General features: G+C 39.3%; 5 protein-coding genes across 14 annotated transcripts in view; 4 read left to right on the forward strand and 1 right to left on the reverse strand.

The window, feature by feature from the left end:
- Nucleotides 1–984: 984 nt before the first annotated feature.
- Nucleotides 985–16,883, forward strand: galnt6 (UDP-N-acetyl-alpha-D-galactosamine:polypeptide N-acetylgalactosaminyltransferase 6 (GalNAc-T6)). 3 transcript variants are annotated; one of them, XM_047367877.1, is made up of 12 exons: nucleotides 985–1,245; nucleotides 2,424–2,603; nucleotides 2,727–2,929; nucleotides 3,413–3,585; nucleotides 9,315–9,464; nucleotides 11,129–11,363; nucleotides 11,446–11,563; nucleotides 11,651–11,851; nucleotides 12,443–12,574; nucleotides 12,669–12,770; nucleotides 12,852–13,010; nucleotides 15,991–16,883. In XM_047367877.1, the coding sequence occupies exons 2-12, from the start codon at nucleotides 2,451–2,453 to the stop codon at nucleotides 16,102–16,104; spliced, it is 1,740 nt and encodes a 579-aa protein (XP_047223833.1). In that variant the 5' UTR covers nucleotides 985–1,245; nucleotides 2,424–2,450; the 3' UTR covers nucleotides 16,105–16,883. The 3 variants fall into 3 exon arrangements, with proteins under 3 accessions (XP_047223833.1, XP_047223812.1, XP_047223821.1); XM_047367856.1 differs by having other exon boundaries at nucleotides 2,424–2,929; XM_047367865.1 differs by lacking the exon at nucleotides 985–1,245 and adding an exon at nucleotides 2,061–2,283 and having other exon boundaries at nucleotides 2,424–2,929.
- A 196-nt stretch (nucleotides 16,884–17,079) lies between these two features.
- On the forward strand, nucleotides 17,080–23,738 carry LOC124869781 (glucose-6-phosphate 1-dehydrogenase-like). Of its 2 annotated transcripts, XM_047367913.1 has the most exons (13): nucleotides 17,080–17,359; nucleotides 17,788–17,825; nucleotides 17,959–18,067; nucleotides 19,164–19,381; nucleotides 19,464–19,622; nucleotides 20,553–20,678; nucleotides 20,750–20,843; nucleotides 20,927–21,113; nucleotides 21,215–21,450; nucleotides 22,231–22,307; nucleotides 22,466–22,558; nucleotides 22,690–22,755; nucleotides 23,443–23,738. In XM_047367913.1, the coding sequence occupies exons 1-13, from the start codon at nucleotides 17,249–17,251 to the stop codon at nucleotides 23,453–23,455; spliced, it is 1,527 nt and encodes a 508-aa protein (XP_047223869.1). In that variant the 5' UTR covers nucleotides 17,080–17,248; the 3' UTR covers nucleotides 23,456–23,738. The 2 variants fall into 2 exon arrangements, with proteins under 2 accessions (XP_047223869.1, XP_047223863.1); XM_047367907.1 differs by lacking the exon at nucleotides 23,443–23,738 and having other exon boundaries at nucleotides 17,092–17,359; nucleotides 22,690–22,861.
- Nucleotides 23,739–24,071: 333 nt separating this feature from the next.
- Nucleotides 24,072–34,004, reverse strand: zgc:158263 (ceramide kinase family protein). 2 transcript variants are annotated; one of them, XM_047367897.1, is made up of 13 exons: nucleotides 33,613–34,004; nucleotides 30,934–31,023; nucleotides 30,669–30,806; nucleotides 30,460–30,588; nucleotides 29,401–29,464; nucleotides 29,148–29,293; nucleotides 28,986–29,060; nucleotides 28,754–28,906; nucleotides 28,429–28,534; nucleotides 25,551–25,654; nucleotides 24,745–24,941; nucleotides 24,353–24,663; nucleotides 24,072–24,208 (listed from the first exon to the last, which is right to left on the reverse strand). In XM_047367897.1, exons 1-13 carry the CDS (start codon nucleotides 33,746–33,748, stop codon nucleotides 24,094–24,096), a joined length of 1,764 nt encoding a protein of 587 aa, XP_047223853.1. In that variant the 5' UTR covers nucleotides 33,749–34,004; the 3' UTR covers nucleotides 24,072–24,093. The 2 variants fall into 2 exon arrangements, with proteins under 2 accessions (XP_047223853.1, XP_047223846.1); XM_047367890.1 differs by having other exon boundaries at nucleotides 30,934–31,029.
- Nucleotides 34,005–35,098: 1,094 nt separating this feature from the next.
- On the forward strand, nucleotides 35,099–40,304 carry naa10 (N-alpha-acetyltransferase 10, NatA catalytic subuni). Of its 4 annotated transcripts, none has more exons than XM_047384370.1 (8): nucleotides 35,099–35,288; nucleotides 35,431–35,529; nucleotides 35,628–35,686; nucleotides 38,873–38,918; nucleotides 38,998–39,113; nucleotides 39,238–39,282; nucleotides 39,470–39,554; nucleotides 39,653–40,304. In XM_047384370.1, exons 1-8 carry the CDS (start codon nucleotides 35,268–35,270, stop codon nucleotides 39,854–39,856), a joined length of 675 nt encoding a protein of 224 aa, XP_047240326.1. In that variant the 5' UTR covers nucleotides 35,099–35,267; the 3' UTR covers nucleotides 39,857–40,304. The 4 variants fall into 4 exon arrangements, with proteins under 4 accessions (XP_047240326.1, XP_047240536.1, XP_047240395.1 ...); XM_047384580.1 differs by having other exon boundaries at nucleotides 35,100–35,288; nucleotides 39,470–39,568; nucleotides 39,653–39,793; XM_047384439.1 differs by having other exon boundaries at nucleotides 35,101–35,288; nucleotides 39,674–40,304.
- A 4,754-nt stretch (nucleotides 40,305–45,058) lies between these two features.
- arhgap4a (Rho GTPase activating protein 4a) overlaps nucleotides 45,059–59,993 on the forward strand; it is a 17,466-nt gene continuing 2,531 nt past the window's right edge. Inside the window, exons 1-20 of one of the 3 annotated variants that reach the window (XM_047379758.1) lie at nucleotides 45,059–45,110; nucleotides 46,773–46,862; nucleotides 47,030–47,201; nucleotides 47,280–47,442; nucleotides 48,734–48,796; nucleotides 48,885–49,013; nucleotides 49,097–49,225; nucleotides 49,300–49,521; nucleotides 49,599–49,700; nucleotides 50,478–50,657; nucleotides 50,759–50,843; nucleotides 51,065–51,092; nucleotides 51,218–51,317; nucleotides 53,060–53,120; nucleotides 53,281–53,358; nucleotides 53,473–53,601; nucleotides 53,686–53,791; nucleotides 59,509–59,736; nucleotides 59,830–59,882; nucleotides 59,964–59,993. The exon at nucleotides 59,964–59,993 is cut by the window's right edge and continues 193 nt beyond it. In XM_047379758.1, coding sequence (XP_047235714.1) covers nucleotides 45,074–45,110; nucleotides 46,773–46,862; nucleotides 47,030–47,201; nucleotides 47,280–47,442; nucleotides 48,734–48,796; nucleotides 48,885–49,013; nucleotides 49,097–49,225; nucleotides 49,300–49,521; nucleotides 49,599–49,700; nucleotides 50,478–50,657; nucleotides 50,759–50,843; nucleotides 51,065–51,092; nucleotides 51,218–51,317; nucleotides 53,060–53,120; nucleotides 53,281–53,358; nucleotides 53,473–53,601; nucleotides 53,686–53,791; nucleotides 59,509–59,736; nucleotides 59,830–59,882; nucleotides 59,964–59,993 — 2,185 coding nt within the window. In that variant the 5' untranslated portion in view covers nucleotides 45,059–45,073. Of the gene's footprint in view, nucleotides 45,397–46,772; nucleotides 46,863–47,029; nucleotides 47,202–47,279; nucleotides 47,443–48,733; nucleotides 48,797–48,884; nucleotides 49,014–49,096; nucleotides 49,226–49,299; nucleotides 49,522–49,598; nucleotides 49,701–50,477; nucleotides 50,658–50,758; nucleotides 50,844–51,064; nucleotides 51,093–51,217; nucleotides 51,318–53,059; nucleotides 53,121–53,280; nucleotides 53,359–53,472; nucleotides 53,602–53,685; nucleotides 53,792–59,508; nucleotides 59,737–59,829; nucleotides 59,883–59,963 lie in introns of all 3 variants that reach the window. The other 2 variants (XM_047379769.1, XM_047379762.1) reach the window with 2 other exon arrangements.

Here is a 59,993-nt window from a genome sequence, read left to right on the forward strand (position 1 = left end):
ATGGCTCTAAAATTGTCAGCTATGCAGCTGTGCTGAATTAGGCCTTGATAAAACTCATTTTATCAAGCACCAGCAAATGAAATGGCTCCCCCAAATCATCACTGACTGTTGAAACTTCTCACTGTATCTCAAGAAACAACAGCAAAATTCATTTAATCTGAAAGAGGACTTTAGACCACAGAGCAACAGTCCAGTCCTTCCTCTCCTTAGCCCAGGTAAGGCTTTTCTGATATTGTCCTGTGGTTAGACGTGAGTTGACACCAGGATTGCAACACTTGGAGTCCATGTCCCGGATACAACAGTGTTTGGTGGTTCTTGCAGCTCTGACTCCAGCCACAGTCCATGCCCTGTGAGTCTCCCCTTAACTTCTGAATAGGCTTTGCTATACAATCCTCTCAGTGCTGCAGTTATCCCCCATCTCTTCTGCACCATATTTCTCCAGTTATACACTTCTTCCGTCCACTCAACTTTCTACTAATGTGCTTGGATGCAGCACTCTCTAATGGCCGTTTGTGACTCAACCTTGTGAAGGATGTCCACTTTGATTGTTTTGTTATTATAATTTTAAATGTTGTTTGAAACTGAATATCATAAGCACTAAAGTATATTTATTAAAATTAACCTACATAAACTCCTGGAATATATCGGTCTGTGTATAGGTTCTATATAATATTGATATAACTGATAAATTATGTGGCGTATTATGTGGCAAGAAAGGACAATTTAACTTGTATGACAACTGAGCAGAAAAAGAACAATCGATCAAAATACAAACAAACAACATAACAGGAGAAGAAACAAAGGAAAGAAATGCAATCAGTAGGGAACTTTCCATGCAATGACTTTTATAGCGTTGTAACGATTTACCACTTACCTAAATAGAATTATTTCGCTCACTTTTCTTGAAAAAGGGAGGGGTCTTTAAAAATCCGCACTTGTGAATAAAAGCATTTGCAAGAAGGTTTAAATTTATTTTTGAACCCCTGCCATGATGGGCTGCATTGACTTCAGCTGGGGAGGCGCTCCGCCAGCAGGGGACTCACGTCAACTGAATATTATCTTGTAAAAAAAAAAAAAAAAATGGCACCTGTTCATGAGCTGGAAAAACAGACAAGAGACCGGTTTGCTGTCATCTACAAAGTCGCTGATCAGAGACGTGGCTGATCTGGCAGCTTTACGCACAAACTGAGAAATACCTCGTCAAGGAGTGAGAACAGGTGTGGACAGCTTTCTCTTTACTTTGAGGTAAGTGGCGACATTTTATTACACTTCATAGATGTCATAGGGTAATGATATAGATTAACGGGAGAATCCGGTTCTCCTTTATTCTTACATTTGTGTCAGTACAGCTTTACAGCTTGTTAAAACGAGGCGGTGAGGAGATCTTTTAAAACTCAGTCTATGAAAACAGGACATTGGCCATCAACTCTTCCTCTTTCATTTTAGCTGTGAAGCGTCAAAAGCCGAAGGTCTGTCCTTTTATATGTTCTCATAATCTTATAGAGCACAATTTATCTTCTGATTCCATAAAATAGCCTTTAGTTCCTGGAAAAAAAAAACGAGTGTAAATGATGGCACATACAGAAAAGTAAGATACAAGTGGTTTAATTTTGACATTGAGGTGTAAGAAGTGTCTTAGCGCGTCAGAGACAACTCAGACTGGACTTAAGTTTGTTTTTTCTTGAACACTAAGGTGCTCTCCTGAATCAATTACAAAGCCAGCTGGCCTGAGAATATATTAAATTAATTATGACCAAGTAAGAGTGAGTCTCCTCTTGGACAGTGATCACCAAAGGACATCCAGATGTCCTACTTTGCAGTGATATATCCTGTTTCACTCAGCAGGAAACAGGCTCCTATTGTACAAAGGCCGTTGAAGTTATGTCACGCTCCACATAGCAGATCTTAGTTCCTGTTGCAAATGACAACTGATGACTAGTGATGAGGTGGATTTGCCTCTGAGATTAAAAACAATGAGTGCGTGTCACTTATTAACTGGTGTGAGAGCTTCAGGGTGAGCCTCACCTGCTGCCACGTGGGTCTGTGGCCACAGAGAAGGTGAATTCAGGTGTTTGCTGAGAGGTGTGGTGTGTTTGTTCACTCTTCCCGCTTCCCTGCTCTCTCCGCTCGCCCTGTGGGACTGTTTTCTGAGGAGACCAGGAGGGAGGAGGAGCAGGGTTGACTGGATCACAAGCTGCTATGACACTTGCTGAGACGCACAAACCAGTTTGAGGTTTTTTTTTTCCCCTCCTGACTGACATCTCTGGTTTCATCCATAAAAAGGTTAGTGAATGTATACCAGGTAAAAGCAGGTAATGGTAACAGGAGAGCGTGTTGTTAAAGGCCTTGGTGTGAGTGGTCGCCTTTAACAGTTGCCAAGGAGGCAATCTCAAGAGAATTTCTGTGCTTTTTCTGTTTCACAGCCTCCAAGGGATCACCCGTCCTGAAACATGCGTCTGCTACGCCGGCGTTTGTCTCCTCTAAAGCTGGTCTTCCTCGGGGGCACTCTATTCATGGTGATTCTGGTGGTTCTCCATAGAGATGTTGGCTCCTCAAACACTGGAGACCCCTGGTTGCAGGACCTGGCCCATAAAAGGGACAAGGTGATGGTCATTGTGCGAAACGCCGTAAACAACATAGGCTTCCAGATCGGAGCTCCACAGCCGCCACTAGTGCAGGTGCAGCCCACGGAGGACGCTAAATGCCGCTCTGGATTTTACACTCAGGCTGAGCTCAAACCTCACCTGGAGAGACCGCCGCAGGACCCTCAACACCCTGGGGCTGACGGGAGAGCATTTGTCAAGGATAACTTGACTCCTGAGGAGCAGAAGGAGAAGGAGGATGGCATGACGCGGCATTGCTTCAACCAGTTTGCCAGTGATCAGATTTCGCTTAGCCGCAGTCTTGGGGATGACACAAGACCTCCAGAGTAAGCTGAAGTCTTTAAACTAATCTTTTATTGTATGAACTAATTGCTGTTGTGCCAGCAAGGGTGTTGACATGTAGACACGAGAGGATACAGTTGGGTTTCTCAGACAGGGCCGTGCTCACACAGGTCAATGATTTACAAGCATTTTCACAATTTTCCTTAACAACTTTAAGGGCTTACCGAGCCCTTGTTGTGTTACTAAACTTCACACTATGCAATAACCGAGACGGACACGTCAGAGTAGTTACTCCCATTGTTAGCCAGGATCACACCCACACCCTGGCTGTGTCTTTCCCTTTTACAATCTTTTTCTTTTACAGATTACCAAAAATACTTTTCATTATGAATGAAAGTCACTGTTACGTTTCAAACTATAACCATGGACGCCTTGAATGCCTGCAGGCAATGGTCTTCTTTGTGTTGGTGTGGGGAGACCTTGTGTGACTTTCATTTCCACAAATATGCCTTTTACCCTTTCTTCAGGTGTGTGGACAGAAAGTTTGCTCGCTGTCCTCCTCTGCCCACTACTAGTGTCATCATTGTCTTCCACAACGAGGCCTGGTCCACGCTCCTCAGGACGGTCTACAGTGTCCTGCACACGTCTCCCGCCGTCCTGCTGAAGGAGATCATTTTGGTTGACGATGCCAGTATGGCAGGTAATGGTGAAACATGTGGAAAATGGGGAAATAGGAACTGAAGTGATTCAGAAAGAGCATGACAAAAATCAACATAATGCAGAAATACCAGAATTATTTAAAAAAATGTAGCTTCTGTACCACAACTGATAGAAACTCTGAATAAAAATTTATTACACCTATTTAATTTGTTAAAACAAGTTTAAATTGGCTGTTTCCAGGCTGTCGTTTAAAGTATTTATAGCAGAGGAGGGCTACGTGATTTTGCTTTACAGTGTTTTTCTTTTTTTACATAAAAATAAAATTTTTGCATAATTTCTACACTAACTAAACACTGCAGGAATACAGGTAGAGCTTTCAAATAACAGTTTTTTTAACACATTCCCGTTTTGATTTTTTTTAATGTCATGACGTCATATTGTTTTATTAACAAGAAGCAAACAAAACATGTTGGGTATTTGTCATTGGCTATTAGGGATGGCCCAATCTGATACAAAGTATTGGATTGAGGTCCTAATTAGAGACTTTGTTAATGACTGGCATCAAGTCCCTGACCATAATACCTCCTGACACCAGTTGTTGTTGTACTGCCTGTGATGTTTTTTTTCAGCTTCATTCCCAGCAACCCATGCAGTAAAACTGAGTTACAGGCCATGTCAATAATTTTGTTAATCTAACAAATCAGATTTTCCCTAAAAATAAAAGTGTTTTTTTTTTTTGTGTGTTTGTGCAATGGTATTCAGTGAAAGAGAGGCTGCGTTCAGTGCTGCAGCTTCCTGTCTGTGTCATATGACCTGTTCTGGGCGCTGTGTTCAAATAACTGACAGTGTGGGATAGAAACTACAGTCATTACGTTTTTAAAGCAGGAGGACATGTTTTGTCCACAAAACCACATTGAAGTTGTTACAAGATGAAAACGAGGAGTAAACATTCTAACGTTAATCTAGCAAATTTAGCATACTACTTGAAAAGTTTGGATGTTTTTAAACTGCAGTTGTATGTGTGGAGGTAAATAGACAGTATCTTTCGAAAACATAGGACTGTCCTGTAAAAACGTCTGGACGGGACAAAATATCTGTCGCTGGCAAGAAAAAATTGAGACCGCAACAACCAGAACATCATTACTGAGGGAATTATCTTCACTGAAACATTTCTATATTAGAAACATGATGCGGAAAACGGTGGCTTGTCTTCTTCAGGTTGGAGGGGAGTTCCTGCTTAAGTGGAGGAGTTCAAGTATCTTGGGGTCTTGTTCACAAGTGAGTGTAGAACGGAGCGGGAGATCAACAGACGGATCGGTGCGGCTGCCGCAGTAATGGGGGCGCTCTGCGGGTCTGTAGTGGTGAAGAGAGAACTGAGCCGAAAAAATGAAGCTCTCGATTTACCGGTCGGTCTACGTTCCTACCCTCACCTATGGCCATGAACTTTGGGTCATGAACGAAAGAACGAGATCCTGGATATAAGCAGCTGAAATGAGCTTCCTCCGTAGGGTTCCCAGGCGCTCCCTTAGAGATAGGATGAGGAGCTCGGCCATCCAGGAGGGGCTCGGAGTAGAGCTGCTGCTCCTCAACATCGAGAGGAGCCAGTTGAGGTGGCTCGGGCATCTATACCGGATGCCTCCTGGACGCCTTCCTCCGGAGGGAGAAGGTCCTCAGTTTAATCCCTACTCTGTGCCTTGAAAGGAGCCACACATGTTTTTTCAAGGCGGCTCAAACTGTGTGTTGCATTTGCCGTTAATGTGTAACAAAGGTCATCTTAATGTGCTTTATTACCTTTGGATGTATTGCTTCACTTTCCTTTTGTCTTTGAATGGTAGCAGTCATTTTCATCCCACATTAACACTCCATGTTTAGTGTTTGCTATCCAACAAATTAAACACTGCTTGGAAAAACAACATTGATCAGGTTTTATACAATTTACTAAACAATATCCTCTTCTGAGTTGCTATAAAATCAACTCTCTTCTTAAGCTGTGGAAGGTGAACCAGAATCATGTTTGTTAAGGAGTTCAGCAGCTGACTCTATAGCAAATAGGTTGGGTTGTACAAATAACTGGGAGTCAAAGTGAGAGTGATGTGGAGGAAGACGACCGTGTCACAGCAAAGACGTGAGAATGAACCGTTGTGTTTTACTTAAGCTGGGTGCTGGAAATTCAAATTGCAGAATATTAGTGAACCTTTTAGGAGCGTCTGGACAGATGACCTTTGTTTTATTTGATATTCTTGTTTTAAAACCTTTTTTTGTTGACAGAATCACACTGCTGATGATCATATGAAATGAATGTATTGTAGAATATTTGACACAAACCTATAGAAAAATGGGGGGGATTGTTTTTATTTATTTATTTTCTTTTTACTTTTTCTGCATTTCTGCACATATTTTTACATTTATTTCTGCATTTATTTCAGCATTTATTTATTTTTAACCATTTATCCATTCATCCTTAGCAAGTGGTTTTGAAATTTTGAAGTCTTTGTACCATCTTGGGTTGCTGATGTTTTTTTAAAAAGCCCCTGAAAAGTATGGAGGTAAATTTGTCTCAATATTATTCAATCAAACAAAAAACTAATCTCAATCAAAAAATATTAAGTTGTGATCAAAACTTTCAGAGTTGTAACGATAATTTTTTTTTTAAATGGAATATTTTATTTTGGGGAGAAAAAAAATTGTTTGATAAAACTTTTTTTTGATTAAAATGACTCATTTTTTCTCACGAAGAGAAAAAAGTTATTTGCAAAACATAAACTTTTATTTGCGCATGTCAAAAATCTTTGGTGACGAGTCTCGCTCTTTTGGTTTTGAGGCTCTCTGTTTTTGGTTGAACTCAACGAATTTTGAGTTCTGGAAACATGAACATCCTGGGTGGGACCTAAAGACGAACGATGTAAGACGTTTCCCTATTGGTTAGCGATGACTAAAGCAGCAGACTCTGATCCCCTCCACCTCTGAACTTCTGCTCAAACTGCAGGGCTTGCAGCGTCGCTTCAGTGAGGAGACATCAACTGTACAGAAGAAAACTGCGGTCAAGTGAGCCGACAGTCAGAAATACGCGGTCATGCCAGCTGACACTAGCTCTCTCTTAAAGATTAGCATCGGGCATACAAGGTGCATTACGGTAATGAAGCAGAAAGGATCCCGATCCTGGCAATGGTTGAGAAAATAAGAGGAAAACAGAAAAGTAACCTACAGAACATTTATATTAATTACATTTTTACAACTTTCACATTCATGTTTTATGTAGAAGAATAAATAATTAATATTTTACAGTACAGTTTTGGAGAAATATCTTGTCAAAATACCTCAAAATGCTCAACCATTATATGCATTTGTCCCACCTTCAGGAATTTATTTCTCCAAAACCATGAGAGGTGACAACACAATCTCTTCAGATTATATTAGAGGGTTATCTATATTATAACCAGAATTAGTATTTCATAATTTCACTGTAGGTTTCTGGAGAAATACACAACTAGCCCAACAAAGTACCACAAATGCTTCTTTTTGTTGAGGTCCTGTGGGAAGTGGTCTGGATAGCTTAAAGTGCAAGAGCATCCAGATCTCCTCTGACCTCTCCTGGACCAGAAACGCCCCTCGCCTGTTGAAGAAGGTACAACAACAGCTCTTCTTCATCTCCTCAGCTGCTTACAGATGTCTACAGGGCCACGGTGGAAAGCACTCTGTGTCTCAGCATGACAGTGTGGTGAGGGAACTGCACAGGAGAGGAAGTATCACGGGTTGTGAGGACAACACACAGGATTATGGGATGCCATCTGCCCGACATGGACTCTGTTTTATACAACACTTGGGGTAGTTGTGTATTTCTCCAAACCTTTACAGTAAAATTATGAAATACTAATTCTGGTTATAATATAGATAACCCTCTAATATAATCTGAAGAGATTGTGTTGTCACCTCTCATGGTTTTGGAGAAATAAATTCCTGAAGGTGGGACAAATGCATATAATGGTTGAGCATTTTGAGGTATTTTGACAAGATATTTCTCCAAAACTGTACTGTAAAATGTATGCCCAGTCTGCTGCTTTAGTCAGCGCTAACCAATAGGGAAACGTCTTACATCGTTCGTCTTTAGGCCCCACCCAGGATGTTCATGTTTCCAGAACTCAAAATTCGTTGAGTTCGACCAAAAACAGAGAGCGTCAAAACCACAAAAACGAGACTCGTCACCAAAGATTTTTGACATGTGCAAATAAAAGTTTATGTCTTGCAAAAACTTTTTTTTCTTCGTGAGAAAAAATGAGTCATTTTAATCAAAAAAAAGTTTTATCAAACAATTTTTTTTCTCCCCAAAATAAAATTTTCCATTTAAAAAAAAATAATCGTTACAACTCTGAAAGTTTTGATCACAACTTAATATTTTTTGATTGAGATTTTTTTTTTTTTTATTGAAATTAGCTTTTTGTTTGTTTGAATAATATTGAGACAAATTAACCTCCATAGAAAAGCACCTTCTTCATAAGTTGCGACTATTTTTAACTTGTAAGCAAATCGACATCCAGCAGGGATCTTAAAACAATGGCTGTAACTTGTGTTGTTCAGACAGAGCCTGATTAGAGAGTATTCATTAAGAAATGGGAGAAGAAAATCAAAGAAATGTGGATAAAAAATGTAATCATATAAAATCAAATAAATAATAATCAAATAAAAATGTAATCAAATAAAAAAATGGAATTGTGTATTTAAAAAAATAGTTGTGGATATTATTCTTGTTTGAGCAAGATGTGTAACGTTCCTGAAAACCTGAACGTCCAGCCTCTGAAACTGATCATTGTAACAGTAAGGTTTGTTCGTTATTGTTTTGTTTTTATTCAAATTGACACCCGGAGCCATAAAATACATGTTATCTTTAAATAACATCCAGCCAGTGCTACAATGGAAAGGTCTAGATCCAATATCAATATGTGGCAAAACCTAAGAAATGCTTTTCACAGATTCTCTCCATCCATTCTGACTGAACTGCAAAAAGGAATGGGAAAATGGTTTCAGGCTGTAGATCTGAATAGCTAGTAGAAATATACCTTGTAATACTTTGTAGAGGGTTCTACAAAGTATCAATTCAGAGAGGAGGAATACAGATTTCAGACTGTTAACAATTTTAAATGCCATTTATTTTTTCCACCTCACAAATATTAACTTTATGTTGATAACAACATATCTGAAAATTTGAAGGGATATCAGTACTTTTTCAAAACACACAAAAAAGTAAATTCATGCTGGCACATTTTTAGCTGCGTTATCATCTGTTAGTTATTAAGAAATGTTGTGTCTTATTAACTGAGCCAAAAATAATCTGTTACTGTTTTCCTCTTAGCTGCATGCACACATTTCCTCCTCTACTCCCCTCCTCTACTTCTCTTTTTAACTGCCAGAGTTTAAGCTTTCTGTTGCAAACTTCTTCACTTGTGCCCGCTGCGTTTGCTCAGTCTGAAACTGAGAATAATGTGCCGTTTATTGTGGCCACAAAAGCTTTTAGAGGAAGTTTGACCCACTTTTACCAGCAGCGTCTCCACTTCATTGCTATCATTGGTATAAGCTTGAAGAATGTTTGATATTTACGTCTCCTAATCAGTGAGATGTTCTGTCATGCAACAGGCAGTTGTTTTACAGAGAGTTTTAGATTGCAGACTTGTCGCTCATGTGCCACAACTGATGTGTATCTTAATATAACTTATTTGCTACATTGCTGCTTCTTTCCCAATGGAGCTGCTCTGACCCATGTTCTGTACCCTACAGACCACCTGCAGAAAAAGCTGGAGGTGTTTGTGGAGCAGTTTAAGATCGTCCGTGTTGTCAGGCAGCCAGAGAGAAAAGGCCTCATCACAGCCAGGTTGCTGGGAGCTAGCATAGCTACGGCTGAAGTGCTCACCTTCCTTGATGCGCACTGTAAGGAAACCACGCACTGACTGTGTCAGCAGTAATACACACGTCACAGCTAGCTTGTTAGGTTGCACACAGTTGCCTAAAATGCTAGTGATAGATACTAAGCCACGATGTGTTTGAGCAAACCACCGAATGTCTAGCTGAAATTAACTTGTACCCTAATTGGACAGTGTTGAATAGTATATAGTTGTTGCAACAAATGTACTTAATCTCTGCAATATTTAGTAAAACATTCTACTTAGTCTTATACCAGTTTACCCAAAATAAAGGATTTTAAAAACAAGAACTGGGTGCACAAATTTGAATTTACTGGTGATATATAACATGATATCAAATATATAGAAATGTAGATACATCCCCACTAATATTTGGAATGTCTATGTGACTAAAAAACACACACACTATGGTTCTGCCATGATTCTGGTTTAATATTTGACGTCTTTTCTTTTCAGAATAAGTGGAGCTCATTTAAATTGGTTGGTTTCCTGACTTGGAGCTGGCGTTTAAAACAGTCCACAAATTGAATGAATAGGTTTTAGGTCATGGACATTCCAGGTCAATAATGTTCTCCTGCCTCCAAAGCCAGTTTTGATGTGTGTTTGGGATAATTTTACTGTTAGAAAACCAAGGCTTGTCCAAGTTTCAACCATCTAGATGTTAATTTAAGGTGAATTTATGGAAATTTTCTTCATTATCCCGTCCCCTTTGTGCAATACACCGGTACCAATGGCAGGAAAATAGACCAGCATGATGCTGTCACCGCTATGCTTAACAGTGGGTACAGTCTTCTTAGGTCTGAAATTCTCACATTGACTCCTTAAAACATGCTTCGTGTTATTGGGGTCAAATAGGTCTATCTTAAATTATTTGTTGACAAAACCTTTACCCAGAAGGAATTTTGTTTCGTCATGTGGGCAGCTGAAAATTTCTGTTGTAGATTGAAGCGTGAAGATGTGAACTTTGGCCCAGGGGCTTCTTTCTTGGTTGGTCCCCGGTCAGTTCATGTTGATATTGAACTCTCGGGTTTTCCAGAATTTTTCAGTTTGATGGGCTTAAGCCTTGGTGGTTCCTGAACATCTAAGCCAATTTGTTTTTATGTAAATCAGACCGTTTGGGTCAGATGGTTGCAACTATTGCTTGATTCTACAGGACAACGATTCCAAAAATGCATAAAAACTGGTGTTGGGATGGATTAAGGAGATTAGCATTACGTTTCTGGAATAGCGCAGACCTGAACCCTATTGAAAATGAATTGACTGTTTAGAAACCAGGGCCTGACAGGAAATAGGCCAATTTAAAAGAACTCTACTATTTCTGATAAGAAGAAAGGTGATGGCTACAAAATGTCTTTGGTTTCTCTGCAACATATTATGAGGTCTACATATATATTAGAGCTTGTAAGTCTGTATGTATCATTTTGACCTTTTGTGGGTTAAATAAAACCACCATAAATTCAAACCCAATTCTTGTTTTTGACATAAAAGTGTAGTTTAGTTGTTTGGTAGTGTAGTTTTTTCAGAAAGTAAACATTCTGAAAAAAGCTCTAAATTAATGTCATTTATGGCCATGATGAGTTTATGTAAACTTGGGTCCAGAAATGTAAATTAGTTTGTACAGCAGAGCTGTTTCTTTAAAAAATATTTCTTTTTTCCTTCTTTCAATTTTAGGTGAGTGTTTTCATGGTTGGTTAGAGCCTCTTTTGGCCCGGATAGTTGAGGAACCCACTGCTGTAGTCAGCCCGGAGATCACTACCATTGACCTCAATTCCTTTCAGTTCAACAAGCCCATTGCCACCAACCGCGCATACAACCGAGGTAACTTCGACTGGAGCCTGACCTTCGGCTGGGAGGCGATACCCGAGGAAGCAAAGAGGCTGCGCAAAGATGAAACCTACCCTGTAAAGTAAGATAGATCATGCTGTTTTCACTCATGAAAGTTCTAAATCCAGACCTAAAACCTTGGGATCTGTTTATGAAAATTTCAGAACACCTACTTTTGCTGGAGGCCTTTTCTCAATCTCAAAGAAGTACTTTGAGCACATTGGAACATATGATGACAAGATGGAGATCTGGGGCGGAGAAAATGTGGAAATGTCCTTCAGGGTCAGCATTTCTTATCTGTTTTCTCACAGTTGTCCATATTACTTAATAAGTCACCTTAAAATTTACTCCAAACATTTGTGTGTGAAGGTGTGGCAGTGTGGAGGCCAGCTGGAGATCATACCCTGTTCAGTGGTGGGCCACGTTTTCCGCACCAAAAGCCCACACACATTTCCCAAGGGCACTGAGGTCATAACACGCAACCAGGTGCGGCTGGCTGAAGTCTGGATGGATGATTTTAAGAAGATCTTCTATCGCCGCAACCAAAATGCTGCAGTGATGGCCAGCGAGGTCGGTTTTCTAATACTGACGCATCATCTAGCTCCAACATGCTTACGTGATTCTGCCAATGTTCTGCCATTTTCAAAATAATATCAATGTGTTGAAAAACAAACAGTGACTAAAGCTCAAAATCCTTGTGATGCCATTAATTTCCCATCAGGAATGCTGCCTGTTCTATTTAAAATGAGAACATAAAGATAACTGAACCAATATTGTTATTTCTCTGCAGACAGTGAGAAAAACTATTTGGCTGTTAAGAAATATCATTAAGAGCATTTTTCTTTACAAACTCTGACATTTAGTGTATAAAGCATCATTTTAAGGGGGTTAAACCCCACACTGTTATTTTGAAGACACCTCTTCGAAATAGTAATTCAGTTAAACAAAATCAGCAGCATGCACGTCATATGCCTGTTGGCTTGGTTAGTTTTCTATTATTTACTACCTCTACTGGTAGTAGATAGTAGTAGAGAGTAGTGTAAGTTCTACCAAAAATGGTGACTGATCTGCTCTGTGATATCAGACAAATATTTTGAGCACAGCTCTAGCTGATTGTTTTATCTTGTCATGTTTTGACAACAGATCTTTATATTACTATAGAATAAATATGGAGACATCTCTGATCGCCTCAAACTGAGGGACAGGCTTCAATGCAAGAACTTCACCTGGTACCTGAACACAATCTACCCAGAGATCTTCATTCCTGACCTAAAGCCAGAAAAATTTGGAGCAGTGAGTTAATTTTCTGAACATCAACTCTATGATAAGTTGTTAGATGCATTGCTCAGGTTGCTTACTTCTTATTTTGTGTCCATGTTTGGTCTAGATCAGAAACTCAGGATCTAGAACCTGCCTGGATGTTGGAGAGAACAACCAGGGAGGTAAAGCTATGATCATGTACCAGTGTCACAACATGGGCGGGAACCAGGTACAGGAACTCTGATTTACCCGCAGATGACTGGATGATGTCTATTTTGGGTTGGTTCTAACTAGTTGATTGTGTTTTTAGTACTTTGAGTATTCATCCCACAAGGAGCTGCGTCACAATATTGGAAAGCAGCTTTGTCTCCATGCCAACGATCAGTCAGAGCCAGTGAAGATCGAGCTCTGCCAGCTGAAGGGGAGAGGTACCAGCTTGTCACCACAACAGGAGTGGGTCTTTACAGAGGTAAGCAACACTTCACAACTGGGCAAATTGCCCTTACTTCAGTTCCAGATGGATACTATTATACATGTCCCTCTGAGCAGTAACAAACATCTCTGCTTTTATTCGTTGTAAAAAGAAATAAGACCATTCAAATGCAGCTTAAGCATCTAAGACCTCCTATTACCTTATTTCTTCATCTCATATTAGAAAAAACACACTGCTGATACAGTGGCTTGTAAAAGTATTCACAACCCATGAACTTTCCAACATATTATCACATTACAACCAAAAACATAAATACATCTTATTGGAATTTTATGTGAAAGACCAACACAAAGTGGTATACAATTGTAAAGTGGAATGCAGATTCTACATGAGTTAAAACATTTTTTTACAAATAAAAAACTGAAAATGGCATTGTGCATAAGTATTAAGCCCCACTGAGTCAATACTTTGTGGAACCACCTTTTGCTACAATCCCAGCTGCAAGTCTTTTAGGGTGTGTCTCTACCAGCTTTGCATCTAGTGACTAAAATTTTTGCCCTATTCTTTTTTGCAAAACAACTCAAGCTCAGTCAGATTAGATGGAGAGCGTTTGTGAACAGCAGTTTTCAGATCTTGCCACAGATTCTCGATTGGGTTTAGGTCTGGACTTTGACTGGACCATTCTAACACATGAATAGGTTTTGTTTTAAACCATTCCATTGTAGTCCTGGTTTTATGTTTAGGGTCGTTGTCCTGCTGGATGGTGAACCTCTGCCCCAGTCTCAAGTCTTTGCAGACTTCAACAGGTTTTCTTCTAGGATTTTCTTGTATTTGGCTCCATCCATCTTCTCATCAACTCTGACCACCTTCCCTGTCCCTGCTGAAGAGAAGCACCCCCAGAGCATGATGCTGCCACCACCATATGGTGTGTGTATGGGATGGTGTGTTCAGAGTGATGTGCAGTGTTAGTTCTCCGCCACACAGCATTTTGCATTTTGGGCTAAAAGTTAAATTTTGGTCTCGTCTGAGCAAAGCACCTTCTTCCACATGTTTGCTGTGTCCTCAACATGGATTCTGGCAAACTGCAAAACGGGACTTCTTATGGTTTTCTTTTAACAATGGCTTTCTTCTTGCCACTCTTCCATAAAGACCACATTTGTGCAGTGCACGACTAATAGTTGTCCTATAGACAGATTCCCCCACCTGAGCTGTGGATCTCTGCAGTTCTTCCAGAGTCACCATGGGCCTCTTTGTTGCATCTCTGATCAGTGCTCTCCTTGTTCGGCCTGTAAGTTTCGGTGGACGGCCTTGTCTTGGCAGGTTTACAGTTGTGCCGCACTCTTTCCATTTCCGGATGATGGATTGCACAGTGCTCTGTGAGATGTTCAATGCTTGGAAAATCTTTGTATAGCCTAAGCCTGCTTTAAACGTCTCCACAACTTTATCCCTGTTCCTTGGACTTCATGATGCTGTTTGCTCCCCAATATTCTCTGAGGCCGTCACAGAGCAGCTGTATTTGTACTGAGATTAGATTACACACAAGTGGACTCTATGTAGTCATTAGCAGTCATCAGGCAACTTCTGAAGGCAGTTGGTTGGAGGCTGAATAACTTTATAAATATTAGTAGAAAATATTTTAAATCTATAATTCTCTTTAAATCTATAATTTTCTTTCCACTTCACAATTGTATACCATTATGTGTTGGTCTCTCACATAAAATATTTTTGTTTGTGATTGTAATGTGACAATATGTGGAAACGTTCAAGGGGTATGAATACTTTTACAAGCCACTGTATTGCCATGATAGGTATAGATAGAAATAGGCTGAGCATCAATTTCCCCAAAGGAAGAACTTTCATTTTCAAAATATTTGAGTAGTGTTGTATGCTTTACAAACAAAAAGGCTGAATTTACAGCTGAAATTTCACAGAAAATCTTAATAAATCAATTAGATTGGATGGAGGTAATCTAAAAGCAAACATTTACTGGTTTTCCTGCAGATACACCATTGGATATATATTGGATATATGGACTTTGACTGGGCCATTCTAGGTCATGCATTTGCTTTGATCCAAACTATTTGAATTGTACCTCTGGTTTAGGGCTGTTGTCCTGCTTGGATGTGAGTCAGTGTTTGCAGCCTTATGCAGGTTTTCTTCCAGGATTGGTCTGAAAGCTCTCCCATTAACTCTGACCAGCTACCTTTGTCCTGCTTAAAAAAAAACATCTCCACATCATGATGCTGCCACCTCCATGCTCTACAGTTGAGATGCTGTGTTCAGTGTTAGCTTTCTGCCACAAATAGCATTTTGCATGCAGGCCACGATGTTTTCAGATTTTTTTTTTGTAAAAAATAAAAAAATGGAAACTTTACAACTCAATATACCCTTGATTTGCAAATTTGTCCTTAAGCTTCTTTGGTTTGCTAAGATAGCAAACGGTGGGAGCAATGGCCCTCAATTACCCACTGCCAGACAAGATATGGTTGCAACTAAATGACATTAAATGTTATCCAAGATCAGTAAAATTATCTGTAGGCATCGAGATGTGTTGTTGTACAATGTTGTAAAGATTTGTATTTTATAGTGTAAGCATTAGAAAATCCGTCTGTGACTATCCTTCAGGAGTTTCCTCTAAGCAGCTTTTCAAATGTTTGCAGTTTTGGGCTCTTTATTCTTCTCCTGGGATCGCCCAAAAACACTGCAAAGGTTCTTATAAAATGTGATGCAACAACTGTTTAAAAAACCAGAATAATTTCATGTCTTAGTTTTTGTACGCTTAAGAAAATAGTGAAATAATTTGTTGACTACTGAACTCCAGAAGTGTTCTGTGTGTATGCCTAGCTAAGGTCACTAGCAGTAGCATCGAATGTGTCAGGGATTTCTTAAACTATTTATGAAAAGGTGAACAAAAGGTCAAATAAACCACAGATTTTTGCATGTCTTAAATAAATATAACTGTTGTCAGTTAGTGTACATTAACTGAGCTTTCATATATATTTTTTTTTTCTTACAGGAAAGTCTTCTGAAGAATCCAAGCAGTGGGAAATGTTTACAACTGAGAGGGGAAGAGGTTAAGATGGACCACTGTAATGCAGCAGATCCCTTCCAGCAATGGAGCTTCAGTTGACCTCCCAGCCTGCCCATTAGGTGACCTCTGGCACCTCATGTCCCCTCCCTGTTATCAGACATAGCAGCTCAGAGCTGGAGCATTACAGATCCAGAAGGACACGCTGGAAAGCTTTGAGCAAAAGGCCATACTAATGACCAGGAAAAGATGGAGGACAGTGGACAATGTCTGATTTTAGAAGAAATGAAAACCCTCAAATTGGGTTTAACTGTTTTTATTTTATTTATGGACAAAACTCAGGAAACTCCTTTTACTGTGGTTGGGGGATCTTTGGACGTGTGGGAACTTTGCCTTTAGCAGAAGCAGCTTTAAAAAAAGTTGTGAACTACAATGACTTTAATTAACTTCTTTTACACTCAAATGTGAAAAACAAGGTATATTAATATAATTTTTGTTTTTATCAAGTAATAAATGTGAAAATGTTATATTGCAAGAGGGTGAAATATTGTTTTTTATATATTTTTAATTGATGTATTTACATTTGTAAATCAATTTTCATTCTATATGATAACACGTTATTTTCTATCACATTAACCATCTAAAAAATAATTTCGAAAAGTACATTATTTAATATGGCGAAAGTCTTTATAGGGAAATTGGTCTGTTCACTGTTTACTTTGCACAAAGTCTGGGAAAATTTGATGTTTTCTATACTGAGAGATGAAGTAAAGTTATATGATTACTACCAAATTAAACACAGACTTTAAATCCTTTATGACAGAAGTTTCCTTGTATGCTGATAAGAGGTCTTCCAGCAATAAAGCACAAATATCTCCTCAGAAGGGCCTATTTATGTCTGCTGAATATCTGTCCAGGGAGTGGCTTTGGAGATAGGCAAATTCCAGAAAAATGCTTTTGTCTTGCCCTATAAAACCTGCTCTGTGAGTTTAATGTGCAAGATCTAAGAACCTGATCTGAAAGAGTATAGTCTCCCTCAGATTAAAGGGATTGGAGCAAAGATAACATTTTTCCTAAAATGAATGTAGTAAGAAATAACACGTACAGTTCAAAAGGTGTATTTTTCTTTGCAACAATAGGTGGCAGCACTTAGTTGTTGAGATTTTCTGCAAGGCCATAGTGAAAGTGTAAAACTCACCATGCCAGTCTGTAATACCACTGAGAGCAAGCTGCGCAGAAGAGGAGAATGGAGCCCTTGACTCGTTCAGAGGTGTTTGTACAGCTCCGGAAGGAGCTCTATGGAGACAAAGAGTCAAGTCATTCCAACACGCATATTTTTATCATCCTGGGAGCGTCTGTGAGTGAAATATGACAATTTATGACTATTAATGTCACGTTTTCTTCAGCCAGATCTTTAGGGGGTTTTTGGAACAAATTGTAACAGTTTCAGAGACTGATGGGGTCAAATGTTGAAAGATAATTGCACTGTACTAATGAGAGAATGCTAAATCAGCAGAAGAAAAGAATTAGACCTCTGACATGTTTTTTACTGGATTCAGTTTCATGTCATAGTTAGCTTTCAGTCCGTAGTGTTCTTGTCTTTAAATCAATGCATAAAATCTTGCAAATGCACTTTTTTCATTATTCGAGCACTTCTTTTTCACTTCTGCACTTTGACTGTTTATTCAGACCTTATCTCTACTTGGGACCCATGATTGTTTTGTGCCCCAGTGAAAAAGCTGATGAGGTATTTGACTAAAGCTACTATTTGTACTGTTTGCACAGGGAGATCTTGCTAAAAAGAAGATCTATCCGACATTGTGGTGAGTTAAAAACCCCCAGCTCACATATTAACTGACTTGCAGAGCTGCTTGAAAGTTGTTTACTCTGAAAAGTTTGACCCTTGGACAAAGTGTTCCACATTGCTGCTTTGGACTGACTCTGCCTGTTGTTCAGGTGGTTATTCAGAGATGGCCTGCTCCCAGAGAACATCTATATTGTGGGTTTTGCTCGGTCTAACCTGACTGTGGAGAACATTAAGGCAGCATGTATGCCTCACATGAAGGTACATGGATGTCCTTGTTGGAGCTCTGAGACAATATTACAGTATACACTGCCTTGTAAAAGTATTCACACCCCATTGACAGGCTGTCACAAAGTGGTGCTGTGTAGTAGTAACTGAAGTTTTTCCAAATAAAAATCTAAAACGTGTAGCATGTTCTATATGTATTCAGCTCATTTTAGTCTGATATCCTAAAATAAAAGCTAGTGCAACCAATTTCCAATTTCATTAACCTAGTCATGTGATTAATAAATATATTGCAAATCTGTATAATTGAAATGCAGTATAAATGCAGCTGTTCTATAAATGCCTCAGAGGATTGTTAGAGAACATTAGAGAACAAACAGCATCATGAAGACCAAGGAACACAGCAGAAAGGTCAGGAAGAAAATTGTGGAGATGTTTAGAAAGGCTGTGGTCTCTGACCCAAACCGAGGGTCGTGCAAGGAGATCATTATTAAGACAAGCAGCCAAAATGTAACTCTGAATAAGCTGCGCAGAAATCTACAGCTCAGGTATGGAATGGTGAAAGTCCCATTTCCAGCTTGCCACAAGCTATGAATATGAGACAGACATTGAACAGTGCTCTGGTCAGATGAGATCAAAAACAAACTATTTGGCCTACAACCAAAAAGTTGTATGTGCCAGAAAACTAACACTCTGCACATAACCCTGAACACACCGTCCCCACAATGAAACATAGCATCATGCTGTCGGGATAGTTTTCTTCAACAGGAATAGGGTTATTGGTCAGAGTTGGACAGAAGATGAATTAAGCTATATAATCCTGCAGGAAAACCTGTTAGAGGTGGCAAAAGATTGAAAGTTGGGGCAGACATTTGCCTACCCACAGTACCAAAAGGTTCCTGCATCATTTAAATTGCCCTTGGGCACGAGTGTGTGCATGGTTGTCTGTCCTATTTGTATCTGGTTTACCCTGTTTTATTTTTGCTGCTGTATATAAAATCACAATAAAATACATTGAGGTTTGTAGTTGTAAAATGACAAAATGTGAAAAAGATCAAAGGGGATGAATACTTTTAGAAGGCACTGTTTTCAGAGTGTTTTCAGGGATTACTCTGCTAGGTTTCCTCCCTAGGTCACTGATGACGAACTTGATAGTCTATCAGCCTTCTTCAAAAGGAACTCTTACCTGAGTGGTCGCTACGATGTTGGCAGCTCCTTTGAACAACTGAACAGCCATCTATTATCTCTGCCAGGAGGAGAAAACGCCAGCCGACTCTTCTACCTGGCTCTGCCTGCCACTATCTACCACCATGTTGGCACAAACTTGAGAGAACACTGCATGAGCTGCAAGTCAGTACCTTTTTCTGCTCTGAAAAACAGTGGTACACATTCTGTTTGATTACATTCTTCTAATCTGCTTTGTTCACGGCAGAGGCTGGAACAGGGTAATCTTTGAGAAGCCGTTCGGTCGTGACCTCCAGAGCTCCCAGGAGCTATCGGTCCACCTGTCTTCCCTGTTCAAAGAAGACCAGATCTACCGCATAGATCACTACCTGGGAAAAGAGATGGTCCAGAACCTTATGATTCTCAGGTAACAAGCAATACAATTGTATCTTTTAAAGTCAGATTCGCTTTATGAAGATTTGGTTTGTCACCTACTGAACATGTCATGTTCACTTCTTGTATTTGTTTGGCTAATTTATTGCAAAAATGTTATTTAGTCAAGGTAAAATCTGCCCTCCCCGAAACAAGTATTCACTTGCAGGCCTCTGGGGTCATCACATGAGGCATAAGGCAGCTGATCACAAATATTTATTATTTTTATTATTTATATATTTATAATATGTATATTTTTTTGATATGGAAAGAGCTGAAGTTACGTGGTTTTACTCAATAAATAATTTTTACCCTCATTTTAGAAATCTTTTACGTTTTACATTGGTCTAAAACCTAAAAACCAGACATTAGATTGTGGTTCTTTAATTTCACGATAAAACATAGTAAGTATTTATAAAACCAGCATGTTATCATTTTTTCATTCATGTGGCACTAGAGATTAAGGTAAAAATGGCAAATACACAGATTTTGTATCATTTGGAGGTCAGAAAGAGTGACGGTTTTGGGTTAGCTAGAGCAATCTGAGTTCAGACAGGGTTGCTTCTCATCTGTTAAAGTTCTGATGGTCCCATTTGTAATCGAGGATCCATCTGGGCTTGTTGATCATCAGTCAAATCAGTCAATGTCACAATGTCTGTTTTTGGGTCAGAAAAAATTCAAATACAAATGTACACAAAGCAGATTTTTTTTTATAATTTTTTGTTTTGGGAAAGTTAACATTAGAAATCCATACTTCACTACCCAGTGGTGTGCCTTTGTGTAAAAAAACATCACCACATATTATCATTAACTAGATAATCAAAGCTGTTATGTCAAAGGTTGTATTAAATGCTGCTGCTTGTAAAAGTGAAACCCCTCCATCTTGTGCTATGTGTTAGTATTTTTTTTATTTACTTCCTTTCAGGTTTGGAAATCGCATTTTTGGACCCATATGGAACAGGAACAGTGTGGCCTGTGTGGTGCTCACCTTCAAGGAGCCCTTTGGCACTCAGGGCCGTGGAGGATACTTTGATGGCTTTGGGATCATAAGGTGAAGAAAGCATTATAAAATTTGTTTTTTGTTACACAGGAACGCTGCTCTGATTAGTTTTTTTTATGTAGAGATGTCATGCAGAATCACCTGCTTCAGATGCTCTGTTTGATTGCAATGGAAAAACCTGCATCCACCAGCCCAGCTGATGTGAGGGATGAGAAGGTACATGCTTTGTCTTTAGTGATGAGATTATTAAGTAATTAACTGCAAAGCTGATGAGTACTATTGTTTTTGATGTGCTGCAGGTGAAAGTGCTGAAGTGCATATCTTCTCCTGATATGAGAAATGTGGTGCTTGGTCAGTATGTTGGAGATTCAGAAGGGGAGGGTGACTCCAAGCTGGGTTACCTTGATGATCCCACAGTACCAAAAAGGTCCTGCACACCAACGTTCGCAACTGCAGTTCTCTACGTCCATAATGAAAGATGGGATGGTGAGGCTTCAATCCAGCTTTCTTTCCTCTTTGCTTTTCTTTCTCTATTAAAATTTTCCTGCAGCTTCCATGTTTTTATCTGTGACTGCATCATTCATCAGGGGTTCCTTTCATTCTGCGCTGTGGGAAAGCTCTAAATGAGCGGAAAGCAGAGGTGCGTCTGCAGTTCACGGATGTACCTGGAGACATCTTTGCTGAACGCTGTCAGAGAAACGAGTTGGTGGTCCGTGTGCAGCCAGACGAGGCTATTTATCTGAAGATGATGACCAAGAGGCCTGGAGTTTTCTTCAGCCCAGAGGAGACTGAGCTGGACCTCACTTACAAGAGCAGATACAAGGTGATCCTTGCATTCATTTTAATCAATAATTCTGCTCCAATCATTGGGCCTAAGATGTAGTTTTAACTTGGTGTTAACACAGAGAATATCATTTGGTCACTTATAGAGTGATAGATGCGCAAGAAATGGAATAAAATTTGTTTTGATTTAAAAAAAAAAAAAAGTACAGAAAAAATTATTAGAATAAAGCAGCTGTAAAGTAATGCACTATGACAGACAAAAATCAACTTCAAAATCAAAATGTTTCTAAAAATATTGCGGTGAAACAAGATTTACAAAATTGTCATTGATGTCATTATAAACAGTGTGCTGCACTTTAAATTACACAAATTTCGACAAATGTTATACATCTTAATGTTTTTGTTTTTATTATTTTGCTTGTCTATTTCAAGTTTGTTATTTATCTGATCTGGTTTCATGACAAACAAAATAAAAAAACAAATACAAAGCTCAACAAAATAGCTCTTGTAGTTCCTAGGATGCAACATAATTTGTTGTTATTTTGTATGATTGGTTTATATATATTTTATTTCCTAAATTCCTGAAAAAGTTATATTTGCTAAAAAATGCTATTTTCACTTGCATTTTCTTGTGTTGGGTTTTCTTGAGCCTTTACTACTTTGCATTACTCTAACAAAAAAAAGCAAAATTTTGTCATGTAAAATGTAAGGTTACTTTATCTATAGATGAATGTTATTGAGTTTATTTCAAATTATTACTTAATATTTTTCTTGGTTAATTCTAAAATAAGATTTTTATGTGGGTGGCATGTATTTGCAGAATGTGAAGCTCCCTGATGCTTACGAGAGACTGATTCTGGATGTCTTCTGTGGAAATCAGATGCACTTTGTCCGCAGGTCTGCAGTGTCGTTTTTTGTAACTAACCAGGAAAATCTCCATCTTTTTCCAAACTATTAAAAAATAAATCAGCTTATGAATAAGTCTCTCATCTGTTGGCTTAGTGGATATTCTTTAAAACAGATTCTCATCTGACAACTCCCTTTTTTTATGTCAGCGATGAGTTGCGAGAAGCCTGGAGGATCTTCACCCCCCTTCTCCACCAAATAGAAGCTGTAAAGAGACAGCCAATTCCTTACAAATATGGAAGGTAAAATCTCTGATATAAAACAGATAAAAACAGTGGTAAATAAACAACAAACGGCGTTAAATGTAAAAGGCGCAGTAATATTTTTGAAGATCTTCATTCTTTCTGCACTTTCTTTTTTCTTGTGTCCAAAGTCGTGGTCCCAGTGAATCAGATGATCTTATGCAGAGGGTGGGCTTCCGCTACGAGGGAAGATACAAGTGGGTGCAGCCCCACACAAACTGATGCTCCAAGCTGTATTATGTCCATGCAAAGATTCACTAAAACCTTTTATATGTTTACAGCGAATAAAATCTATAGCAGCCACATCTGTGCCAGTTTGATTTTGTCTGCATGTACATAAAAAAAGCACTGTATTATGTCCCTAATCACACAAGTTACTAGAGAAAAACAATGTAATAATGTGATTTCACGTGTGTGCATCTGAGATTTTTAAATGATTCATATTTTTAAAAAAGCCTGAAAGGAGGAGAAATTGGAGGTTAGTAATGTATCGGGGCTGAACAACGTGCGGAAGATATGCACTCTTTGGATCAAGGTAATAATAAGCTCCTTTTCTGCTATTAACAGACCTGTATTTTCAGTGTTCACCATAAAACAATCATGCAACAAATGATTCACATAAAGCCACACCAACAAGTTTATATACAAGGAGGACATGTTGGACTGGTTAGTCTCGAACACGGTGTCTTTCCTCATAACCGTCCAGTGAGACAAACATTTGTCATACCCAAGGTAGGAACAACTTCCAGGTGAGGAAGTAAGCTTAATCAAATGGTAAGGATATGTTAATCTCTAACAATAGATGACTTAACCATTTCTTTTAAACCAGGGGTCTGCAACCTGCCCTCCCGGAGCTGATGTAGTGGGTTTTTTTTCTCTACCAGGTGTTTTACCTAACTGGAACAACACACGTGCAAGGATCGGGACATGCATTGATCTTTCCCGGGATTCGGACATTTGTGGGAAGAACAGTCTCAATGAACATGTGTTTAAACGCCCGAGTCCTTGTGCTTGTTTTCCTATAATAGTAATGTTGCAGTCTGCTGGTTGGAATGTTGTGAAGAGTCGAGTCATTGTAGTTGAGCTATATCTCATTCTTTATGACCAAAAACTGTTACTGATTTTATTAAAACTAATTTTTTTTTAAATCAAATAATAAATGTCAGCCATGTATATTTCATATTTTTTGTTGCTTAACTTCCATCGACGTTCGTTTTAATTTTCTGAGAGTAGACAAAAACAGCTACAAACCAAACGCAGCAAACATCATGTGTACAGTAACGGGTTAATGACACTTTTTAAGCAAAAACAGTTTCCACTATTATTATAGAGGGAGATTATTGAATCAACACAAACATGTACAGGATTTTAGGAATAAATATTTCTTTCCTAATATTACAGTGAAGAAGAAGGAATTAAAGTGCCTGAAATATGAGGAACTCTTTGGCAATGAAAGACTGCAGGACTTGCTGCAGCTTTATCAATTTTACAAACCCTTAAATACCACATTGATATCTTTTATCACTTTTCAGACTTCATCTTTGTAGGATGCACGTTGTGTTGGACTCGACCCTCTCCTCAGTGCAGTCTCTTAAGGAAGTCCCGTCCTCGATGCCCCTGGCATAGAGATGCACCAACTGGCCATGAATCCTGAGAGAGGCAGCACAGTAAAAGACAAAGCTGATTACTTATAACAAGCAAAGCTGTCATGTGTGGCTTCTCTTTCAGATGTGTGTACAGCTGGATAGAATCAATCATAAACCTGACAAAAACACATCATGATGGCTCACTTACTTGCAGAAGATCTCAGGGAAAGGCAGCATTTCTCCATCACAGTTCCAGACTGACACAGCAGGAGTCTTTCTGCAGCAAAGGCCACACATGAAGGGAGTTACTGTTTTGTCCTCGCTTGTCATCGTTTGTCCCTTAGCTCCCGCTGCCAGGTGCTGCAGAGATCCAGCTCTGCTTCCATTTTCGACATGTCCTCCATCTTCTCCATCCATCCCATTACTCAGACTTTCATTGTCCTCTGCTTCCTCTCCTCTGCCTGCCAAGGCAAAACGCACTGCCTTCACACGATGGACCTCCACAAAAGGCAGGTCAAACTAGGGAAAAAGGTGGAAACAATGGGTAGATACACTTTTTAAATGTCTGTTAAGCCTCGTTTTCACATAAGGCACCCATACCTGATCCTGAGTAGTTGTGTGCCTGTGGAGGTATTTGAGGAAACCCAGAGGGTTGGTATCCCATACTAGGATGAGATCTCCAGTTCCATCAGCCAGGTGGGCAGAGGGAGAGAGACCCAGAGGACTTTTGGCACACGAGCTGGACATACATGTGAGAGACACACACTTGAACCTACCGTCCACACTCACCCACTCACCTAAAAAGACAAACATAAAGGCAAGATCCTATAGTTTTAAATGAGATCCTTGCACATACATGGTGATTCCTACAGCATAAATATAATAAAACACTTTAAAAGTACTGATAGATTGTCTATTTATGGTCTGTTTCTGTCAATGTTTAGGTCTGTTTACAAAAAAAGAAATCAGGGGATGTCCAAGACATCAATAGAAGTTGTAGAGCAGCAACAAGCATATTTCGATGGATATTATTGGAAAGTATTGAATGATTTCATCCTTGTAGCCACAATGTATCAATAGCCAAAGGTGCCAGAATCAGTTAAATAAAGAATTTGTAAATTGTGATAGTTTAAATAAAATCTGAAAACACAAAAAATTTAACACAAAGGGCAAATCAAAAATGAATTTACAATTCTTCACGTTTGGCGAAAATGTTTTAAATAAATAAAGGCTGAAATGTTTTGTTAAAACTAATTACATAATTCTTATCATGCAATAATTTAAACTGGTTCATGTATATATATATATATATATATATATTAGATTGAAACATTCAAAATTAAAGGTTAAAGTTTTAAGTAAATATGGCACTGGCACTAAATGGGGTAAAACAAACATGTTTTTACCTTCTGAGTCATTACTGAATGGACCAGAGTAAGAGCTGTACAGGGAACCTGAATCTGAAGAGTTCCTGAAAAGTCTCTCGGTGCTTCTGGAACAAACACCACACCTAAAAACACACGTATACAACAGTTCTAAAGTCTGACGCCTACTCATAAAAACTGTCCTAAAACATTTGCTGACAGCCAGAGACAAAGACTGAAGCAGACACTCCTAACACACAGCAGACTCTCACCTTTCATCTGGATCAAATTCCTACTGTTACGGTTCCCACCCTCATTAGGATGTAGCCAACAACTGAGTTACCGCTGCAGGTGGAAGCAGTTACTGCGTCCCAAACTGTGACTTTGAGCATTTTCTACTATACAGCCCACATGCATGCTTTCTAATCTTCTAATTGAAATGGTTTAGGGTTTCAACAAATCATCATCATCCTAAATCTCAGAGAACTTATATTAGGACACACATGAAGGCTGAGGGGAAAGTACAGTGGTGCACATTTTTTTGTGTAAAAAAATTAGACCACGATAAATAATTTTTCCACATATAATGTGACATTTATCCTTTACAATTGAACTCAAAAACAGCCAGATCTGCAGGAAGAAAAACAATTAAATAAAAAAGCTGCAATAACCTGCCTACATAAGTGTGCACACCTTCAAGCTAATTCTTTATTGATTTCAATTGCAGCATTCAGTCTTCTTTGACTGGAGTCTATCAGCATCCAAGGTCTTGCAAAGTTCCCCAATACAATCCGATTGTGAGGACATCTAGTGTGCACAGAAATTTTAAAGTGACCTCACCAATTTTCTGTTGACTTTATAGACGAAGCATTCCAAAACATTAATTTACTCTCATGCAAACCTTTTTTTTTTTTAAAGCATTGATGCTTCGACTCACTGAAAAATGAAATCAGTCTTCATCTTCAGTCCTTAACAGACAACTGGAGGTGTTGGGCCAACACCGACTGATACTTTTGAGTATTCATAACTTCATTCAACTTGACATGTTCCATCTGAGCAAAGGTGACCCCAGAGAATGATGCTGCTACCACCTTGTTTCACTTTGAGTGTTGATGTTTGTTTAGTGATCTGTTTTTTTGTGCCAAACTTATCTTTTACAATCATGTCCTAAATGGCTAAGACTGGTTTCATTAGAGCTACTTCGGCGTTGCCTTTGGTAGCCTTCCTGACCGGTTTCAGTCTGATCTTTCCATCAGGTTTGAAGAAATGTCCCATTTTGTCTCACATTTTATACAACTATTGATTACTTACTGTCTTTATTATGCATTTTGCACCCATCTCCTAAGTGTTACCGTTGTACAATGAGATCATTTTTGGTCCTTTATAACCTCTGCAAACTATGGCTTTAGCAAGAAGATGCAAATGAGCAAATATATAAAAACAAACTTACTGGAGCCATTACAACTTTACAAGACTGGATGCTGAAAATGAATCAAAAGGTGCTGTATTTGTTTTTCACTTAAATTAAACAGTATATATGTCACACAGAAGTTTCAAAATAATTGATCAATGTCTCAATTAATTCGCATCCCAAAACCTGGAATTTAAACAACTTCGTAAATGCAGCAAAGCATCATTATATGTTCAATTTCAAATGCCTCTTTTTGCATACATTTCATGGTTGCATGATTATGTCTCTTTCTGCATAACTATTTATGGTGTACTTTAGTTTGTTGAAACAGAAGTAACAATATACATCTGTTAAACAGCATGACATTGTTGTAAATAAGCGCCGTTTAACTAAATAATCTGAACTGAAACTATCTGTTTAGTTATGCTGCTATAGGCTTAGACTGCTGGAGGACATAACGACCACTTTCACCCTCTTCGCTACATTCTCACACTACTCTCCAATTTTGCATTATTTGCTGTTATTTCAGCTTTTAACCTTGTTCTCTCTATTCTCTTCCTAGAAGCTACACCTGGCCTGGCTCTGTGTCTACCTGTGACACCTTTCTGGAGAGGGGAATCGTCCGAGCTTCTGCTGGCAACAACTTAATGCTCACCCTCTACCAATGATCCACATGGCCCTGTCTTTTAGTGTTTAACCCTTTCTCTCTCCTAGACACGGCAATTGACTGAGCTTTTACTGTAACTAATTATATGTGCTCTCTTTCAGACTCTAACCTTGAAAACTGGCTCAGAGTTTATCTGTTCTTTCTTTCTAGGTGAAACGACTAAAGGAGCTACATCCATTAACATTTACTTTTCCTTCCCATAGAAAGGACTCCTGGATCAGTGCATCTTTGTTCTTTTTGTGTCTCTGCTCTGTTCTCTCAAACCCCCAGTCGGTCGTGGCAGATGGCCGCTCACACTGACCCTAGTTCTCCTGGAGGTTTCTTCCTGTTAAAAGGGAGTTTTTCCTCTCCACTGTCGCTACATGCATGCTCAGTATGAGGGATTGCTGCAAAGTCAACGCCAGTGACTGTCCACTGTCTCTACATGCTCATCTGGGAGGAGTGAATGCTGCAAGTCACTGACTGGATGCAATCTGCTGGGTTTCCTTAGATAGAAAAACTTTTTATCCAATTTGAATAAATAACTGAATCTGACTGCACTGTTCAATGGTTAGGATTAATTGGAATGTATGTACCTGACTGTTGTGAAGTGCCTTGAGACAACATGTGTTGTGAATTGGCACTATATAAATAAAACTGAATTGAATTGAATTGACATTGGAAAACATGTTTCTTAAAAAAATGAGAAGTAAGGTAACACAACAGCCCTGTATTGCTACAAAGGTTTATAGTGTCAATCTGTTGTAAAGTTGTTGTAAAGTTAAACTTCCTTTCAGTATTCTTTGTTAAAATAACTGCATGCAATTATTCATGTAATAATTTATCAGAAGTTGGTGTTTTACCCAGACAAGCAGCGGGTTTTATCCCTCGGGCTGGACAGCAGCGGGTCTGCCGGCAGATACTGGACTGTGCCGCTGTAGCTTCTGTTACTCAGGAACACCACTGCACCTAAGCAAAAGAGATCACTTGGGTTGAATAGAAATGCACAGTGGAAGGAAAAGATTGAACAAAAAATGACATAGTGGTTCGATTGCATAAAGTCTTTAATAGGGGAAGTTGTGGTCAGACTGCAGCAATCACCCTCACTGAGGAGATAAAGTAAAACAGATCTCCCTTATTTCAGCCACACAATCATTTCTGTTCTCTTCATAAAGATCTTTGTTAGACCTGAGTAGTCATATCTGAACGGTCCCATCCAGCGGTGTTTTTCACTCTCAGCTAGCACATCACCATAGAAGCCATAGCCGACAAGAGACACTGAGTATCGCACCTGACCAGGGCCATAATGGACTGAACACACATCCAAAGGCTGAGAGTCTCCTGCAAGGTGGCAAAATGAAACAAACTGAGCTAAAATTTGACAGAATGTGGATTTCTTTTAATGCAAACCTTTTCTCACCAATGACAATGTGCAAAGCTGAGGTAACAGGGTCGATCACTCCCACTGTGGCGTAGCAAACACAGTCTGTGGAGCCTACAATAAATGAATGAAAATGTAGATTTTCACATCCCTAATCCCGATGCAGTGATGAACACTTTATGAAAATTTTTCAAGAATAACCTGCAGGGACGATGCCAATGTGGAGCGGACATTGCTGCAGAGTGACCGCAGGATCGTTCTCAGAAAGGCCTGCCTCTTGCTGTGTCCTCCCAATCACACCGTGAAGTATTTCATTGAACATGCCGTCGCCACCCACACATACCACGCTGTCAAAAGCAAACACAAGTGTTTCTGTGATGTGAGGGAACCTACCTGCAGCCTTTAAAACACTCTCCTACCACAGCATTTACATCACAATGCTGACAGCACTCACCCGTCAAAGCCTGTCAGGTCTTTCTTAAGGAGGTGGTCTCTGGCATGGTTGGCCCGTTCAGTCACTAAAAATAATTAAAATAAGCAGGTTAAAAGCAGGTATTACAATTAGGCCGGTCAGGCAGAAGCTGCCAAAAAAGAGATTTGTTTTGTGTTACACATTGTGTTTCATTGGGACTTAATGTAATAGACTACCACAAATAAGCGCAAAATAATGAAATTAAAAAAGAAAGCTCCTCCAGTTACCATTGGCCCCATGTTGCATGGACAACAATGTATTTGCAGTTCTGCCTAACCACACTTTTAATTTTCAAATGATGAACTCAACACTGTTGAGTGAGATTTCCACAGCTCTCAAATCTTTTGCAGCATCTGAAAGATTGTGTTTTGGCATTGGGAGATCTTGCAGCTTGTTCCTGATACATCTTCTGGGCAACCTTTTCCTTGTGAGCCATCTGAGAGGTATTATATATAAATGCTACATTGGGAGGGACCTATGGGAGTTTCCCAAAAGTTCTGCACCTGAGATCTTGTTAGGTATGAAATGTCTCAGCCAGAAGGAGCTTTTTTCTTGTTCTTGCCATATTGAGTAAAAGAACATATTTGTCTGCTCTTGTGGAGTAAGAATTGGCCTTTAAATGGGACTTCTTGTTATTTTCTTTTAACAATGACTTCTTGGCAGTCCCTGACCTGACCGGTGTGTTCCTTGGTCTTCATGATGCTGTTTGCATAGAACAGCTGGATTTATACAGAGATTAAATTAAATATAGGTGAACCCTATTTATTAATTAGTTGACTCTTGAAGGCAATTGGTTGCACTGGGGCATCAGAATAAATGGGTGTAAATACAAATACACGCAACACTTTTTAAGACTTTTTTTAAAATATTTTTTTTCATATTTTGAAAAGTATCCACTTTTCTTATGTTACTTTGTGTTGTTCTATCATAGAAAATCCCAATAAAATTCAGTTAAGTTTGTGGCTGTAAGATGACAAATTGTGAAAAAGTTAAAGGGGTATGAATACTTTATCAAGACACCATATCAGTAACAGTGTCTACCTATCACATGTGAGCTGATACCAGCCAGCTCAAACAAAGGGGCAACCAGTGAGTGGTAGATCTGTCTTCCTTTGTTCTTTCCTCCAAACGGGTTGATGAAAACCAGCAGCCTGTGTGGACGCAGGGGACCTGAAACATGCATTTAGAATATTACAAGTAGCTACAAATGTGGGATTCAGAAATAATTTAAATTCAAAATCTCTCCCTACTATGTGTTTTGAGCACTGTCAATAGGTGTTTCGTCCACTGGTCTCTGAGGACACGACTGGGGCAGGAAAACTGGGTCCGGCCCAGTCTCCACAGCAGCCCAGAGGTTGTCCTGCTGTTGCTACGCTTTACATAGAAAACTGTAGAAAGAGTAAAGATAAGTAAACAACTGTTTTTAATAGGCTGTAATAACAGATCTGATGACAATATGGGACGTTAATATTAAACTGTGGCTATGTAATCATTAATTCTCCAAAGCGAACATACCTGTGAAGTCTCTACCTGTATCTTCTACAGACTTGTGAGGCAGGATCTCCACCCGGCCCTCCTCCACTCCCACCACCTCCGCCACAGGAACTGAAACTTCAAAATATGTGTGAAGAAAATTCCAAACTGATGTCAAACTCATTAGCTCGTTACTTGTTAAAGGTTAAAGCACAGGTGTAATGACAGCATTAATAACAGAAGTTTTTCATTAAGTTATTTAATCTCCATGGCAATGAAATGTGATAGCTTTTATTATATTGTGACAAGTAAATGTAGGAAAAAAACTACAGTGTCATTGTATGAAAGCTGATTCTGTTGAGCCACTTCATTTTCATAGAGCTTGTACTGGTCTGTGTGCCTTCCTGGCTTATACTAGATAAACAAGATTACAACTGAGTCTTTGTTTGTTTAAACGGTCTGCAGTGCATGTTGCCTGACCAGTACACCTACAAGGAAACAGGTTATGTCAGTGTTATTCACTCTACCCGTTAATGATAAATTAACAGACCCACTGATTTTTGACACATATGAAATAAAAAAAACTGCATTGTGTTAAATGCTGCTGCTTTGTGAGGCTAAATTTTATGCTAACAACAGTTTATCTTTTTATTTTTACCTTAAAAGCCACTTACAGCGTTATAAAAGTAATATTTGCTGCCTTACAGATTTCTTCTATTTTTGCTTTTTCATCAACTGTTTCAGATCATCAAATAAATTTTAATGTCAGACAAACATGTAAATAAAAAAGCGTTGCTTTCCAATAGTTCCTTAATTTATTAAAAGAAAAAAGTATTTACCCCTAAACCTAATAACATCCATTGACACTCAATGCAAAAACTAGCAATGAGTGCTTTACATTACTGTTAAGGAATATTACCCACTCTTCTTTGCAGATCTGCTGTAATTCAGCCACACTGGAGGGTTTTTGACCCTGGGAGCCTGTTTCAGATCATGCCAAAGCATCTCAATTGGATTTAAGTAGGGACTTTGACTAGGCCACTCCAGGTCACAAAGTGATATTCGGATATTGTCCTTTAGGAGTTTGGAGCAGAGAGCAGAATTTATGGGTGAATCAATCACAGCAAAGAGTAAGTAAAGTAAACCGCAGACAATCATACTACCACTGCCATGTTTGACTGCAGGTATGATGTTCTTTTTCTGAAATAATGATGGTTTTACGTTAGATGTAGCAGGACACGTACCTGATCTCATCAGTCAACAGAATATTTTTCCAAAGGTCTTGAGGATCATCAAGATGATTTTCAGCAACTGAGAAATGGGAAATGTGTTTTTATTTGGCCTTAGATCTCTCCCATGGATGCCATTTTTGCCCAGTCTCTCTCTCTTTTTGTTGAATCTTGAAAACTGACCTTAACCGAGGCAAGTGAGGTCTGCAGGGCTTTAGATGTTGTTCTGGGTTCTTTAGTGACCTCCTGGAAGAGTTGTCAATGCACCCCTGGATTAATGTTGGTAGGCCTGTTCCATGTTTTTCTCCATTTGTGGATAATGGCTCTCACAGGGGTTCGCTGATGTCCCATATCTTCAGAAAGTAGCTTTGTAACCATTTCCACAATGATAGATATAAATGACTTGGATCTCATCTTTCTTGAATGTCTTTAAAATTGGGAAAGGTGTTTTGCTATTTGAAATCTTTTAGCCTACTTCTTGTTGTCCGACAGGATCTATTGAAGTGATTTTTTTTATTATAAGGGTGTGTCAATATTCAGGCCTCTGCGTGGCCAGCGATATTGAACCAACAAATTGACATCGTTCCATGTTTTTTCCGATTAATGATAAAAGTTCTCAAAGTGGTTTGCTCTACTCGCAAAGCTTTACAATTGGCTGTGTAACCCTTTTCATCCTGATAGATGTCAGTGATTACTTTAGATGGGGGCATGATGTGTTGCTTTTTGTGATCTCTGGTGTTGTCATACAGGCTCTATTCAAGTGAGTACTTGAGTCTACATTTCAGACAGTAATCAGGCCTTGGTGAGGCTAGTAATACTGAACCAAAAATGTGGTTGATCACATTTAATTCATGATGTTCAAGGGTGGCTTTTTAACATATAGATAAATTTGGATAGCTTTTCCTCTTAATAAATTAAATAATTCTCAAAAGAGTTTTGTATTGTAAACTCTGATTATCTACATGTGGCCCAAAAAAATGCTTTTATTGATCTGAAACATTTAAGTGTGACAAAATAGCAAAAACAGACATATACCAGTGGTACTGTCTGTGGGTTTAAAGTGATTACATCTAATTAATTTCAGACATAATATTAATAATAACTTGGATGTGGGATATATTTTGTAGCAATACAGCCTATATCAAACCTGAGTGTGTGTGTTTCCCATCCTGGGTTCACTTAACTTGTTTTATGACATGCTGGTACTGCTCAACTCGTTCTTCACGTTTTTTGCACGACTTAGTTAAAGCACTCCCTGTCTGCTGGTTGAAAACAGTTTTTGTCCGTTTGTTCTAAATGTAAGATGTTGTGGTGTTTGTTTGCAAGACTAATGCTAGAATGTAAAATGTATAACAATATGCACATTTTAATAGGGTATATAGCTTTAATAAAGTTGAACTAGATTTTGTTTTTTTCCCCTTTAGTTTTTCATGTAATAGAGGATTTCGTTGGGGAGTTATCTCGCCTGGTTTAGAGCTCCAAGATCACTCACCAGTTTTCTTATCTGGGTTCTTCTTGTCCGCCTCGGTCCATCTGAGATGCCAGCCTGTCAGGACAGCCAGGTGTCTCTTATTTCCGACCCACAAACTTGATTCTAGTTTTAGATCAGTCTCCATCTGCGTTTTCATTCACCCGAAATGTCCCCAAAGAACACTTTCTCCACCGCCGTTACATCCATAACTTTAACATCTCTGAGAAAACAACAACAGGTCGGTGCTGATAATCTGGATTCAGCCGATAATCAGCAATCCACTCGATGACCTATTTTCTCTGGCGTCACAGATCGGAGTCAGAAAGGTTGCCATCTTCCTCTGAATAAAACCACATTCATGAAAACAATTTTGTCGCTACAGCCCCAGCGTCACAAATATCCTGTATCCTCACTGCTGCCTTCCCTCACAGCACCTGCCTTGAAGGAAGGGAGCAATTTGCATGGAGCTGCTGATTGGATAAAAGTTTACCTGAGGGACTTTGTCCCTTTGGGTTGAGCGTTTTGGAAAGATTGTGTATTTATTTATCAGGCCTAGGCTTGGTAATGAAAATGTAACTACTATTTAGGTTATTAGTTGATTACATGACTGCAATGTAATAAGCAAGGAGTATGTTTAAATCTTTAAATACATATTTATATGCGTTGTGTCAGTACAGTTATCTGTCTTCGTTTTTCAGAATTGTTCCCATGTTGATGTCTAAGCTTTTATTCATGTCTGATTTACTGGTATGTCTCAGTCCATGGTCATCTTGCAGGGTCCAGTTCTGCTTCAGCTTTATTGTTTTACAGGTGGTCTCACATTTTCCTCCAGCAGCCTCTGATACACAATAGAATTCATGGTTGATTCAGTGATAGTGAGTTGAACAGGCCCTGCTACAGCAAAGCATCCACCAACCATGAAACCTCCACCACCATATAAAAGTCATCTTCTTTATGGCAAACTTAAGTCTAGCCTTTGTGCTTGTCTTGGACAGCAATTGTTTCCTCCTTGCACATCTCCCATGAAATGTAAACTCAGGCAGTCTCTTTCTTATTGTGGGCATGCACTTTCTCTTCGATAGGAAGAACTGTTATCTGTCACATGATGGCATGTTAGAGATTTTGGAGACTTCTTTGCTTTTACCATCTTGGTCTGCTTTCAGGGTCAATTTGCTTGGATTGTCAGACCTGAGCCAGCCTTTTTTTTAAGTTTTCCACTTATAATCATTTCCAGGTTGATTTTCATTCTAATTTTATGGTCATATTACTTGAATTGTATAAAGTTTAATTTTCTTATAAACTATTACAGACTGCCTTTTAAAACATTTGTACTTGGCAATAGCCTCAATTTTTGGTCGTTTTTTTCTTTGTTTTTACTTTTTTTTTTAACAAAAGAAGGAATCAATTATGGAAATTTACAAAGTTATACCAGCATAAAATGTTGGTATTCACCAAAACAAAATACAAATGCTTCGAATGCTTTTATTGTGAAGTCACGTTTTCACCGGAAGTGGGGTAACGTCTTTCCGCCTTCCTTCTATGCTAGCTGGTTGACTCAGTTGGTAAACGGACCAGGACTTTTAAAGTCTGTTGTGTAGTTAGTAACAAAACGCTTGTTTGAAATAGTGTAAATACAAAACGTTTTCCTAAAACTTTATTAAAATCCATACAACATTATGAATATACGAAACGCCAGGGTAAGCACACAGGAATCCTGTATAAGCCATGCTGTTTAACCACAGCTAAGCTAACTGTTACTCCTGCATTTGCAGATTTTTGCTGGGGTTTTTTTAATCTCTTTGTAACGGACCTTTACGGGGGTTATTTTTTCTGTTTCAGCCGGAGGACCTTATGAACATGCAGCACTGTAACCTGCTATGTCTCCCAGAAAACTACCAGATGAAATACTACTTCTATCACGGATTGTCCTGGCCTCAGGTGCTGCTTGTGTCTCATCTCGCCTCTGCTACTCTCTCCTGAAGGCCGACAGAGTTATATTATGTTTAACACCATGTGTCTGTCTTCTTTTCATTCAGCTTTCATACATTGCAGAGGACGAAAATGGTAAAATTGTTGGATATGTGCTGGCAAAGATGTGAGTATCTGACCACAATTAAAGGTTCATCTCAATAAATTAGGATCTCATGAAAATGGGAATTTCTGGAAAAGAAAAAGTTCTAAAAGTGACACTTATATTGATTAATTTCACACACTGATGTAGTTGAAGAGTTTATTTCTGCAAATTCAGATGATTATGACTTACGGCTAATAAATTGCCATCAGGGCCAGTATTCTCAAAGATCCTCAGAGCTCCTATCTTAGCCTAAACATTCCTGCTTTTAGCTGAAGAGTGATCATCTATTTGATATTGATGTGAACACTCACTCGTCAGCATTGTACTGGGATCTTCTTGTATAAAGCGGTTTGATTTAGGAGAACGGCCAAAACAAAATTGAGAAAAAAAGGTGTATAAAATCTAACTGGACACAGGAGCAGAGCCTGCTGTTGGCACAGCTGGTGGAGCAGAAGAGGGGAGTGTTGAAAGGGAGATTTGATCCCGGGATCACAAAGAGGCAGATTTAGGAACTAGTTCATACAATGTGAGAAACGCTGGTACAGTGAAAAGAACAAGATGATTTTTAAATAGTACGGAGCCACTCCTTAGTTGCCCTGACTGTGTGCTTCAGGTCGTTGTCATGCTGGAAGACCCAGCCACGACCCATCTTCAATGCCTTTAATGAGGGAAGGAGGTTGTTGGCTAAGATCTCCCGATACATGGCATTGTATCAAATACTTGTTCTCCTCACTGTACCTGCTGCAATCAGAAGCTACAGAGGAGATAGCAGCACACAAGTGAACTTCTCCACAGACGGGGGGAGTGTTGTAGATGACCATTTAGGCTAAGGCTAATGACATCATCATGTACAAAACGGCAAATACTTGCCTCATCTGCTTTTTATATGTTTTGATTATTGCATTTTATCTTGTCTAGAGTCAGCATTAATGTAAATATTTTTTGAGTATTCCAATATTTTCCAAAATTTTATTTTTGAAAGCAATTTTGTCTGTCTTTAGTTTTGTCTAAAAATTTAAATAATTCTGTAATTTAGTGTTTGTAATTTTGTTTACTTTATATTCATTATTGTTTGTATTATTTTTTTATCCTCCCTAATAATTACCTTAATAGAGGTGCACCCTTACGCTGTCCTGCCGCTTTAACTATTTAATTCCCCCCTAGATGGATGATAAACTTTATCTTATCTCTGTATTAATAATTGTATGATTGTTATTGATTATGTGCTAATTTAGTTGACTATTAAGGGGGTGGACCGCTGTGCGATCGAGCCCATAGTCTCTTATTAATTCACTGTTGTTCATTGTATGGAGAATATCTCTCCTTTCTGTCCGTCTTTCTGTCATCTTCTCTGCTAAAGACACTCTTGCGCTCACTAAAACTCTTCCTCACTACTCTTAACGTTGTATTGTACTGTATTGGTTTATTTATCATATGCAGGTTAACGCACAGTCAACAATGCAATGAAATGCTTGGGATAAGAAAAACCGTTCAACTCACTATAAAAACAAAAGTACTAATGGCGTGCAATAAAAATAAGTACACATCGTGTGGCAGCAATAAGCGAATAGTGAACATTTGTTTACTTTAGGAGCTCTCTTAATTCCTAAGCTGCTTCGTGAATAATTTTTATTGTACCGAGGGAAAATTCTAAGAAAAATCTTAGAGGTTGAGAAATGTTAAGATTTTTCTTAACATTATGTCACTAGAAGCTACAGGGGTTGGACAATGAAACTGAAACACCTGTCATTTTAGTGTGGGAGGTTTCATGGCTAAATTGGACCAGCCTGGTAGCCAGTCTTCATTGATTGCACATTGCACCAGTAAGAGCAGAGTGTGAAGGTTCAATTAGCAGGGTAAGAGCACAGTTTTGCTCAAAATATTGAAATGCACACAACATTATGGGTGACATACCAGAGTTCAAAAAAGGACAAATTGTTGGTGCACGTCTTGCTGGCGCATCTGTGACCAAGACAGCAAGTCTTTGTGATGTATCAAGAGCCACGGTATCCAGGGTAATGTCAGCATACCACCAAGAAGGACGAACCACATCCAACAGGATTAACTGTGGACGCAAGAGGAAGCTGTCTGAAAGGGATGTTCGGGTGCTAACCCGGATTGTATCCAAAAAACATAAAACCACGGCTACCCAAATTTCGGCAGTATTAAATGTGCATCTCAACTCTCCTGTTTCCACCAGAACTGTCCGTCGGGAGCTCCACAGGGTCAATATATACGGCCGGGCTGCTATAGCCAAACCTTTGGTCACTCATGCCAATGCCAAACGTTGGTTTCAATGGTGCAAGGAGCACAAATCTTGGGCTGTGGACAATGTGAAACATGTATTGTTCTCTGATGAGTCCACCTTTACTGTTTTCCCCACATCCAGGAGAGTTACGGTGTGGAGAAGCCCCAAAGAAGCGTACCACCCAGACTGTTGCATGCCCAGAGTGAAGCATGGGGGTAGATCAGTGATGGTTTGGGCTGCCATATCATGGCATTCCCTTGGTCCAATACTTGTGCTAGATGGGCGCGTCACTGCCAAGGACTACCGAACCATTCTTGAGGACCATGTGCATCCAATGGTTCAAACATTGTATCCTGAAGGCGGTGCCGTGTATCAGGATGACAATGCACCAATACACACAGCAAGACTGGTGAAAGATTGGTTTGATGAACATGAAAGTGAAGTTGAACATCTCCCATGGCCTGCACAGTCACCAGATCTAAATATTATTGAGCCACTTTGGGGTGTTTTGGAGGAGCGAGTCAGGAAACGTTTTCCTCCACCAGTATCACGTAGTGACCTGGGCACTATCCTGCAAGAAGAATGGCTTAAAATCCCTCTGACCACTGTGCAGGACTTGTATATGTCATTCCCAAGACGAATTGACGCTGTATTGGCCGCAAAAGGAGGCCCTACACCATACTAATAAATTATTGTGGTCTAAAACCAGGTGTTTCAGTTTCATTGTCCAACCCCTGTACTTTTAGTCTGGGGTGTCAAACTCTAGTCCTTGAGGTCTGGTGTGTTGCAACTTTTCATTGTGTCCCTGGTCCAACACACCTGAATGACATGGCTGGATTACCTCCTCAGTGTACAGTCAAGTTCTCCAGAGTTTTGCTAATGATCTAATTATTTGATTCAAGCCTCTTAACATGCATAAGGTTTAAAATGTCCGAATAATTATCTCTTTTTGTATTTAGGGAGGAAGACCCAGATGATGTGCCGCATGGGCACATTACATCACTGGTGAGTCTAAATAAAGACACCTTGTTTCATTTTGTACCTCACTGAGAATTCTGTGTCTAACCTTCTCTGTGTCTTGCAGGCAGTGAAGCGATCTCACAGACGTCTCGGCCTGGCCCAGAAGTTAATGGACCAGGCCAGCCGGGCCATGATAGAAAACTTCAACGCTAAATATGTCTCACTTCATGTTCGCAAAAGGTTAATTTTTCACATTTACTGGCTGGCTGTGAAACTGGCATTCTGGTTGAGTGTAGATTAGTTGTTTTTGTGCTTTCAGCTTGTTGGCACTCTGAAATTTACTGATGTTTTCTCCCCACTGCAGCAACCGAGCGGCTCTTCACCTGTACTCTAACACCCTCAAGTTTCAGTAAGTTCTTAAGTTTTTTTTTCTGGAAGATAGATACATAAATAAAAGGCTAGGCAACATAAGTCTGTGTGTAACTAATCTATATGTTTAATTTAGGGAGTTGAGTTATGAAATGAATGATCTTTTCAATAATCAATTTTTTTGAATATGACTGTATGTAAACTGAAGTATTATCTTGTCTCTTCAGGATCAGTGAAGTCGAACCAAAGTATTACGCTGATGGAGAAGATGCCTACGCCATGAAGAGAGACCTGGCTCACATGGCCGATGAGGTGAATTAGAATCTGTAAATGTCCTTCATTTTTACTACTTTGAATATTATTTTATTTGCTCTCAGATGAGAAGAATATTTTTTAAGTGTAAATGTTAGTTTTTTTCCCATCTTCCTCAGCTGAGGAAGCCTGGCGTCCGCGTGTCAAGTCAAGAAGCAACATCTGGCCAGAGCCCATCAGGCTCTGGGGATCAAGAGAGAGAAAGCGAGAGGGACAGCGGAGGAGAAAGCAAAGAGTTGAGTGAAGTCAGCGAGGCAACGGAAAGCACAGATGTTAAAGATTCTTCTTCTGACTCACAATGATGCCACAGTTGTTGATGTTTTTAAAGCACCTATTTTATTTCAGTTTGCAGCTATTTCTGGCTTCACAAACTGGTCGTCTAATTATCGAAGCTGCATCTCATGTTTTTTTTTTTTTTTTCTTGTCTTTTCACCCTCTGATGAACCGAGTGAGTCAATATGCTGTCTAAATTAAACAAAACTTACTGTTCTAAACGTTTAACACTGGATCGATGATTTCACAACAAATGCCCTATGATATCCACACAATAAAACCGATTGCTGGTTTATATAAAAAAAACATGTTACCAACATTTTCTTTAGTATTTGGCATCTTCACAGTTATTGAGTTCAGAGAAAAAGCCTCATTGTGAAATACAATAATTTTAACACAACAGATGAAATGTTCAGTAGATGCAGCGCTCCTTTTTAATCAAATCATCGATCAGAATAAACTTTACTGTACAAAGCAGAGCGGTGTCCAGTTTTTATTTCGTTTTAGAAAACAATCCGTTTCACAGTCATGGAGCCAAGATGAAATTTGGTCTCCGCATTAATGTCTGCGCACTAAGTCATGCTTTGCAGGTGCACACTGAGTGGGTGGTTTTAGCAAGAGTTAAAACTGCACACTCAAGCTAGTTACCTACCTCTAGTCAAAAGGTGCACAACCCAAATTTAATGTTATTAAAAGCTTTGATCAATAAAGATTTGTGTGAAATTAAAGTGGGGCTCTTGGAAAGCAGTACATTACAAACATGCAATATAATGAAGCCTTTGTTAAAAAGAATGTTTCATTCAATACACACGAGAGGTTTTATTGTGCCGTAGGCCTGCTTTGTTTCCTAAAAGATAGAGCACATCAACAAAAACTGATCAAATAAAAAAAATACAAAGTTGATTATGGAATGCAATATCTTTTGTTGTCAGAAAAACATGTGGGAATCAAAACATTAATTTGGATTAAAACAAGACATTGACCCTAAGCAGTCAGTATAAATGATTGAGGTTGTAGGTTTGTTGAACCAAGGGATCATCTAAAACACACAGGACACTCTGTTGAGGACTGGGTCTGGCCACCCCTCTATCTTCCCATCAGTTTGGACCATCTTTCTTTTTTCTGCTCTGGGAAAGCATCTCATCTAAACCATTTAGCAAGGTAACGTGCATGTTTCTGGAGTATTCAAGTGCACTTTTCACAGAAAAACCTGCACAGCTGTGGGTTCCTTTGAACAAGGCAACATTTGTGACCAGCAAAAGCATGACTTGGGAAACGTTTGTGATTGAATATGTTTTGGTGACTCCTAGTGGTAGCATCAAAGGTAAAAGAAACAGGAAAACACACTCCATGGTCTCCACAGTAAATCCCACAAACATTTACTGGATAGGTTATTGTTTCACAATGGAAATGCTTATTCAGTCATAATAGATGTAACTTATCATAAACCTGGATTAGTAAATTTAAGAACTATAACTAATCCATTTTGGTTTACACCAGGCTTTTAAACTGCAGTAGTGTTTCTGTTTTAAGTTAAAAAGATTACTCGTTAAATCCCAATTGAAAGATAAGTCATTGTCACAATGACCCGAAAATGTCTGTTAAGTGGAATTTTAATGTTCTTGCGCAACAGCGTCCAGCTAAGTGTTTAAGGAAGGAAACTACAGAAAAAGAGGTACGTGACAGATAAGTGCAAACCATGTACAGTGAATGATAGCTTTCAGTAGTACAGCTGTTTTCAGAAATCATAAAAGCTTAGTTAAAAACCTTCAAACTTTATATTTTTAGATGAATGAGGATAGGCTTAGACTGCTGGAGGAAATAATGACCCATTACACTCACCAAATTTGTATTATTTTCTGTTATTTCAGCTTTTAACTATGTTCTCTGTTTTTTTTTTTCTCTTCCTAAAAGCTATATTTCGGGGGGGCGGGCTATCGGCTGAGCTGCGGCTGCGAACATCTTAATGTTCTCTTTCCACAGATGATACACTTGGCCCTGTCTTTCAGTGTTTAACCCTGCCTCTCTCCTAGTCATAGCTACTGGCTGAGCTGTAACTCTCTTTCATACCTAAGACTTGAAAACTGGCTGGTTTATCTGCTTAGCTGTCCTTCTCTCCTAGATGAAGCCACTAAAGGAGCTACAACCATTAATGTTTTATTTTTCTTTCCCATAGAAAGTACTCCTTGATCAGTGCTTCTGTGTTCTTTTTGTGTCTCTGCTCCTTTCTCTCAAGCCCCCAGTCGTCTGTGGCAGATGGCCTGGTTCTAATGGAGGTCTCTTCCTGTTTAAAGGGAGTTTTCCTCTCCACTGTAGCTGCATGAATGCTCAGTATGAGGGATTGTCCACTGTCTCTACATGAAAAATCCAGGAGGAGCAAATGCTGCAAGTCACTGACTCGATGCAATCTGCTGGGTTTCCTTAGATAAAAAAACTTTTTAACCAATTTCAATAATAAACTGAATCTGACTGCACTGTTTTATAGTTAGGAGTAATTAGAATGTATGTACCTGACTTGAAATCTGCATGATTTGATTGAATTGACTTTGTAAAGTGCCTTGAGACGACATGTGTTGTGTATTGGCGCTATATAGATGAACTGAATTGAATATGGATGAATTGAATTTGGACCTGAAGTGTGAGATGGACTTATGTTGTACATAGGACACATATTGTTCTCTTGATAAGAAAAGGGTGGAATTTCTCAAAAGGAGGCAAAACAGAAAAAAGATGGAGTAAGCACTTTTGCCGTAAATATCATCCATGCAAGAGACATGAGTGCCCTGTGAGGACTTCCTCACAGGGCACTCCCACTGCAGCATTCGTCACACTTACTTCCACATTAACATCGTCCATCTACATTTACGTGTCAGACCCCACATGAGAGAAGTTCTGCCCAGATGATGCGATGACAACAAATTTCTAAAACATCCAAATGGAAGACAGAACAAAAACATTTCTCAGTTCTTGTAAAAGTATGTGCGGGCCTTAACTTGGCTGGTCAGAACTGGAGCAGAAATTATAAAGTTTAGCTGTATACTGCTAGAAATATAGTGGCTTAAATTATGCTTATTTGGCTCTGTGGTGATTTACAGGCTGGCTGAGCTTGATATACAGGTCCTTCTCAAAATATTAGCATATTGTGATAAAGTTCATTATTTTCCATAATGTAATGATGAAAATTTAACATTCATATATTTTAGATTCATTGCACACTAACTGAAATATTGCAGGTCTTTTATTGTCTTAATACGGATGATTTTGGCATACAGCTCATGAAAACCCAAAATTCCTAAATTAGCATATCATTAAAAGGGTCTCTAAACGAGCTATGAACCTAATCATCTGAATCAACGAGTTAACTCTAAACACCTGCAAAAGATTCCTGAGGCCTTTAAAACTCCCAGCCTGGTTCATCACTCAAAACCCCAATCATGGGTAAGACTGCCGACCTGACTGCTGTCCAGAAGGCCACTATTGACACCCTCAAGCAAGAGGGTAAGACACAGAAAGACATTTCTGAACGAATAGGCTGTTCCCAGAGTGCTGTATCAAGGCACCTCAGTGGGAAGTCTGTGGGAAGGAAAAAGTGTAGCAGAAAACGCTGCACAACAGAAGAGGTGACCGGACCCTGAAGAAGATTGTGGAGAAGGGCCGATTCCAGACCTTGGGGGACCTGCGGAAGCAGTGGACTGAGTCTGGAGTAGAAACATCCAGAGCCACCGTGCACAGGCGTGTGCAGGAAATGGGGTGCAGGTGCCTCATTCCCCAGGTCAAGCCACTTTTGAACCAGAAACAGAGGCAGAAGCGCCTGACCTGGGCTACAGAGAAGCAGCACTGGACTGTTGCTCAGTGGTCCAAAGTACTTTTTTCGGATGAAAGAAAATTCTGCATGTCATTCGGGAATCAAGGTGCCAGAGTCTGGAGGAAGACTGGGGAGAAGGAAATGCCAAAATGCCAGAAGTCCAGTGTCAAGTACCCACAGTCAGTGATGGTCTGGGGTGCCGTGTCAGCTGCTGGTGTTGGTCCACTGTGTTTTATCAAGGGCAGGGTCAATGCAGCTAGCTATCAGGAGATTTTGGAGCACTTCATGCTTCCATCTGCTGAAAAGCTTTATGGAGATGAAGATTTCATTTTTCAGCACGATCTGGCACCTGCTCACAGTGCCAAAACCACTGGTAAATGGTTTACTGACCATGGTATCACTGTGCTCAATTGGCCTGCCAACTCTCCTGACCTGAACCCCATAGAGAATCTGTGGGATATTGTGAAGAGAACGTTGAGAGACTCAAGACCCAACACTCTGGATGAGCTAAAGGCTGCTATCGAAGCATCCTGGGCCTCCATAAGACCTCAGCAGTGCCACAGGCTGATTGCCTCCATGCCACGCCGCATGGAAGCAGTCATTTCTGCAAAAGGATTCCCGACCAAGTATTGAGTGCATAACTGTACATGATTATTTGAAGGTTGACGTTTTTTGTATTAAAAACACTTTTCTTTTATTGGTCGGATGAAATATGCTAATTTTGTGAGATAGGAATTTTGGGTTTTCATGAGCTGTATGCCAAAATCATCTGTATTAAGACAATAAAAGACCTGCAATATTTCAGTTAATGTGCAATGAATCTAAAATATATGAATGTTAAATTTTCATCAGTACATTATGGAAAATAATGAACTTTATCACAATATGCTAATATTTTGAGAAGGACCTGTATAGCTCTTTCAAATCCTTCTGTAAGATGCTGGTTTGTTAGGTGTCTATTTCACCCCGACATCCTCTTGACTGGACCAATTTTCACTTTATGGGCTCAAATTTGGGCTGGAGAATTTGCACTCACTAACTGCTATGATGCTTCAAAGCCTATTTTTGGTATCATCACTCTTGGCTTCTTGTTTTTTTTTCTTCAGAGCATTTTTAAATATTCTCTATTTCTGTTACGGAAGTGGGAAATATTTAAAACTGTGTGTGAACACAAATAAAACAGAAGTTGATATATGCTTTCTTCACCAGATGCTTTCTGGAACAAATCACTATGTATTTAAACCCTTGTGCAAAGGACACCCCATATCTATCTTTATATTTGTTTTTGTTGGTTTAAGGGTTTTTTTTGTGTGTCTTTCCTGAACCCTCAACCTGATTTCACTCAATCGCTGACACCACACCTCTGAGGAGGGACTAATCAGTGAGTACAGCTGTAATATGATAGGAGTCAAACCCTGAAGTGTGGAGTTCAGGAGGCAGCATGAAAAAGAAAGAGAGGAAGGGCTTGACACAAAAAGGTTTTTTTTCTGGTTTTGCTTGTCATACTTGCACAATCACATGCTGATGCTGCAAACTATATGTGTGAGCAAGATGAAGGCTGGGTGAGAAATGAAGAGCTGCAAAACAGCAAAATGTGTATGTGAGAAAGGGAGAGAACTAGTCATAGAGAGATATGAGTTCTGCTCCACCCACAAGCATCCATGTCCAAATTTAGGGGGAGGTAAAACCATTCAATGTGCTGTTAACTGGCATTATTGAGTTGTTTGAGTCAGGGGAAGGGGCTTGTCAACACATCTCCTAAAGGTAATACATTTTGTTAGCTTTCTGGTTCTATTTGACCTTTATTCATCTTTGTTTGATTCAACTAAAATGACTTATATTCAGTTCTCATGAGAAGTGCATGTCAACCTCAGTTTTTATTGGCAGCAGACATAACTCTCAGGCTGTAATTATTTTATAACCCTGTCAGATTTAATGTTTTTACCTGTAAGACTAAAGGTAAAATAAGATTTGTACAGCTATTCTTGTTGTAAGGTTGAGCCAATATTTATGGTGATGGCTGAAAGTTGTGATTTGTTGGTGATTGTACAGTTAAAGAACAAAACCTGAATGTGGAAAAGGTGACACATGCCGTAAAATAATAAATTGAGACATTCCTCCCTTGAACAGGGAGCTTATGGCTCTGCTTAGTCTCACTTTTGCAGGTCAGTTGGTAAGCGTCTCTTAAAAAAAGAGAGTCCATGCTTTAGCTGACGAGAATGCTGATGATGGTTAATCTTAAAAAAGGCAAAGAAAAGGGGAAGTTAAAGAGTGCAAAAAGAATTGTGGTGCTGATAGTGTACAAAGTTTTTATGACCCGACAAGAAAAACCCTGTTCTTCCCCTTTCTGATGTGCACTGTTACCAAAAAATTATGTTACCTAGTAGGTTGGTGATAGAATTTCACATGTTAAAAGAACTGATTTATTCCTATTTATTTGCCATATCCTTATGAAAGCAGGTCAAAATGTAATACTTCTGTTTTTGTATTATCTCCTCAGGTTTTATTTTATTTTTAAAGTTTAAAAGACAAGTCTTGGTACAAAATGTTGCGCCAAACACTATAATACAAAACACCCTCATTCAAGTAATGAGTAAAACCTTCCGGCAGTTGCTGTGACTGCATCAGTAAACTTCAACGTCACCGCTGAGACCACCTGTTGTCTGCAAAGCAAACATCCCCACAGAGTTTTCTGCCTCATGGTTCAGCCTATCTTTAGAATAAAACTAAGATGGTGTGGGAGCTCTTTTCTGCACCCCTGCAAAGCCCTGCAGTGCAACTGGCCTGGTGCTTGTAGGCAACACCTGCCCAACTGCTTTTCTAGCTGTTTGCCACTTAGAAAAGCAGAGAGCCACCGGTTTGGGGGAGATGAGTTACAGTAAAATGAACAAAGACTCCAAACTTCTCTTTTCACTTTATGTGGCAGGAAGACGTTGGTTTTGGTCGGTGGGCACTGAGGCGAGAATTTTCATGAAAAGGTGCGATTGGTGCAGTAACAGCATGCAGCTTATGGCTGCTAAAGCGTGTCCAGCAAATAGTTTAGAGCTGTTTACATGCACACAAATCGGGTTATGTCTATGCTAAACAGAACACAGCTGATGATTTTTTTTTTTATTGTGATTTTTCTTTACTTGACACAGAATTTCATTCTGTTGGAACAGCAATGACTTCTCATGCAAAGCTTCGAAAGGAAAGGGTTGGTGTGGTGGACTATGATACACAGATAAAAGGTAAAAGTTGTGACATTTGTCATTTTCACACCTATCACTCCTCTTCTTGACTGTGGCCAGCATTTACTGGGAAAACTATCTGAAAGCCTGCTGCAAAACTTTCAGAATGAGTCACTCTTTTGCTTTTGACCTGTTATCTTGTTTCCCTTTCCACTTAATATTTCCAGAGATGCGTTGTCAGCTTCTAGACCAACTGAAGGTGCTGGACCTGCAGCTGGAGCAAAAGACCCAACAACTGCAGGACATGACAGAATACCTGAGGCGACGGGGTGAGATTGAAAGCGAATACGCCCGTTCCCTGGAAAAACTTACAGAAAGGTTCACTTTGAGGATTAAAAGGTAATGACATAGTATAATGTGACAAAGCAATTAGCAGTTCATCAGAGAACACTGAATGAAACTCATTTTCCCTCTCAGAAAGGAGCCCAGCACTCACTCAGTCTCCCTGGTCTGGCTGGCTCTCCTGTCTCAAACCCGCCAGGAAAGCAAGGACCACAGTGGACTCAGTGAAAGTTGCAGCAACATCCTCATTCAGCCCATCATGCACTGTCTGGAGTACACACAACGTCTTGCTAAGAAGGTGCTGTTAGCATTGAACTAATGATCGTTTACTGGTACATCTTGACTAGTTGAGATGTCATTGAAATGTTAAGTTAATTGAGTGATTAAATTCAAAAGGGGAAACTATTATAAAGATTCATTACAACACAGAAGGTGACATATTTTGATTCTACATTCATTTATTATTGAAATTAGGTTTATAAGAAAATTACTTGAGAAAATACATTTTTGAAAGAGAAGTGTTATGTTATGGCCTACACAATCATGGGGAAAGACTGTTGACTTGTCAGATGTCCAGCTGACAATCAAAGACACTGTCAACAAAAGGTGGTTGCTAAGTTTTAACCCAATAATTATTGCTATTATAATTAATAGCAATTAATTATAATATATACCCAATAATTATTGCTATTATTGCTATGATTTTTTTTTTTTTTTTTTTGGCTTACAGCTTATTAGAAATCAAAATCAGTTGTTCAGAAAATGATAACCCACTTTTGCATGCAAGGCCAGTTGGCTGAGCAAGCAAAAGGATGTCCTGGTCGTTAAAACCGGTATTTGTACCTCTGGCATTGTGTGAAGGTGCTAATTCCTGCTGGAGAATGAAATCAGCCTCTTCTTAAAGCTTGTCAGCTGAAAAAGGCATGGGTCTTTATGTAATTTCTTGGTAGACAGTCACGCTTATTTTGTTACTATGTTTTACTTGATAAGAACAATAAAGACATATCAGGCCGGCACAAGATGAATTGCTTTTCAGATCCTCAAAATTCCTAAAGTTTGATGATCTGAAGGCTTCAGTTATCCCTGTTTCTTGTGTGCCTTTGTTCTATCACACATTTTCCTTTCACCAAACTTTCCCTTAATATCCAAGGACTCATCTGTCTGAACAGCCAGTTTCTTTAAAGACTGACCTTTAGGCGTTTTACCCTACTTATAGAGAGTAGCGATGTCTGTCTGCTGGACAACTGTCAAGTCAGCAATCTTCCTCATGATTTTGTAGGCCATAACAATTTATTTTTCCGTAGGTCAAATGATATTCTAATTGTCTGAGAAACCAAATTTTTGCTTTTCATTATCTGCAGGCCACAGTTATCAGAATTAACAGAAATAAAACCTGAGCTGTCTGAAATGAACTATGTCAGTATAATGAATTGAATTACTGAAGTAACATTTTGATGATAGTCTAATTCATTGAGATATACCTCTGATGGTCTCACTGAAGGTGTCTCAACACCGACAGATTTTAGGCTTTCTTTGCTCCTGCTATTTTGTGCCATCTGTGATATTTTGTCTCCACATTATGTTTCCAGAGTAAGGACCTTTGTACTCAGCTGCAAGACGGACTACTCAAGGTTACCTCTGAGCTCCAGACGGTAAGAAAGAAACCAACCACTTAAAATGGTTTCTGTTTCCTAAACACAGAGAAAAAAAAAAACAGTGCATGTTTGTGTGTACGTGCAGGCGCGGCGGACGTACCACCAGTATCACTCAGAGTTTGTTTGTGCAGAGGGGAAGCTGAGGGAGGCGGAAAAACAGGAGGAAAAGCAAAAGCAGAGCGCTGCTAAAAAACTGGAAAGGTTGATAGAAAAAGTAAACAAGTATGATTTTTGTAAATCATGCATATTGTTTATTTGACTGCTTGAATTCTTATGTAAACTGATTGTGTTATGTAGAGACAAGTTAAAGTCCAGGAGATACAGTTGAAGTGCAGCAAGGTCAGGAACGAATACCTCCTAAACCTGTCTGCAGCAAACTCTTCCATGAATAAGTACTACCTTCAGGACATCACCACTCTCATAGATGTATGAGCTTCAGGTTAAACATTTTTTTTTCATATACAACCCCATCTGCAGCTCATTTAGGCTGTTTTCTTCAGTGTGCAGATGTAGGATACCACCTGTCTTTGGGTCAGGTCATGCAAGCCTACCTGTCCAGACAGTCATGGGCCCAGCAGAACCTGAACAAAGGTCTGCAGCAGCTCCAGGAGGCAGTGTCCGGACTGGACCAGAGCCGTGACAGAGACACACTACTGCAGGACCACTACAACACCTTCTCCATGCCCCTTCGCTTCCCCTACCAGCCCCACGAAGAAGACCAGGTGGGTTTTATTGAGTCGATTATAAGTATGTAACTTTAAGTGGCACAGACAACTCAAAGTTTTCTTGCATGTTGCAGATTTCTGAAGTTAGTGCAGAGTGTGAAATGAGGTGCGAGATAGAGATTCGATTCAAGCAGATACAAACCCGACTGAAAACAGTCACTGAAGAAACGGAAGAGGTAAAGATCACCTCACTTTAAAACTCATTAACCTCTTTAACTTGTCTTGTCCTTTTACATAAAATTATTTCATATATATCTGACTTCAGAACAATTCAGAGCTGTATTAGTATCGGGAGAAGACCTTATAATCCTCCCAGGTGTCCAGTTTATCATATTTGGGTTTTGTGTCAGTGCCTCTTGTCATTTTCTGACTTAAACATTAACTCATCTCTTAGTTTGGAGATCTGAGAGATTTTTTCTTTATTTGAAGTATTCAAATACATTTAATGGGAAGCAGAAATGATAGATTTCTCCTTTCTAAAATGGGGATATTGACCATTCTGCAGCAATGTGGCCACATAACACAATAGGAAATATTTTGTTTACAGAATAATTACAGTTTGTAACCTAAACCTCACAATTATGAGCTGGCCTGTCACATGAAATTCCTCTAAATTACATTGAAGTTTGTGGTTATAAGGTGACAAAATCAGAAACATTTCAAAGAACATGAATACAAGCCCTAGTGTTTGCTAGAGAGGTGGAAGAAAAGATTGTGAAGTATTTATCTTTTAAGACCATACACAGAGTACATATCTCACTTTGGCCTCCAAAACAAGAATGCTCAGCTCTTAGTCCATGGTCATGTTCCTCTATCTGTTCCATTTTATTTAAATTGGTGTTTTGCATATACAGTGTGTTTCCTGCTTCCACACATCTGTGTTACTTTTATCCTATCCTGAACAGCATGACCTTTTGGTTGAGCAGATCTACTTTTTTTTCTCTGTCATGCAGGCTGGTAAAAGCATGTTGACAGCCAAGTCCTCACTACTGGAGGGCATTAGTGACAATGATCTGGAGTCCAGTGTTGGTTTTGGGCTTTCTCAGGCGGGCAGCAATGAGAATCTGACTGTTAAACCCAGCGTAGCTCGACGTAGGGCCAACCTGCTGGAAGTAGAAAACGTCTACTTCACTGTGAGTCAGCAGACCAAAATAATTAACCTTTCAGGGGCGTTCTGTGGTTATTGTTGCAGCACTTATCAATCATAACTTTGTACATTTGTTTGGTTTTACAGAAAGTAAAAGAATATCTTGTTGGCAGTTCACTGGTGTCTAAGCTCCAAGCTAAACATGACCTGCTTAAAGTGGCTGTGGAAAAAGGTACCACTTCTGCATTTCACGTTACTATGCAACAAAGCAAACTGCAGACACAATGTGCCATTGTTAAAAAAAACTGTAGTACTGTTGTGATATTACAGTATTTGTCATTTATATTTTAAAATCATGTTCCCTTTTTTTACTTACCGATTAGGTAAATAAATCAGTTGAAAGTCAGACTAAGTTGTCCTGTCATTTTCAATAAATCTTATGTTCCCTCTTAGCTGAAGCATCAAGTGGAAATCACCCCAGGTAAAACTTCTAATTCTGGATTTTTGTTCCTTTTTTACCTTATAACGACTTGGTATAAAATTCAACAATGCAAGAATATGCAATTAGAAAACCAAACGTATTGGTCTATGTTTTGCTTTCTGCAGGTTTTCTGGGACGTCTCTGTGCATCAGAAAAAATCATTCAAGTGGCAATTTGTTTCACAATCACAAACTTTTCAGTGGAGACATGTTGTCCTTCATAAAGGTATGAAAAAATCCTTATTTCTCATTGCACAATGTACTTGATGCACTACTGCAACTTTTACTTTTGTGTGTATTCTTAAAAACTTCTATTAGAATTTTGCAAACACGTCAGTCCTGGTGAAAAATTACATGCTTTAAAAGCAACTCGCTATAAAAACAGTACAACAGCACCCTCCTGACAATTTCAAAACATTCACCTAACTTTATCATAGAGGTATGAAATTCGGTTCGCTTGTAGAACTCCCAGAGGCCTACGTAAAAATCTCCTTCACCCATGTTATACAACAAACAGGAAGTTGCCATCTTGGATTAAATTAGCTTTTTTTTTTTTTTACCCCATTTTTGCCATTTCTAGCGTTTTATATTTGATTACACTCATCCTAGAGGTTTAGATTGACCGGCTTGAAATTTGGTCAGTTTGCTCAGAAGGTATGGGGGATCTAAAGTTATCAACATGTGAGTTTTTGAGCATGTTAAGGGGGCTGGGTCAGACCTAAAAGTTTGACACTTTTCACTAAGAAAAACTAAATTGTTATAGCTCCTATATGGAAAGTTGCACAGACATGAAACCTTCTGGGATTGATCCACATCTGGCCCCAAACAATACTCAATGGTCAAATGCTGACATCATCGAAGCCCTGCCCTCTAAGAGCAGGAAGTGTAACGTTTTACTTTGGAAGGTCCACATTTGACCCCCTTCACCTAATCAACATTAAACTGTCCCCAGAGACGGATAACAAGATGGTCTAAGTTGGTTTCTGGTGCTGAGACATTTGGCTGGAGGGTGTGTTCATGGCAAAGTTCGACATGACTCCATAACCTTTTGTTTGGTCCTAATTTACACATTTTTCATCTGATCTGCACCAAATTCAGTATGATTGATCTTAGTATCTCACCTTTTGCATACGGTCGGCTAAATCACACATGCGTGATGCAATTTGCTCCAAACTGGAAATGAAGGATCTTTGTCCACCACCAAACAGCTTAAGAGGAATATACAGGAGATTGACTCAACTGCGCCCCCCAGAATATGTGTGCTTCATTGTGGACGACTGTTCAACATTGTGGTCACCTGATGATATCACTTCAGCCACGCCCCCTGAGAACATTGTCACAGGTTTCTGTGTTGAATAGCCCTCAATGAGAGCCTGTAGAAGTTTCTAACTTTGTCTAATAACATCATTTCAAATGACAGTTTTAAACACTACAGGAAGTCTTCAGTAATCCTTCGCCACCAAACAGAAATTGACAAAACCTTCCATCAGGAAGGTCAGAATTCCATCAAATATTATAGGCTTCTCGAACTCTGCATGACCAAAGGTATTGGGAAGGTTTGCTCACAGTACCGCCTTGTGGTGATGTGTTGAATTGAGCTTGGGACTCCCCAGTGGCATGGAGATGTGAGACTCCCACGGTGTTGACAAAGCTTTAATTCACATTATTATTATTATGTAGTAGTAGAAACAACATTTCTTTTAACATCAATATTATTTGTAACATATTACAAATATTGCTATTTATTAAAATATCACATGTTACTGCTGGTATTTGCTTTCTTTTAATTTATTTATCATAGTGCTGTTTGTGGAAGCAATAGCAGAAGTCTGTTTTATTCAAGTAATTTACAATATTTCTGTATATATCATACTTATTTGAGATATGTGCTGAAGGTTGGTGTATTTATTTCTTATTTCATATATTTATGTTTTTCATATAAGTATGTTTTTTTTATTCTTTATTTAGGCTTCAGGGCAACAGATTCCGAACATCGTGGAAAGCTGCATTCGCTTTATCAACCTTTATGGTAAATATTCAAGATTGGAAGAATGGTGAACAAACAGCTTTCATAATTTCTCAGTGTTATACCTTCATATAGTCTGTGTTTAAGTATACTATGCCAGTGGAAATGTAAACCCTTTGCTTCATAGGACCAAAGGATTGTAACAGTATGTTTTCCTTTTCAGGTCTCCACCATGAAGGAATTTTTAGAGTACCAGGATCACAGATGGAGGTCAACGGCCTGAGGGATGCATTTGAACGAGGTATCTGCATTTGAACAAGAGATCTGTGTGTGTTCTTGTATCTCCGTTTGTTAGGATAAGGTTGACTGTGGAGAGTTAATAATGTGGGACAGTGTGTCATCGCCTTACCTACAGGAGAGGATCCACTGTCTGAACGGAGATATGATCTGGACTCTGTGGCCGGAGTGCTAAAGCTCTACTTCAGATGTCTGGAGAATCCTCTGTTTTCTTTGGACAGCACCAGTCAACTCTTAGAGTGCTGCCGTAAGTATTTGTGTAAGAGGAAACATTTAACTTGGCTGAAGATGCACAGCAACAGCTGATCTCTCTTTTATTGCATTTCCTTAGAAATAAAGGACGATGCAGAGAGAGCAGCTCATCTCAAGGCAGTGGTATCTTCCTACCCTGAGCCCGTCATTGTTGTCACGAGATACCTCTTTGCCTTCCTTCATCAGTGAGTACTGTAACTTCAAGAGCTACACATACAGCTGAGGGAAATTTAAAAACAAAGCTGAAAGTTCCACCTCTGTGTGGGCATATAGGCTAGCAAACTAGAGAACCAAACTTAAAAAGGGCAGAAGCAAACAAATGCAGGCTATAAGGGGTTTTCAAACTTTTAATACCAAGTACCACTTCAGACAATGCTCAACTCTTCATAGCACCAATATGACTGAATAAAATGATTTATTTTTTAAAATTTTGTCAGCCAGTTCTGTATTGATAAAGGGGCACAGCATCAGAAATAGCATATATAGCCCTTTCCACTTTTTGTCATGTTACAATCATACAAGAAGTTATAAGTCCCACTGAGGGGTTGCCACAGACCCAATTGTCACAGACAAATCTCTGTGTGGCAAAAAACCAAATGGCACGTGGACTGAACTTATACGGCTTGTTTCTGGTCACACCAACCACTCAGGACAGCTTATACTGGAGTCTTCTTCAATCCAGCTGCACTAATGATGTTCTCACTGATGTACACAGCTAAAGTACAAATCAAAGGGGAACCTGGGGTTGAGTGCCTTGCCCAAGGGCACATCAGCATTTTGGGGAAAACTGGAATCAAACTTACAACCTTTCTGATTGCCAGGTGGCTAATCTTAACTGTCAAACTCTACTCAAATTTATTTATAAAAAGATACATTAGGAAATACAATAAAATGTAAAAGAGCAAAAAAAAAAAAAAACTAACGAGTAATATACAGGTCCTTCTCAAAAAATTAGCATATTGTGATAAAGTTAATTATTTTCCATAATGTCATGATGAAAATTTAACATTCATATATTTTAGATTCATTGCACACTAACTGAAATATTTCAGATCTTTTATTGTCTTAATACGGATGATTTTGGCATACAGCTCATGAAAACCCAAAATTCCTATCTCACAAAATTAGCATATCATTAAAAGGGTCTCTAAACGAGCTATGAACCTAATCATCTGAATCAACGAGTTAACTCTAAACACCTGCAAAAGATTCCTGAGGCCTTTAAAACTCCCAGCCTGGTTCATCACTCAAAACCCCAATCATGGGTAAGACTGCCGACCTGACTGCTGTCCAGAAGGCCACTATTGACACCCTCCAGCAAGAGGGTAAGACACAGAAAGAAATTTCTGAACGAATAGGCTGTTCCCAGAGTGCTGTATCAAGGCACCTCAGTGGGAAGTCTGTGGGAAGGAAAAAGTGTGGCAGAAAACGCTGCACAACGAGAAGAGGTGACCGGACCCTGAGAAAGATTGTGGAGAAGGGCCAATTCCAGACCTTGGGGGACCTGCGGAATCAGTGGACTGAGTCTGGAGTAGAAACATCCAGAGCCACCGTGCACAGGCGTGTGCAGGAAATGGGCTACAGGTGCCGCATTCCCCAGGTCAAGCCACTTTTGAACCAGAAACAGCGGCAGAAATGCCTGACTTTGGCTACAGAGAAGCAGCACTGGACTGTTGCTCAGTGGTCCAAAGTACTTTTTTCGGATGAAAGCAAATTCTGCATGTCATTCGGAAATCAAGGTGCCAGAGTCTGGAGGAAGACTGGGGAGAAGGAAATGCCAAAATGCCAGAAGTCCAGTGTCAAGTACCCACAGTCAGTGATGGTCTGGGGTGCCGTGTCAGCTGCTGGTGTTGGTCCACTGTGTTTTATCAAGGGCAGGGTCAATGCAGCTAGCTATCAGGAGATTTTGGAGCACTTCATGCTTCCATCTGCTGAAAAGCTTTATGGAGATGAAGATTTCATTTTTCGGCATGACCTGGCACCTGCTCACAGTGCCAAAACCACTGGTAAATGGTTTACTGACCATGGTATCACTGTGCTCAATTGACCTGCCAACTCTCCTGACCTGAACCCCATAGAGAATCTGTGGGATATTGTGAAGAGAATGTTGAGAGACTCAAGACCCAACACTCTGGATGAGCTAAAGGCCGCTATCGAAGCATCCTGGGCCTCCATAAGACCTCAGCAGTGCCACAGGCTGATTGCCTCCATGCCACGCCGCATTGAAGCAGTAATTTCTGCAAAAGGATTCCCGACCAAGTATTGAGTGCATAACTGTACATGATTATTTGAAGGTTGACGTTTTTTGTATTAAAAACACTTTTCTTTTATTGGTCGGATGAAATATGCTAATTTTGTGAGATAGGAATTTTGGGTTTTCATGAGCTGTATGCCAAAATCATCCGTATTAAGACAATAAAGGACCTGAAATATTTCAGTTAGTGTGCAATGAATGTAAAATATATGAATGTTAAATTTTCATCATGACATTATGGAAAATAAGGAACTTTATCACAATATGCTAATTTTTTGAGAAGGACCTGTACACACTTCTTTGCTTTCTATTAAATCTGAGTTTTGGATAAACACAAGGTCAGCAGTTCAGCTCTGCCATCTTATTGATTTGACATGAACATGCCAAAAGGCCAAATCTGCCAGATCAGTGATGCATGGGAAAATACCAGCTTTTAGCATGCCTCCATAGGTGTGCTTTTACTGCTTTTTTTTTTTTTTTTTACATAGTGCAACCTGTCTTTTCCTTGTGGTATCGTGGTGCTCTGAAAGCATGTAAGGTTGTTCAGCAGCATAGTCCCCATGCCTGCAAAGTGTTGGCTGGCAGAGGCAGTTGTGGTTGACCAGCTATGTCTTATGTGAAGGCTGAAATTTTACCGGCTACAGAGTTTAGGGCAAATCCACTGTGCATTCAGTGGTAAACATGCTTTAGTAGCAACTATATTAGTTTCTAAAGAAGTTTTCAATTTTTTCTTGGCTTCTCTTGTATCTGCTTGTGTCTGTTTCCACTTGCATGTTATTTAACATGTAAATAGTTGAAACCGACATTTTATTTTGAATACAACTAGCATGGCCCCAAGTATGACAGAGTTACAACAATTGGGTAAAAGAACATGTGCAAGCTATGCTGTGGTAAAGATTTCTGTTAAAAATTGTTTGGCCACATAGGAAAAGATTATTTGATTTACAGTCATAGTGCAAAACACAACAGTCTATACAGCCACGAGAAACACTAGAATAAAATAGTCTTTATTCTCATTGTTCTGGGGGGTACAACAAAATTAATTCCTTCTAACTATGTTGCATGATGCATCACCCTGTAGAACCACCTGTAGCAGCAATAACTGGCAATTGTTGTTTACCAGTCTGTCCCATCGTTTGCTAATGATACTGGTCCACTGTGCTTTACAACACTGCTTCAGGTTAATCTTTGACTGAGTCCTTGCAATGCCTTTGTTCTTTTCTTTCCGCAGTTATCCTGGTGTAGGCTTCCTCGCCTTTAGATTTGGGATACTTTTTGTATACAGAGGAGTTTTTGGTTGACTCATTGCCTGCAGGGTACCCTGGTACTGTTGATGTAAAAACTATCCCAAATCATCACTCCTCCACCACCGTGCTCGTCAGTTGGGTTGTTTGTTCTGATATGCTGTGTTTGATATTGTCCAAATAATGGTAGTTTACATTTTGACCAAACAACTCTACTTTGGTCATATGTGTCCAAAGAACACGGATCCTAGGGTTTTATTCAGAGGCAGGTTTTTAAAGTTGTGCTGACATTTATTCATTTTAGTGAGATGATGCTTTCTCCTGCAAACCCTTCCAGAAAAGCCATACACATTCAGTCTTTAATTGTCCTGTTATAAACGTTAACATTTGACGTGTTAAGGCCTGTAGATTCTGAGATGTAGCTCTTCTCAGATTGATGGAGAGCAACTATTGCTATTCCAAGATCACAAACCTAAGGGCAATTTAGAGTGACCAATTAACCTAACAGGCATGTCTTTGGACTGTGGGAGGAAGCCGGAGTACCCAGTGAGAACCCACGCATGCACGGGGAGAACATGCAATCTCCATACAGAAAGGCCCCGGCCGGAAGTCGAACCCAGACCTTCTTGCTGCAAGGCAACAGTGCTACCAACTTCACCACCCTGCAGCCCCCAATTGTGTATATATATGTGCATTTAAAAGATCTTTTTTATTGAGAGCAAAGTGTACTGGAGTAAAATTCCTTGTTTGTCTGTACAAACTTGGCAATAAAGCTGATTCTGATTTCCACCTTCCCATTGTGTTTAAACACACCGCAGTGCCGTAGACCCACAAACAGCCAAAACTCCTGCTTTTATGGAGATGATCACCGAGATAAGTTATTCATTCATTTAAGCGACAGCATCTGCCTGCTATTTATCCCTTTTAAGCCATGTGAAATAACAAGGATGTGACTATTTTTCCATAATTGTATGTTTTTCAGTCAACTAAAGGCCATTACTGAAAGGCCATGTGGTGCCGTTTTTACACTCTCTGGCCACTTAATCGGGTAGAGATTGTTAGTAGTGCGTTAAATACCTATTTATCTAATAAACGGTATTCTTGTCGTAGATTCAAGGAGGTGTTGAACATTACTCAAAGATTTAAGTCCATGTTGACTTATAATGGTTACTGCAGATGTGTTGGCTGCAGATTCATCTGAATCTCCCATTCCACCATGTCTCAACGGTGAACTGTTGGACTGAAATCTGGTGACTGTGAAGGCCACATGAGTGCAGTGAACACATTTTCAGGTTCAGTAAACCAGTTTGAGACAATTAGAGCTTTGTGACCTGGTGTATTATCCTGATGGAAGTATCCATCAGAAGATGGATATCAGGAGGTCAGAACCAAAACTAAGGTAGGTTGTGGTCTTTAAATGATGCTCAATCAAGGGGCTCAAATGGTGCCAACAAATACCCTCCTTAACATCCAACAACCACCACTAATAGACTTGAATTTTGATACAAGAATAATGGATGCATGCTTTTATCTTTATACAAACATTTGAATATCACAGCTCAAATCAAGACTCATTCGACCATCATCTGTTTTCTAATTTCGATGAATCTGTGCAAATTAAGGCCTGAATATCTTAGCTGACAGGAGTGGCATCCAATGTCTTCTGCTGCTAGAGACAATTTGAGATTAACCGACGTTACTGTTGCCACATCTAGATACCTAAATGCATTGAGTTGCTGCAATGTGATTAGCTGGGTTGCTATTTGTGCCAACGAAGAATAGCTGTACCTACTTAAGTGTCCATTAAGTTCAAACACTACTTTGACTTTAAGTTATCCCAAAAATAAAGGCAAATGTAGGCTTATTCAGCAGTATGAAAGCAACCATAGATAGTAGCAGCAGCAGAAAGCAATAAAGAAACTATTTTTAATTGCTACCACTGCCAAATTAATGCACAGTTTGACTAGAGAAAGGATCTGAGAAAAATGATGAATTGCACAGAGGTGATTGGCTTCAGTGAATAAAATTGGGCTTGAAAGGTACAAATTGACTATAATAAACCCAGAGCTGATCAGACACACTGATGGCCGAGAGACGTGGGAAGTTTTTAAAAGTATTATTTCAGTTAAAAACCATCTTCCATTAGCCTAACATTCCAACCAAAACGTCAGTTAGACCACAAAACAGTGGGGCTAGCAAAACAACATCCTGGAACTGAGAGCAACTTGTTCAGGGTCAAATATTACTACAAGAACTGAGAAACCTTAAGCTTGGCAAGAATGAGTTTTAGGCAAGAATTCCTACGTTCTGAAACTGTGCTGTGATTAACCTTGTTGTTGCTTTGAGGATGACTATTAGTGTATATAATCTTGATTAATCAAGATTTTTTTCTCCTTGCCTTCAGTGTGTCTCAGTACAGTGATGAGAACATGATGCAGCCATACAACCTGGCCGTGTGTTTCGGCCCCAGCTTGGTAAGAGGGCAACAGGATGATGATGTTGTGACTCTGCAACCTCATATCAACGCCCTGGTGAAGGACATCATCCTGCAGCAGGAGAGCATCTTCCCCAGTCAGAGTGAAGTACAAGGACCAATGTATGAAAAGTGTATGACACTCGAACAGGGCGACTGGTGAGATGATAAAACGTGTTTGAACCCACAGATAGAAGCATATATGGAACATGTGGGAAAAAGTGAAACTGTAATTGGATATCTCTTTCACAGTGAGGTTAATACTGAAGGAGAAGTTGAGGTGGAGTACACTCAAAGCAAAGACGGTAAGTGTTCTGTTTCTTTTGGCTTCAGAGTTGAAACGGGTGACTCTTTATATAATAATGAACAAACGTGCTTTGGAACAGATTTCGAAATGGGATTTTCGGCTGATAATG

Source organism: Girardinichthys multiradiatus, chromosome 1 (genome assembly GCF_021462225.1).
Source record: "Girardinichthys multiradiatus isolate DD_20200921_A chromosome 1, DD_fGirMul_XY1, whole genome shotgun sequence".
Lineage (NCBI taxonomy): Eukaryota > Metazoa > Chordata > Actinopteri > Cyprinodontiformes > Goodeidae > Girardinichthys > Girardinichthys multiradiatus.

What these genes read in the sequence shown, in the direction of transcription:
- galnt6 (XM_047367856.1), top strand. Translation starts at nt 2,451, where the DNA reads ATGCGTCTGCTACGCCGGCGTTTGTCTCCTCTAAAGCTGGTCTTCCTC. An exon ending in ATGTGGAAATGTCCTTCAGG is followed by an intron (nt 11,564 to 11,650) that starts GTCAGCATTTCT and finishes TTGTGTGTGAAG; the next exon opens with GTGTGGCAGTGTGGAGGCCA. An exon ending in AGGAGTGGGTCTTTACAGAG is followed by an intron (nt 13,011 to 15,990) that starts GTAAGCAACACT and finishes TTTTTCTTACAG; the next exon opens with GAAAGTCTTCTGAAGAATCC.
- LOC124869781 (XM_047367907.1), top strand. Translation starts at nt 17,249, where the DNA reads ATGGAGCCCTTGACTCGTTCAGAGGTGTTTGTACAGCTCCGGAAGGAG. An exon ending in CAGAACCTTATGATTCTCAG is followed by an intron (nt 19,623 to 20,552) that starts GTAACAAGCAAT and finishes ACTTCCTTTCAG; the next exon opens with GTTTGGAAATCGCATTTTTG. An exon ending in CCATAATGAAAGATGGGATG is followed by an intron (nt 21,114 to 21,214) that starts GTGAGGCTTCAA and finishes ATCATTCATCAG; the next exon opens with GGGTTCCTTTCATTCTGCGC.
- zgc:158263 (XM_047367890.1), bottom strand. Translation starts at nt 33,748, where the DNA reads ATGAAAACGCAGATGGAGACTGATCTAAAACTAGAATCAAGTTTGTGG. An exon ending in GACAGTGCTCAAAACACATA is followed by an intron (nt 30,589 to 30,668) that starts GTAGGGAGAGAT and finishes TGCATGTTTCAG; the next exon opens with GTCCCCTGCGTCCACACAGG. An exon ending in GACCTGACAGGCTTTGACGG is followed by an intron (nt 29,294 to 29,400) that starts GTGAGTGCTGTC and finishes TGCTTTTGACAG; the next exon opens with CGTGGTATGTGTGGGTGGCG.
- naa10 (XM_047384370.1), top strand. Translation starts at nt 35,268, where the DNA reads ATGAATATACGAAACGCCAGG. An exon ending in TGAATATACGAAACGCCAGG is followed by an intron (nt 35,289 to 35,430) that starts GTAAGCACACAG and finishes TTTCTGTTTCAG; the next exon opens with CCGGAGGACCTTATGAACAT. An exon ending in GGATATGTGCTGGCAAAGAT is followed by an intron (nt 35,687 to 38,872) that starts GTGAGTATCTGA and finishes TTTTGTATTTAG; the next exon opens with GGAGGAAGACCCAGATGATG.